The following is a 72089-nucleotide window of genomic DNA, read 5'->3' as shown; positions in this document are numbered from 1 at the left end:
GCCAATTAGTACAGTTTATTAGTTAAAGTCTCCCATGTTACAGGGATTGACTACACTGACCTTCGCGCATTACTACTTGGATATCTCCCTGTACAGGGCTTCAATACTGATGCCGTTTGTTTCTATAGAAACTAGACTCAAATAGGAATCTATACATATATGGAATGACTCCTAATTATCTCTGGTTAATTTATAATGAATTTCCAAAATTGGAACAGGGAATCCAGAAACCGTTCTGGCCCTGTTTCATGAAAACCTAAATATCTCTTAACATACAACTCATATGACTGTTTCGTTTCTTCCATATGAAAGTAGATTCATCAAGGTTCATTTACATAGTTTATTCACTATTTAATTCCATTCCTAAAATTTTTAGTGATTTTTCACATCCATGTCGCTGCTGCTGTCAGCATCTTCCTTTAAGGTAGACTTTACCTATTTCATAGTTTCCATGATTCAATTAGCCCTTTTTGCATACATAGCACAAAGTATAATCATGATTAACCATTCCAATGGCTAATCGTTTCCAAACATTTCCATACCTCTTAGTGATCAACATACAAAACGATTATAGTACTATGCTAAAAACATATATAAGCCATTTTCGCATGGCTATCCAAAGTTTTACATACCAAAGTTCAAACAAAACATAATAGCCTATACATGCCGAAATGTTCTCTTAGACCAACTAAGAAGAAGATACCAAAAAGTTGCAAGCTGGTGTGATGACTTCGATGACGGTTCCGAATACGCAAAAAGTCGAGTCCAAGAAACTGAACTATGCCATAGTTTCTTAGACCTTACGACTCAATCTCATTCCAAGTCCTACATTGGCATTTCATACGCTATTCAATAGGATAATTGAGGCATTTCCATACATCATTTTATTTTCGTTACAATCATACAACTAAACGAACTTTCACCTATTCCACGATGAACCTTATGTACGTGACTTCAATTATAATCATCACATAGGTTCAAAACTTACCACGCTCAACTCCATATATAAACATAGCACCTACTAGCCATGAACTCAAGGTACTTACCTTTTCCGCTGTCCGAAATCGACTCGGTAAGGTCGCACCCTTAATATAAATAATTGATAGAAAATATATATATATATATATATATAGTGGGTTCGCACACATAGTGCTTAATAATCAACCACGCACACTTAGTGCCATGTACTTTAAACTCGCACACTTAGTGCCATGCATTTCAAGCCCGCACACTTAGTGCCATTCTCTCAACCGTGAACACTTATTGCCCGCACACTTAGTGCCGAAACCAGCCACTATATACGCTTCACTTCCTTTTTACATTCGACAATTTCATCTCTACATACATATACATTTGTATACATTTCATCACATTAAACACAATTGCATAGGTATTACGATCATTTAAATCAATACCAACTATATGCTTAATGACTTACCTTGTGTTGGGTAAAATAATTCCAAGTCGGCTACTCGATGACCTTGATTTCCCTTGTTGGGCGCCTCTCCTTTAGGATCTTGAGCTTAAACAAATAAATTAACTCATTCAACTGCTTTGCTACATATATTGGTATTCACATTTTAATGATTTTATGACATACTGAACGGCATGGTAAAATTTTTATCTTGCTACCTTATGCTCTTAGCTATTCGGCTAATAACCATATGCTATCGCCTACTATCAATAATCCAATCACACATGCATATATATATATGGCGAATGTACAAAGCTTAGACTCATCATCACCTATGCTCTTAATTTGATGGCCGAATATGCATACATATATATATATATATATATAATATCAACTATACTATCATCTTTAATTCACCTAAACACAAAATTTCATCTCATGAACACTTGACTGAATTTTTCCTAATCTAGCATGGCTTCACATATATTTGTAACATCCTATAAATCCACATATATCACATTTCTACATAAATTTTCTTTTACTTTTCCTCTACTTCCATTCACAACATCAAAAGCACCATACACATGTATCATTACAAAGCTTCACACTTAGCATGCAAATGACATCAACACAAATCCACCTTAGCGAAACTTAACTCATCTTCATGCCTCATCACCACAACATCAAACATCAAACATCAACCAAGAAGACAACACCCATGGCGAATATCATCCCCATCTCATAGCAAAGATTTAAACCATGGGCTAGGTAGAACTCAAACTAACAACTAAAACATGCATGAATCTCATGGACAACATCAAACATACCTTAGTCTAGCAAACTCCCATGGCTGATTTTCCTCAAGCTCTTCCCCCTTCTTCTTAGAACATTCGCCAAGCCAAAAAATGTGAAAGGATGGACACTTTTTTTCTTTTCTTTGTTTTCATCATATTCCTTTTCATTATTTTATTCTTTCTAACATAATCACTAACTAAACATGTTTGCAACATGTTTCCACTCATAGCATGGCCGGCCACTGTGCTTAAATTTTGGGTAAATTGACATGCAAACCCATCATTTTCACAACATGCATTTATAGGCCACCTTACATTTGCCTAGCACATTTCTAAATTTTCTCACATAAGTCCTATTTGATAAAATTCACTTACAATTAACAAAATCCAAACATGAAGTTTTCACACATGCATATGTACCTATAATGAGCATCAACTATGACGGTTAATTATTTTTATGACTCGGTTTAGTGGTCCCGAAACCACTTTCTGACTAGGGTCAATTTAGGGCTGTCACAAGATATGGTCTTACACGTAATCTTAGTAACCCTAATGTCATGACATTTGTAACTTATTTATTCCTAAGGTTCAATCGGGACTTTCACTGTATCGAATCTCTATCGGTCACTTCATAGTGTCGTATTCAATAGCATTCACATTGCATTTCAATAATATGACATCTACCGCAATTATATCAATTAAGAATTTATACATATATAATTTAATGCTTACTAAACATACGAACTTATCTCGGAATAAAAATGGCGAATAGGACCTAACCATCAAAAACGCATTTTTTCCCCCATTCTAATTTCCTGAAATTAAAAATTTTTCCTTTTAAAAAAATTTTTGATAATAATTATTTTTTCAAATAATTTTTTTTAAAATTTAACATCAAAAAACCAAAACCCATAAAAAACAAAATTAATTTTTAAAAATTTTTTTAAAAAAAAAATTTTAAACTTTCCAACACAAAAATCCTTCCAATTTTTTTACAAAAAAAAAAACCCTAAAAAGTATAAAACAATAAATTTCATTTAAAAAAAATAAACTTTAAAAATTTTAAAAACATCCCAAGCAATTTTAACAAAATCCACCCCGGGTTTAAACCAAAATTACTAAAAATTTCGTTTGTTTCCCATATTAATACAAAATTTAACAATTCCAAAAATTTAAAAAAGGGGAAATCTCCCAAAAATTAAAATTCCCAATTTCATACAAATAAAAACAATTATTTTCCCAATTATAAAAAAAGGGGTTTTCCCAAAAGGGTTGCACAAAAGTCAAATTAAAATTTGTAATTTCCCAACTTTAAGGGAAAATTTTAAATTTTTTCCATTTAAAATTTTTTTTTTAAAAATTTGGGACCAAATAAATGGGAAAAATAAAAAAGGGCTATTTTAAATGTTTTAAATACTTTGTTAAACAAAAGGGAAATTTTTCAATTTTAAAAGATTTTTTTGACCCAAAAATTTTTTTCAAAACCAGGGCCCACCAAATTTTTCAAATTTTTTGTAAAAAAATTTAAATTGGAAAAAAAAATTAAAGATGCTCCCCCAAATTTTCCGAAAAGGAAACCAAAAATTTTTTAAAATTTTTGTTTTTTTTTTGGGAAAAAAAAAGAAAAAATTTTTGGGTTAAATTTTTGGGTTTGGAAAAGGGTTTTAAAAAGATTTAAAAGTTTCCCAAAATTTAAAATTTTGTTTTTATTTCTTTTTTTTGGGTTTTTTGTTATTACAGGCCCCCAAAATCTTTTCCGGGAAATTTTTGGAAAATTTTTTGGGGAAGCATTTTAAAATTCCCTTTATAAAAGCTGAAATAGCTACCAAAGGTATTTTTTGAAAATTTGGAATAAATAAAAACCCTTTCCCATTCCATTCTAAAGGGTTCATTTTTAATAAAAATTAAAATTTGTATTTTTATGGAAAAATTAAATCAACTAAAATTTTTAAATATAGGAAAAAATTCTTAAAATTTATGTAAATATTTTAAAAAAAAAAAAAAATTTCCCTTTTAAATTTTTAAAAACTTTTTTTAAAATTTAATTAAAATTTAAAAACCCAAATTAAAAATTTTTTAAAAAAATTCAAAATTAACTTAAAATTTTTTTTTTTTTGATATTAATATTTTTAACTTTTTACAAAAAAAAAATGAAATTAACTTTTTAATCTTTTATAAACTAATATTGAATTTTTCAATAATTCAACCATTTATCAAAAAATCATTAACAAAACATATAACCATTTTACAACTAAAATTGCCAAATTTTTATCATTAAGCCAATAGTATATTTATAAACAAAAATAAAACCATAAATAAAATTGTTAAATTTAAACATGCAATTAGGATAAGGTCGATTTAATACATTAATCTCTAGATTTACCTCAATAAGACCTCAACCAAAGTAACCAAAAGCTAAAATGACTTATGGAATTGGTTATGACCTAAGGATAATTTTTGAATACTTTACCGGGTTTAAATTAAATATTTTCTTATTTACCATTTTATGGTTTTTTTAATAATGATGAAATATTAATGACAAAAATTTAAATTGAGAATTTTAAATAATAATTTAAAAAAGGTGGGTTGCATCAAAAATCCTTCCTAAGGAGGATGCCGGCAACAAGTACAAGGAAATTCCCCTTTTAATGAGAGTTAAATTAAAACCTAACAGGGTGAAAAAATTGTGTAATACATCCCCATTCCCCCAAGGAAAAAAAATTTGTTCATGCCCTTTTTTTTTTGCGAAAAGGAGATTGATTGTTTTGGGCTAAATTCAATTTAAGTTAAGGTAGAAGGATTTGGTAATTGCCAGTGTAATTTTTTGTTTTAGCCAATTTGGTTCAAACTTTTTCAATGAAATTAAATTTATTATGTAAATGTTTCTTTGTAATTATAATGCTTGCAATAAAGTAAGTTAAATCATGAAAATTTGATTTCCTTTGGAACATATGTGAATGATTAACATATGAATTGAATGAAGGAGGTATTCGAATATAAATTAAATGTATTTGCATGTTTAAAATTGAATTTGGGTTTTATAAATTTTCCAGATAATATAATAGATGCAATATTTTTAAGTAAGGGAAATCCAAATTCCGCTTTCCCATTTAAAATTTGTTGGTGCCAATTAAAATTTGGACATTTGAAATTAACTAAAATGTATGAATTTATATAATCAATTTAATGCGATTGCAAATTGGTAAATTCAAATAGCTTTGGGCCATTAATGTTATTTGAATGTTTGTGTGATGTTAAAATGGGTGAATTTGTGTATTCATAAATGGCTATGACCTTTAAACTCCTTTAATTTGTAAGGCACAATGAGTTTTAATAAATTAATTTTTAAGCTCAAGAGCTGACCTTACAAGGAAGGAAAGGTGAATGAATGAAAAACCGTCGACAACCAAATCCGAAGGAATTTAAAATAAATATTGAGTATTAATTAAATGTATTTGATATTTTTTCCAGTAGTGACGGGAATAGCTATAAAGGAACTTTACTTTATGGTAATTGAAACATGTATGAAAGATAATGTTTTTTCATTGGAATTGCGTTTAATATTACAGCAAATTATTGGAAATAATCGGAAGAGGGAAGGCAATTTGTATTCGGTTTCCGGTCTGAAATTGCTTTAAGACCCCTTTGGACCAAATTAATTTATTGGGTTTATAAGTCTTATTAGTCAAAGGCAAAGAATCAAGTATTCATTAAAAGCGAATACAACATTGAAAACATACCAATATTAATTAAAATAAATATATTGAATTGTTAAGTTTAAATTAAAATGAAATAGAAAATTTTTATTAATTTCTAATTAGTATTATTTTAACTAAAAAAAATATTCCTTGGACTACAATGTAAAAAATTTACCATACAATTGTTGGATCATTTTTGTTAATTTCCAATTATTCCGGGAATAATGGTTACAATTAAACATTTGGTTAATTTTTTAACTTTAATATATACTCCCTTTGGATTGTTAAAATGAATACATAAATTGGTTTTAAATTTAATTTTGGATTACAATTTGCTTTGTTAAATGTGTAATGTGGTAATGTGCAATGGATGGAAACATATTCGCTAGCTATTAATGCAAATATTTCATGGCAAGACAAATGGGAAAAGGGCCACCTAAAAAGCGGCCCTGCAAGTAAAAAATACAAAATTAGAATGGTTAAAGTGAATAACTATGTAAAAAATGGTTTATTTCTATAAGAAAGAAATTTTTCTAATTTACATTTGATTTAAAGTATTGGAACAAAGGGAGAATGGTTTCTGGCCTGTAACAAAAATTTATATTAAAACCAAAAGAATGGAGCATCCAATTAGAAGTCCATTTTGTAGTATTAAAAAGCACAATGAAGAAAAATCGTAAAGCAAGTAACCAGCAAATTCCCTTACTTTGGTGATTAATAAAACTGACTTTTCCCTAAAAATCGGAAGTATTGGAATCTTTAAATGGGATTTCAGAAAAGTTTGATTTGAATCGAGAATGTTTTGAAGAGCAGGTTTTGCCTACTTGGAAATGTAAAATGGGAAACATGAACTTCTTACTTTGAAATTGGTTGGGTTGTGTTAAATTTTATTGGTATTCGGCCAGGTATTCGATTTATGTTTCAGGTATTGATTATGGTGAATTAATGATTATTGTTTGAATCCAATGGTTGAAATTGATATTTTGTTAGAGGTTGGACGAACCAACGCAAAAAACAAATGGATGGCCTTTAAGGGAAGGGAACAAGAAGCGGTTTTCCGGAAAACCTTTCAAATCAGCCGAGCAGAACCTTTTATAGTTGTGATGAGCGAATTTGGAATTTTAAGAGGCCTGACCAACCTGTTAAACCCATCCAGCATGAATTGATTCATACTCTGGCCAAATGGACAGGGGCATAGGTTAAACGTTCCAAATCAGGCCAGGTGAATGAATTGAATTGAATTTGAAGTTATCAGGTTGATACGGTTCCATGGAACGTGTATTTTGGAATCTGAGAAAGTGTAGGATGCTTTGGAAGATTGAACAATGTTGGGCTTAGAGGCAAGAATTAAGATGATTGCCAGAGATTCTTGATTCTGTAGGAAGATTAGCGCATTTAAAACGAAGGATTGGGCTCAGAATCATTTCACCTTTAATAAATGTGATTTGAATGTTTAAGGTTTGGGGGTTGGGTTTCTAACGTAGGAAAGTCAACTTTGGGTTTAAATTGGGCTTACATTGGTGGAAGGAATTGGAATTCGGATTTTTTCAATCCCAATTGTATGGCGGCCGCACTTTAAAGGAGCAAAACCCTTGGCGAGTTCGGTTAAACCGGTGAATGGTTAGGAGGCATGAATTGGAAATTCTTGGGGAGTTGGTTCTGAATTGCTAAATGGAGGGGCCATGTTTGGGTTCCGACCTGAATAATTGGATGATTAAAGTCTATCTTTAAACAAATGGCCACTTGAATAAAGGTGCAAGGTTCAAATTGGGATCTTACATGAAACTTCAGATTCCAATTGAAGGGAAACTGGGTATTACTTTCATTTTCAAACAATTGGAAATTCTTTAGGCGTTTTCGGCATTAAGAATTTGGATGGCAAAAACTTGGTTTTGGTCACCATGTTCGATTCGGTTAAATTATATGCAAGCATGTTAGGGCTTTGATTTTTCGGTTATCTTGATAAGGTTGGATTATATTGTGTTTGTTGGCCGAATTCGACAGGGGGAAATTGCGTTTAGCAAGGATGAAAGGGAATGAATTTCTGGGCTGGAACCTTTAAGGGTGGTAAGGAAATCAAAATTGCAAATTTGAGCCATGCCAACCTAATGCCCGGTTCAAAAAGGGAATCGGGAAAAAGGGTGGTTTTGTGATAGTTTCCGTAATTTGTAATTGGTGAGAAGGTCCATGGGTTACCATCTTCGTGCCACTAATGGCCGGGACGATTAAGGGAAAAAGAATTGGTTGGTTAAAATTTTTCATTAAGGACGTTTCTGAAAAAAGGGATCGGTTTAATCTTAACCAAATTGACTAAGCGGAAGAAAATTGTAACTTATGGTAGTTGAGTTGTTGATCCTTAAGAGGTTGTTTAAGTGATTTAGATTGGAAAAAGGGATCGAGATCGAACCCGGATTTTAAATAGAGAAAGTCGAACTGGGTTAGGGCTTTTGGGCTTTAATTCCCTTGCCAAAGATTATTGAAAGGCTAAGCATCCCTTGTGGATCGATTGTGGTTTTGGCCGTATTAGGAACCTTAGAAATGGGAGGAAAATTTCGAAAAAAGGACTTTTGGGAAGGTCTTGGTATGTTCCGTGAAAGGTTCAGCGTTGTAATTACCATCTTAATTGGGCCCGAAATTTGAGTTTATTTTTAAAAATTATTTGTTTTAAAGTAACCACAAAGAATGCTCTAAATTGATGCCCTTCGATTGGGAAATTGATTTGCAACAATTATTGATTGAGGCATTTGGCACATCCAAATATTTCCATTGTTATTGGGACCAATTTCTTGAAATTGCAGATTATTGATTGTGAAATGCATTGGAATTACGGACAAATTCCATATTTGATTGGCCCGAATTAAATTGGCAAATTGGTTGGTCATAAAACCGGATGAGTGTATTCAAAGGGACCGAATTTGGCTTGGGAGCCTTAAGATTTTGACACAATTGAAAGGAGGTTAGTGCGATGGGAATTTTTGCATTTTGGCCAAACCATGTTTTCGCCAAAAGGGATAATGCGCGATTGGAAAGCAAAACAAACGTTTCCACAAATTCCAAAGTTTCGAAATTGGGAAGATTGTGTCCGAAGGCCGGTAAGAAATGCATTGATTTGAAAGAGTGACATGTCACTTGTATCCTATTCTATTCCTAAGATTCAAACGGGCTTTTTCCCTCGATCTCACATTTTCCGTCTTCCATGGAATATCTGAACCGATACTCGGTAGCAATTCATATTTATCAAGTAGTAAACATAATTTGCATATTACTCAACATTAACCACAAAGCATAATATTTCACGATTAAAATCAGCATATCATATAATTAACATTAATAACTTAAAAATAACATTTATGCTACATTATTTACACATGAACTTACCTTGGTACCAAAATATAAAGATTTTGCAATTTAGTCCACAATCTTTTCTTTTCCTCGATCACGACTTGAATCTCGTTTTTCTTGATCTATAATACCAAATTAATCTTATTTAATACATACATTTATCAAAACAGCATTTAATACGGAACTTTAAAAAATTACACTTTTGCCCCTAAACTTTTGCATAATTACACTTTTGCCCCTAGGCTCGGGAATTAAACTTTATTCCTTATTCTTATGTTTCATAACATGCTGATCACTTTTCCCTTCTATGGCAACATCAAATTCTCTCTCTAACATATACTTGTGACTTTTAGGTATTTTTGCCGATTAAGCCCTTTTACTCGTTTTCACTAAAAACCGAGTAGCACAAGTTGTCTAACATAATTTAAAACCCCATATTCTATCATAAAACATCAAAGTACACAAATTTCACCTATGGGTATTTTTCCAAATATAAACCCTAGGTTGAATTATTGCTAGCATAACCTTAATCGAGCTTCCGGGATTCCAAAAACGTAAAAAACATTAAAAACGGGGCTTGGAATCACTTACTATGGAGCTTGGAAGCTTGAAACAAACCCTAGCTATGGAGAACCCTTGAAATTTCGGCCTAATGAAGAAGGTGGACAAAAATTGGCTTTTAATTTTGTTTTTAATTCATTTTAATAACTAAATGACCAAAATACCCTTACTACTAAACTTTCCAAAAATTCCTTGCATGTCCTAATTTTGTCCATGAACTTAAAATTGGTCAAATTGCTATTTAAGACCTCCTCATTAATATTCCAAAACAATTTCATACTAAAAACTTCTAGAATGCAAGTTTTGCAACTTATTCGATTTAGTCCCTACTTTCAATTTAAGCACTTTAGGCATAGAATTTCATCACGAAATTTTCACACAATCATGCAATCATATCATAAACATCAAAATCATTGTAAAATAATTATTTCTATCTCGGATTTGTGGTCACGAAACCACTATTCCGATTAAGCCCTAATTCAGGATAGTACAACTCTCCACATACATGTACTTGAATTTCAATAGTCACTATAATCTCTACTACCACATAGCTGATTATACTTCTAATTTAAACTCATAATACATACAGATAAACAGACTTCATTACACTTTAGTCGCATACTATAACCAAACACAAATGGATTACACAAAATGTACTACTTATAATCATTTGATAACGATCATTTCATTTTCGGTATTCAATTAATATTAAGTTAAACATTTATACATCACATAAAACACATATAATTTTCATAATAGTAATTGACAAAAGTTACATTCATTTGGTTAATTTTCATCTTATTAACTAATATGCACATACTTATCATCATTTTTCCTTCCAACTTTATTTCATCACAAACAAATATACAACCGCACATGGAAACATGTATAAATGTTTTATAATTTGCGTTTTCTAAACACATCATTAAGCCATTTCCAAACATATAACATTTATCACATAGACCATTCATGTATAATATATATAACATCATAACCAAAAGTGAGCTCAAACCATAACCAAAGTATGACCGAAATTATCATGGAGATTAAGCCATTTTCGCATGGCTTAAGTTATACATATTCAAGGTTGAACAAAATACATATTAGCTTATACATGCCATAAGTTCGAAAATAGACTTTTAAAAGTATTGAAGGTTGACGATAGTGTGGATGACTTCGATGACGATCCCCGAGCTCGTAACTTACAAACAAAATCTATAAAATAGAGTAACAAAAACACACAGAGTAAGCTAACTTAGCTTAGTAAGCCTTAAGCAAATTAAACAACTCAAATGAATAATCAAAACATTTCAAATAAGTCGAATTGTACCATTAATGTTATACTTTAACACAAATAAGTTACCTTGGCTGAATGCTAATATTTCTCAATTAGCATAATATCATTCAACTTTTCATTTCCAAAATAACACTATCTCAATTATGCTTACAATCAAACATATATACCCATGAATTAAACAGAACTTTATAAACCAACATCATTCATTTGGCCGATTATAGAAAATCAAATATAATATCACATATATACACACCTATTTGGCCGAATAATCAAGATCCAATATATCATCTCATAATTACTTACTTGTATGGCCAAATACACATGGTTCATTAATACACATGGTTCATTATATCATCACATATGACCGAATATACAAGTACAATATATCATCATATATGTAACACCGAGAATATACAAGTTCAATAAAACATCTAGTCATATACTGTCGCCTTAAAATCATATATTCAAGTTTAATATAACATCACATGTGGTCGGGCAAATTGGTACAATATAAAGTCAAGTTCAATGCGGTATAACATCACATATGTACATACCTATGTGACTAATTATTTCGTAAATATACAGAAAGGTCATTTAGATCTATGACCATTTCGTTTCTTCCTGAAAATAGACTTGCTCAATTTCACTATTTAATACCATTCCTAAAATTTTGGTGATTTTTCACATCAGCTGGCAGCATCTGTTTTTGAGGTAGGTCTTACCTATTTTGTGAACCAACAAGTCTTGCCTTACATAGGTCCAATGTCTTATAGACATAGACTATACATTGAAAATAAGAAATCTAGAAAACCGAGAGCCAAAGCAGCGGAGTAAGCATTTTATGCTTAGTAAGTCTCAAGGAATATAATCAACTCTAATTACAGCAATACATTCACATAGTTAAATGCATCATTTCATTAATGCACATTCACATAATCATAAACCATCCCAACTCTTATGTTCATACACAAATAACGGCATTAAGGCCGATAATCCATCATAGGAGCGGCACACGCCCTTACTCCTAGCGCAAAGCACACACCGCACTTAATCACAAGTGCACATACCTTCGAGTTTAACGGATGTCGCTACTCGATCAATCGGTACAAGCCTCACGGACTTAACCCGGATATCACGCAAATGCCTTCGGTCTTAGCCGGATAGAATGCTAAACCCAACTAACATAATCGCCGGGACTTAGCCCGGTATCATTCAATACTCATACACACATAAATCAATAATCGATACATCCATATTTCATTCCACAAAATTCAAGTAAGGATATTTCCATGTTGAGGCCAATTATGCACTTAATACCACACAAAACAGCATGCATTTTACTAGTTAATGCTTTGCATATTGTAGCTCAAAACTTACAATATAGCATTGAACCATGCTCATGAATGCATCATGGCTGAATATGACAATCATGCTCCTTTTCAACTTCAATCATGATAAAACAAAAGAAAGCTCAAAATCTTACTCAAGAGTAGACAATCCATCATTGCATGCATCATCATCAAGCTTCACACTTAGCATGCAATGGCTTTATCACCATAACAACTTTGGCCAAATACCATTTCCATGGCTTAACAAAGATTTGAGCCATGGCTAACATGCACATCAAGTTAGCAACCAAAACATGCATGAAACTCCTAACACAACCTCATACATACCTTAATCTTGATGCAAACTTAGCCAAATCTCCTTCTAGATCTCTTCCAAACCAAGCATGAAGCAAAATCCTTCTTCTTCCTTAGTTTTGGCTCAAAGAAAGGATGAACAAAATTTTTTCTTTCCTTCTCTGTTTATTATTTCACCCTAATGCACCAACAAAACATGTTTCATGACATGTTTAGCCCATCCTCCCTTGTCATGGCCGGCCACCACCTATAAAGGGGAATTTGACATGCAAGTCCATTATTTTGCATGCATGCTTTAATTAGTCATCACACATTTCCTATCATACTTTCAAAGTTCATTACTAAGTCCTTTCTTGTGGAATTCACCCTTATAACACTAAATCAATCATCATAAGATGTCATACATGAGCACACACACATTATAGGCATCAAAATAAATTTTAATTATTTTTATGCCTCGGTTTTCGTCCCGAGCATGTGGCCAAATATACAAGTTCAATGCATCATCACATATGTACATACCTATGTGACCGAATATACAAGGTCATTTAGATCAACTTACTTGCTCAATTTCCACATCAATGTGAAGTCTTATAGACATAGACTTGAAAATAAGTCACCGGTATAAAACCTGCTAGGCATAAGCCTGAATCACACACCGGTACAAGGCCTGCTAAACCCAAGGTCTGATATTTATTCACCGGCAATGAGCCTGCTACGCACAAAGCCAAATCAAATTCACCAACACAAGGCTTGCTAGGTTCAAAGCCCGAATATCGCTATTATAAAGTCATTCCAGAAACAATTCATACAAACTTTCAGAGGTTTTAACTCAGTCGAATAAAACTCAACCACATTAATGCAATGTTAAACCACATTCGGCTACCCTACTATACAACTATAAAATTTGAATCATCATAGTAAACCATTTTATATTCAAAATAAATGATGTTTAATTGCTTAAAGACTTACCTAGGATATCGACGAACGTTATAAATCGGTAATTTGACTATTTTTGCTTTTCACTTATCCAAGTCTGATTTCTTTTGTTCTTGATCTATATAATTCCAAATTGACCTCATTTAAACACAATTTCATTCAATTTAATCCAAAAACACATAAATGGGAAAATTACCATTTTACCCTTAATATTTTATACTTTTACAAATTAGTCCTAATTGCACAAAAACACAAAATCTCACCACATCATAGTTAGGCCGAATCTTCCTTATGCTAATACTAATCCATATATTTCATCTATTTTGCATTTTAGCCTTTCAAATTATTATTTTTCAATTTATTCCTAATAATTCAACATCATCAAAAACTCCAATACAAAACATATTAATCCAAAACATATCTTTAATAATTTATCATCAAACATCACAAAACACAAATATTCATCAATGGAATAACTCAAAATATTCACCAAAAATTAAAAATTTAAGCATGGGTCGGGTAGTACTTGAAGCAACGATCTCAAAAACGTAAAAATTATCAAAAATCGAAACCAAACTGACCTTGAATCAAGTTTGAAATTAGGCAAAAATCACAAAACTCTTGTTTCATTTTCTTTTATCAAGTTTCGGTGATGAGATATATAATGAATATAATTTTAATTTATGTTTTAATATAATATATGTTAACATATAACATATTTTACTTATTTATCCTTTAATAATAAAATAGAAAACAATTATAAATATGGGCACAACCGTCCATCACAAAGGCTTATGGTTTATTTTCAACATAAACACTCCAATTTAAAAAGCCACTAAAAATTCAGCCCTTATGCTTTAAACTATCAAGTTTTCAATTTTTGCGATTAAGCCCTTTTATTAAATTAAGCACACAAACAATCAAATTTTCATACGAAACTTTCACACATACAAATTCACATATAATAAACACAAAAACTAATATTTAAATATTTTTCTGACTCAGATTTGTGGTCCCGAAACCACCGTTCTGATTAGGGTCTAAATCGAGTTGTTACAACTCTTCCCCCTTAGGGATTTTCGTCCCCAAAAATCTTACCGATAAATAGGATCGGATAACGTTCTTTCATTGCATCTTCTGGCTCCCACATTGCTTCCTCAACTCTGTGCTTATGCCACAGTACTTTAACCAACGGTCCATTTTCATACTCGATTGAAAGCTATTATTGTACGCAAATTCAATCAGAGGTACATATCCTCAAGTATCTAAATGAAACATCTTAACATATCCTCAAGTATCTAAATGATTCGTTTGGACTGACTGTCTGTCTGGGGATGAAAAGTAGTGCTAAAATGCAATTTAGTACCTAATGCATTTTGCAGTTTCTTCCAAAACTGCGATGTAAACCTCAGATCTCTATCTGAAACAATAGATATAGGCACACCATGTAACCTCCGATATGAGAAACATACAATTCAGCCAGTTTATCAAGCGAGTAATCTGTACGAATAGAAACAAAGTGAGCAGATTTAGTCAATCTATATACAATAACCCAGATTGCATCTTTCTTGCTCGGTGTCAACGGTAAACCTGATACAAAATCCATCGTGACTCTGTCCCATTTCCATTCAGGTATCATGATTGGCTGAAGCAATCCATAAGGTACTTGATCCTCGACTTTTACATGCTGACAGACTAAACATTTCGATACAAAGTTAGAAATGTCTCGTTTCATACCTTGCCACCAATAGTACTGTTTTAGATCATTATACCTCTTCGTACTACCCGGATGAACAGATAGTCGACTACTATGAGCTTCATTCAAGATCATCTGAATCAACTTTATATTTTTCAGAACACATATTCGGTGTTTGAATCTCAAATAGTTATCAACATCAACTCGAAACTCTGAATCCGCATTTGAATCACATCGAGCACGTTTCACTATCAAATCATTGTCAATTTTCTAAGCTTTACAAATATGCTGAATAAATAATGATCTTGCTTTTAACTCATCTATTATCACACCATCATCTGACATAGCCATATGCACATTCATTACACGCAAAGAAAATAGTGATTTTCGGCTTAAAGCATCAGCAACAACATTAGCCTTTCCCGGGTGATAGTCAATCACTAACTCGTAATCTTTTAACAACTCTAATCATCGATGTTGTCTCAAATTCAGATCTATCTGAGTCATCAAGTACTTCAAACTTTAATAATCGAAATAAACATTACATTTTTCACCAAACAAGTAGTGGCGCCAAATTTTTAATGTAAACACAATAGCTGCCAATTCTAGATCGTGCGTCAAATAGTTCTTTTCATGCGGCTTTAACTGTCTCGAAGCATAGGCTATAACTTTGCCTTTTTGCATCAAAACACAGCCCAAACCATTTAAAGATGCATCACTATATATAACAAATTCTTTACCCAATTTTGGCTGAACTAACACTAGAGCTTAGGTCATTAAGGCTTTCAACTGATAAAAGCTTTTCTAGCACTTTTCTAATCACTCAAACTTAACATCTTTCTATAGCAGCTTTGTCATCGGGGTTTCAATCATAGAGAAACCTTTCACAAACCATCTATAGTAACCAGCAAGTCCCAGAAAACTTATGACTTTAGAAACATTTCTCGGAGGTTTCCAGTCAAGTATTGCTGAAATTTTGCTTGGATCAACCGGAATACCTGATACTGAAACAACATGTCCTAGAAATCTAACTTCGTGTAACCAGAACTCACATTTACTAAATTTTGCATACAACTATTTTTCTCATGAAGTCTATAACACAAGTCTCAAATGCTCGACATGTTCGGTTTCATTACGGGAGTAGATCAGTATATCATCAATGAACACAACCACAAACCGATCTAAATACTACTGAAGATCCAATTCATCAAATCCATAAAAATAGAAAGTGCATTAGTAAGTCTGGATGGCATAACTAGAAACTCATAACGTTCGTACCTCGTTCAAAAAGTAATTTTTGGCACATCGGAGTCTCTGACTCACAACTAATAATAACCTCATCTCAAATCTATCTTCGAAAACACTGAAGCCCCTTTTAACAGATCAAAGAAGTTGTTAATCCATGGCAACGAGTATTTATTTTTTATAGTCACCTTATTTTAGCTGGCGATAATCAATACACATTCTTATAGTTCCGTTTTTCTTTTTAACAAATAGTACTGGCGCACCCCAGGGAGAGAAACTCGGTCATGCAAAACCTCTATCTGTTAACTCTTGCAACTGTGCTTTCAACTCTTTTAATTCTGTAGGTGCCATTTGATACAGAGCTATTGAAATCAGAGTCGTCCCTGGTACTAAATCAATACTAAACTCTACCTCTCGGATAGGTGGCAAACCCGGTAATTCATCAGGAAACACATCCGGATACTCGCACACAACTGGTACAAATTCAATTTTCTTTTCAGTCACTTTATTATCAAGCACATAAACAAAGTAAGCTTTATAACCTTTTCTCGTAACATCAAAGATATTACTGCTGGTAAACCATTCAGATCATTAGATTCAATCTGAACAATCTCGCTGTTCTGACATCTCAAATCAATGGTCTTTCTTTTGCAATTAACAATAGCATCGTACAAAGTCAACCAATCCATACCCAAAATTATATCAAACTCGTCGAAAGGTAACAACATCAAATCGGCTGGAAAATATGAATCTTAAATCATCAACGAGCAATTTTTACACACTTTGTCAACTAGAACACACCGGCTCAGGGGGTTTGACACTCAAATCACAAACTTAGTAGACTCAGCAGGAAAAGTCTTACTGGATACTAATGTTTCACACACATATGAATGAGTCTAACCAGGGTCAATCAATGCAATAACACTAGTATCATAAAGAGTGAAAGTACCGACAATAACATCTGGGGAAGAAACATCCTCACGAGCATGTATAGCATATGCTCTAGCAGGTGCACGAGCCTCAAATCGAACCGCTGTATCTTTCGTCCCTCTCTAACTTCCACCTACATTAATCAAATGTTTGGGTGGTCTGCCTCATATTGACATGTTACTTAGTCTCGCATTCTGAACAATGTTTTGCTCGGCTAACATCTAACATTCTTGAATAAAATGATCCATCGATCCACATTTAAAACAAGACTGATCATGCAATCTACAATTTCCAGAATGCCATTTACCATAATGCTTACACTCAAGTCTATTCTGCCGATCATTGCCAACACTAGCAATCGAAGTGGCCCGTGAACTCACAAGAGGTCAGTCTCGATCTCGTCTAGAAATGTCTGAAGTAGCTTTAGATCGACCTGAATCATCTCTGAACTTTTTCAATGTTGAGTGAAAAGTCTTACTCGATGATCTTTTATAGGAATCTCTGGCTTTCAAAATTAGCTTTTCTTTTCTCTTTCTCAAGCTCTTCAGCTTTGTAGGCTCACTCAACAAGTACCTCGAACTCTTTAATTTCAAGTATACCAACCAACAATTTAATGTCTTCATTCAAACCGTCTTCGAATCATTTACACATGATAGCTTCAGTTGAAACACATTCACGAGCATATCGACTAAGTCTCACAAATTTCCGCTCGTACTCAGTTACGGTCATACGACCCTATTTCAATTCAAGAAATTCTTTGCACTTCTGATCAATAAATCTCTAGCTGATGTATTTCTTACAGAACTCAGTCTGAAAGAATTCCCATCTCACTATCTCTTTTGGGACCATCGATACTAGTGTATTCCAGTAGTGATATGTGGAGTCTCATAATAAAGATATGGCACACTTTAAACATTCATCCGGAGTACAAGATAGCTCGTCAAACACACAGATAGTATTATCAAGCCATAACTCAGCTCATTCAGCATCATCATCATCATTAGTTTTAAACTCTTTGGCCCCGTGTTTTTTGATTTTATCTACAGGAGGCCTGTTAAATCTCATCGGATCAATCATCGGAGGTACCATAAGTATTGGAGATGGATTATTCGGGGGTGGAGGTTGTTGTATAGTCGGATTAGTCTGGATATACTGAGTAAACCATTTGTTCCTCATTTGATAGAAGGTTGCTTAGCCTTACCCTAATGGCTACTCCAAATAGGTCGAGATTTAACTGGCGCTGTCCCATGCGCAACAGCAGGCGCTACGCTCTCGACATCATCAGCTACAGCTCTATCGGGATCCATTTACTATATGAAAGCACATTTTCAAAAGTCAGAAGTCATCACACTATCGCAGTATAAAATATGGCATGAATAGCTAGACTCACACACGCTACATTAGTCCTAGAACAGACTAAACCGTAACTCTGATACTAATAAAATGTAACAACCTTAACCCATATCCATCGCTGAATTAGGGTTACGAGGTATTACCAGTCAAGAACACAAATTAAATGATCACATACATGTACTTGAATTTCAATAGTCAATTTAATCTCTACTACCACATAGCTAATTATACTTTTAATTTAAACTCATAATACATACAGATAAACAAACTTCATTACACTTTAGTCGCATACTATAACCAAACACAAATGGATTACACAAAATTTACTACTCATAATCATTTGATAATGATCATTTTATTTTGGTATTCAATTAATATTAAGTTAAACATTTATACATCACATAAAACACATAATTTTCATAATAGTAATTGACAAAAGTTAAATTCATTTGGTTAATTTTCATTTTATTAACTAATATGCACATACTTATCATCATTTTTCCTTCCAACTTTATTTCATCACAAACAAATACACAACCGCACATGGAAACATGTATAAACATTTTATAATTTGCATTTTCTAAACACATCATTAAGCCATTTTCAAACATATAACATTTATCACATAGACCATTCATGTATAACATATATAACATCATAACCAAAAGTGAGCTCAAACCATAACCAAAGTATGACCGAAATTATCATGGAGATTAAGCCATTTTCGCATGGCTTAAGTTATACATATTCAAGGTCGAACAAAATACATATTAGCCTATACATGCCATAAGATGATAGTGTGGATGACTTCGATGACGATTCCCAACCTCGTAACTTAGAACCAAAATCTATAAAACAGAGTAACAAAAACACACATAGTAAGCTAACTGTGACAGCCCAAAATAGACCCTAGCCGGAATGTGGTTTCGGGACCACTAAACCGAGTCATAAAAATAATTAATTGTTATATTCTATGCTTACTATGTGTGTGCATGCATATGTGGAAATTTCATTCTCTAATTTTACCCATTTGTATGAGAAAGTATTAAATAGGGATCAAAGTGAAACATGGTGAAATATGATAGGCTAATTTTAAATGGCTTGTTAGTACATGTTAACAAAAAGGTGGAGTTGCATGTCAAATAATCCCCTTCCTAAGGAGGAGTGGCCGGCCATGACAAGGTTATGGGCAAGGAACATGTTCCCAACATGTTTTACTAATGGATGATGTTAGAAATAATAAACAACTAAGCATGGGTGAGAAAAAAAAAAAAATGTGTGTGAGAGAGTAGCATCCCCCTCATTGCCGTGCAACCAAGAAGAGAAAACAAAAAATTTGTTCATGCTTGCTCTCTCCCTTTTGGCCGAAAATACTAAGAGGAAGAAGGATTTTGCTTCATTTCCTTTGTTTAGAAGAGATCTAGAAGGAGATTTGGCTAAGTTTGCATCAAGATTAAGGTATGTATGAGGTTGTGTTGGGAGTTTCATGCATGGTTTGGTTGCTAATTTGATGTGCATGTTAGCCATGGCTCAAATCCTTGTTATGCCATGGAAATGGTATTTGGCCAAAGTTGTTATGGTGATAAAGCCATTGCATGCTAAGTGTGAAGCTTGATGATGATGCATGCAATGATGGATTGTCTACTCTTGAGTAAGATTTTGAGTTTTCTTTTGTGTTTAACCATGATTGAAGTTGAATGGAGCATGATTGTCATATTCGCCATGATGCATTCATGAGCATGGTTCATGCTTCTTGCATGTTAGTTAAAATTTGTATTTTGGATGGCTATGGACACCTTGAAATTCGCCATGCTCATATTGTATATATATGTTTGCACATGATGTTTTGGCTATGAAGTAAGTGATGAATATATTGGTTTAAAGAAGAAGATGTGGAAGAATGCTTGTGAAATTGCAAGCACAATTCGCCTAGCACACATATAAGTGCTTGATGCTATATTATAAGTTTTGGGCCACAATGTGCAAAGCATTAACTAGTAAAATGCATGCTGTTTTTGTGAGGTATTAAGTGCAAAATTGACCTCAACATGTACATGAATATTCGGCCTTGGGTAGCCTATTGAAGGCCTTAGCTTTTCCTTGATGCTCAAATAAATTGTATTGAATTGCTTGATGTAGTATAAAATGTGCATGACCATTGTGTATTCAAGCTAAAGAGTGCCATATGACCATTTAAACTCCTTGTCATATTCGGCCATAAGCAAGCACAATGAGGTTTTAATAAATTGAATTTTTTTGAATTAGCTCAAGAGCTAAGAGGGCCATGTGGACAAGGGGAAGGAAAAGGTGATCGAATAGCCGAAAAAGCCGTTCGACAACATCCGAGGTAAGTCCTCAAGAAGTGACCCTACTTGAATTATGTGAAATAAAGTATGGATGTGTATTGATTATTGATTATGTATGTATGAGCATTTGAATTCTACCCGGGCTAAGTCCCGAAGGCGAATATGCTTGTGATTATATTTGCGTTTTGAGCCTTAGTAATGAAAATGAAATATGTATGTCCAATGATTATTGATGTATGTGTACATGAGAAATTGAATGATATCCGGCTAAGCCTCAAGACAATTATGCTGGAAATTATATCCGGTTAAGACCCAAAGGCAATTGTGCTAGTGGCTATATCCGGCTAAGACCAAGGCATTCGTATGCAGTTATTCTATCCGGCTAAGACCAAGGCATTTGTGCACTTGATTATATCCGGTTATATTCAAGAATCTTGGGCTGGAGGTGAGTGTTGGTTGCTGTAATGAATTCAATTAGTACACTCGAAAAGCCCAAAGGATAAGGTACGTTATATGTGCATTGGAAAGTCGACATGTTTGAGCAACATTCGCTCAATCGACTAATAAATTTCAGTTATTGAATTGATTGATACTTTGTGAAAGTATATAATGATGAAGTGTGAAGTAAGAATGTGTATTAATGAAATGATGCATTTGGCTATGTGAATGTATTGCTGTAATTAGAGCTGATTATATTCCTTGAGACTTACTAAGCATAAAAAAATGCTTACCCCGTTACTTTGGCTCTCTGTTTTATAGATTTCGCTCGATAGCAATCGGATTCGGGATCAATAAAGTCGAAGTCATCCACACTATCCACGCCTCTATTTTGGTATAAATTTTGGTTGAACTTTGAAATGGCATGTATAGGACTACCCTTGTTGGTTGAATATGTTGTGATGTATATATGTACGGCCATGCGAAAATGGCTCGTAAAAGTGAAGTATCGACTTAGACTAATTGTGGTTTGTATGTATATATTTGGTGTCATGATGTGGCTATGGCTTGGAAATGGGAATGTTGGTCATATGATCAGCCATTGGCATGGTTAAAATGATCATATATGAACCTATGTATGGCAAGACTAGTTGGTTCATGGAGACTACCAAATAGGTAAGACCTACCTTAAAACAGATGCTGCCAGCTGCAGTGACGTGAATGTGAAAAATCACCAAAATTCGTAGGAATGGAATTAAATAGTGAATAAGCTATGTAAATGAACCTTGATGAGTTTATTTTCATATGGAAGAAACGAAATGGTCATAGGAGTTACATGTTAAGAGATATTAAAGCTATTGTGAGACAGGGCCAGAATGGTTTCTGGGTTCCCTGTCACAACTTTAAAAATTTACTATAAATTATCCAAAAAGAATTAGGAGACATACCTTATATGTACAGATTCCATTTTGAGTCTAGTTTCATTAGAAACAAATGGCACCAGAATTAAATCCTGTACAGAGAGATATTCAAGTTATACCACGCGAAGGTCAGAGCAGTCGATCCCTGTAACATGGGTGACTTTAACTAATAAACTGTACCAATTGGCCCGACCAAAAATTCTAGAAATAAATCCATGGATGGATATATGAGTCTAAATTCAGGGAAAATTTACGAAACCAGTTTCCGAGTTTTGAAACTCGAGATATGATTTTTAAGGCGACAGTGACGCAGTTTTCCAGCCTGACTGGAAATGTCAAATGGATGGGCAAAACAAGTGAACTTGGCTTGTTAACCTCGTGTCCGACACGGCGATGGTCTCGGGTTCGGGTGTTACAATTTTATTGGTATCGAGCCACGGTTTAGTCGATTCTAGGACTACCGTGATGTGTTTGGGGTCTAGCTATACATGCCATTAAATGATGAATCGATAGTGTGGTGATTTCGACAATTTGACTTTGTGTTTGTTTATAGCAATGGATCCCGATCCCAACCGAAGCGATAGCTGATGATGTGGAGAGTGTGGCGCTGCTCCCGCGCGCAAGGGACAGCGCACCGGCGGACTCTCAACCTATGGCCAGCAATCCTAATGACGAGGCTAGGCAAGCCTTTTATAGTGTGATTAACGAATGGTTTAATCAATACATTCGAACCAACACTACTGTTCCACAACCTCCATTCCCGACAAATGCAACCCCGCAAGACCTACAATACCTCCGGTGGATGACCAAATAAGGTCAAGTAAGCCCCATCGATAGGATTCGAAAACATGGGGCCACTGAATTTAAGGCTACGGATGATGATGATGCCCAATGAGCTGAATTTTGGTTAGATAACACTATCCGGGTGCTTGATGAGCTATCCTGTACACCGATGAGTGCTTAAAGTGTACCATCTCCTTACGCGAGTCCGCCTACTATTGGTGGAGTACTCGACTTGTGGTGCCTAGAGAGCAAGTGACTTGGGAATTCTTTCAAACCGAGTTCAAAAAAGTATATCATCGAGATTCATCGACCAAAAGCGAGGGAATTCCTTGATCTTAAGCAAGGTTCGATGTCGCCATCGATCTACGAACGAAAATTTGTGAGGCTTAGCCAGATGCGTGCGAGAATGCATTTCGTCCAAGCTATTATGTAAACGCTTCGAGGATGGGTTGAATGATGATATAAGGATGTTTGTTGGCATCCTCGAGATACGAGAGTTCGTAGTACTTGTTGAGCGAGCTTGTAAAGTCAAGAGCTTAGAAAGGAGAAACAAAAAGCTGATGTGGGAACCGGAGAATTCGAAGAGATCCTCGGAAAGTCTCTTCAACAAGCATCGAAGAGATTTCGAGATGATGCGAGCCGGTCTAGAGGCGTTTGGGCTTTTCTAGACGAGGACGCGATCGACCCCTGTGACCACACGAGTCACTTCGATCGCGATGGTGGAAATGATCGCCGAGAGAGGGCGAGTGTCCACATTGTGGCAAATGGCATTCGGGAGCTGTTGGTTTCGTGATCGCTCCTACTATAAGTGTGGATCGGCCGACCACTTTATGAAAGATTGCCCGAGGATGCTTGAGCAGAATGTGAGTCGAGTGGAAACCCGGTGCTACCATCGCCGAGGTAGGCCACCTAGAAATATGGGCAATGTCATGGCGATCGAGAGGATCTAGAGATGCTACCATCGATCCGAGGCTCGTGCTCTGCTAGGACTTATGCCATACGCGCACGCCGAGGATGCTGCCTCTCCGGATGTTATTACCGGTACTTTCACTCTTTTCAATACAAATGTGATTGCTTTGATTGACCCCGGTTCTACTCATTCATATATATGTGAAACCTTAGCATCCAAGAAGACTTTGCCCATTGAGTCTCATCGAGTTTGTAATTCGGTGTCAAACCCTTGGGTCATTACGTGCTTGTCAACAAAGTGTGCAAGAAAAGTCCCTAGTGTTCCGAGGTTCTTGTTTTCCGCGGACTTGATGCTTTTGCCGCTCGATGAGTTCGACGTTATTCTTGGTTTGGATTGGTTGACCATGCACGATTCGGTTGTAAATTGCAAGAGCAAGACTATCGATTTGAGGTGCGCGAATAATGAAATAATTCGGGTTGAGTCTACGGACTTAAAAGGGTTGCCACCGTAATATCGCCGATGTTGGCCCGAAATATGTAAGAAAAGGGTACAAGCGTACCTTGCGACGTCTTTCGATGACAAGGAATCGAAAAGAAACCCGAATCTGTGCCGTGGTTTGTGAATACCGGATGTTTTCCCAAGAATTGCCGGGTTTACCACTGCTCGGAAATAGAATTTGGCATCGAATTGGTACCGGTACCACTCAATTTCGATAGCTCCGTATCGTATGGCACCAACGGAATTAAAGGAGTTGAAAGCTCGGTTGCAAGAATTGGTGGATAGAGGTTTTGCTCGCCCGAGTTTTTCGCCTTGGGTGCGCCAAGATTGTTCGTGAAGAAGAAGGATGGAACCATGCGGGTTGTGCATCGACTATCGTCGACTTAATAAAGCGACGATAAAGAACAAATATCCGTTGCCACGTATTGATGACTTGTTCGATCAACTCAAGGGAGCCTCGGTGTTCTCGAAAATAGATTTGAGATCGGGCTATTATCAATTGCGAATCCGAGATTGAGACGTACCCAAGGCGCCTTGAGAATGAGATATGGTCACTATGAGTTCCTAGTGATGCCGTTTGGGCTCACTAATGCCCTCGGTGTTTATGGATTTAATGAATCGGATCTTTAGACCATATTTGGATCGATTCGTAGTCGTGTTCATTGATGACATCTTGGTCTATTCAAGAAATGAGACCGAACATGCTGAACACTGCGGTTAGAGCTGCAAATTTTACGGGATAAGCAATTATATGCTAAGTTCAAGCAAGTGTGAGTTCGGTTAAGAGAGGTTAGCTTCTTGGGTCATGTGGTATCAGACGGTATTCGAGTCGACCGAATAAAATTTCAGCCATACTTAATTGGAAGCCTCAGAAATATTAATGAGGTTCGAGCTTTTTGGGGCTTCTTAGGTTATTACCGACAATTTGTAAAGGTTTCTCAACGATAGCCACGCCGATGACGGCTACTCCAAAAGGATGTTAAGTTCGAATGGACGGAGAAATGTCGAAAAGTTTCGATCAACTAAAAACTTATTTGATGAAGCCCCAATTCTAGTGCAACCCGAGTCCGCAAGGAGTTTGTCATTTATAGCGACGCCTCTCTACTTGGGTTAGGTTGCGTATTAATGCAAGAAGGTCGAGTTGTGGCCTATGCGCCGAGGCAATTAAAGCCACATGAGAAAAATTATCCGACTCATGATCTCGAATTGGCCGCCATCGATTCGCCTTTAAAGATTTGGCGACATTACTTATTTGGTGAAAGGTGCCATGTATACTCGGATCACAAAAGTCTCAAATATTTGATGACCCAAAGAGACTTAAATCTGCGACAAAGACGTTGGCTCGAGTGTTAAAGGATTATGAGCTGATCATTGACTATCACCGGGAAAGGCGAATGTGGTTGCGGATGCCTTGAGTCGCAAATCGTTATTCACTTTACGAGCGATGAATGTGCACTTATCCGCCCGATCCGACAAAGTGTGTTAGTGGCTGAATTGAAAGCCAAACCATTATTGACACACCAAATTCGAGAAGCTCGTAAAGTCGACGACGAGTTGGTTGCAAAACGGGCTGCGTGTGTTCGAACAAGGACTCGAGTTTCAAATCGACGATGACGATTGTTTGAGGTTCAAAAGTCGTCTGTGTGTCCCAAAGAATTGAACTCATTTCGATAATTCAATGAAGCCCATTGTAGCCGAATGGCAATCCACCCGGGAGTACGAAGATGTACAATGATTTGAAACGTCGGTTTTGGTGGCATGGTATGAAGCGAGACATCTCCGACTTTGTTTCGAGATGTTTAATATGTCAACAAGTGAAAGCGGAACATCAGTGCCTTGAGATTACTTCACCAATCACGATACCCGAGTGGAAATGGGATCGAGTCACAATGGACTTTGTATCCGGACCGCCATTGTCGATGAAGTAAGAAGGATGCGGTTTGGGTCGTGGTAGATCGATTGACTAAGTCGTCCCACTTTGTCCCCGTACGTACGGATTTTTCAATGGACAAATTAGCGGAATTGTACGTTTCTCAGATTGTGAGATTACACGGGGTGCCTATTTTCATCGTGTCGGATAGAGATCCGAGATTTACCTCGCGATTTTGGAAAAAGTTGCAAGAAGCTTTGGGTACCAAGTTGCATTTCAAAGACCGCCTTTCACCCTAAAACCGATGGTCAATCCGAGCGGATAATTCGGATACTTGAGGATATGTTAAGATGTTGCGTCCTCGAGTTTAGTGGTTCATGGGAACGGTATTTGCCGTTGATTGAATTCGCTTACAACAACAAACTTTCAATCAAGTATTAAGATGGCACCCTACGAGGCCTTATGTACGGTCGTAAATGCCGTACACCATTGTTTTGACCGAGCTCGGTGAAAGCAAGATTTTCGGTGGATTTGATTAGGGATGCTGAATAGAAAGTGAAAGGAATCCGTGAAATTTCAAGATAGCCTCCGATCGTCGAGAAGTCGACGCGGATCTGAAGCGTAAGGATATCGAGTATCGTGGGTGATAAAGTGTTTCTCAAGGTATCGCCTTGGAAAAAGATACTCGAGTTCGGTAGTAAGGGCAAGTTGAGCCCGAGGTTCATTGGGCCATATGAGATATCGAGCGAGTCGGTCCAAATGGCATATCGCTTGATTTTGCCCCCGAACTCAAAAGGTTCACGATGTCTTTCACGCTTCGATGCTTCGACGCTATAGATCCGATCCATCGCACGTGATTAGTCCATCGAAATTGAAATTCAAGCTAATATGAGTTATGAGGAAGAACCGATTCGTATCCTATCACGAGAAGTGAAAGAGTTGCGAAACAAGCGGGTTCCGCTAGTGAAAGTGTTATGGCTCAAGCACGGGATAGAAGAAGCTACTTGGGAGACCGAGAATTCTATGAAAGAGCGATATCCAAACCTATTTACCGGTAAGATTTTCGGGGACGAAAATTTCTTAAGTGGGGGAGAGTTGTGACAGCCCAAAATAGACCCTAGCCGGAATGTGGTTTCGGGACCACTAAACCGAGTCATAAAAATAATTAATTGTTATATTCTATGTAATATCCTGATTTTGGGCCTAGTCGGAATAGTGGTTTCGTGACCACAAAATCCAAGATATAAATAATTATTTTATGATTATTTTAAGGTCTATGATATGATTGCATGATTGTGTGAAAATTTCGTGAAGAAATTTTATGCATAAAGTGCTTAATTTGAAATTTGGGACTAAATTGAATAAATTGCAAAACTTGTGTTCTAGAAGTATTTTGCATAAAATTGAATTAGATTATTAATTAGAGGTCCTTAAAGAGTAATTTTACCAATTTCTAAGTCTATGGACAAAATTGGACATGGATGGAATTTTGGAAAGTTTAGTAAGGGCATTTTGGTCATTTAGGGTAAAATGAATTAAAATACAAAATTAAAAGCCAATTTTGCTCATCTTCAACCCCATGGCCGAATATAGCAAGGAGAAACCATGGCTAGGGTTTTCAAGCTTCCAAGCTCGATTGTAAGTTCGTTCTAGCCTCGTTTTTAATGATTTTTACGTTTTTGGAGTCCCGTAGCTCGATTTAGCTTATGCTAGCAATAATTTAACCTAGGGTTTATATTTGGAAAAATACCCATAGGTGAAATTTGTGTATTTTGGTGTTCTATGATAGAATGTGAGGTTTTAAATTATGTTAGACAACTTGTGCTACTCGGTTTTAAGTGAAAACGAGCAAAGGGCTTAATCGGTAAAAATACCTAATAGTCATAAGTACATGTTAGAGTGAGAATTTGATGTTGCCATAGAAGGAAAAATGATCAGCATGTCATAAAACATAAGAAAATAGGCTGAATTTTAATTTACGAGCTTTGGGGCAAAAGTGTAAATATGCAAAAGTTTAGGGCAAAATTGTAATTTTTCCAAAATATGATTTTGGGTCAATTTGAATAATTTGAGTCCTAATTAGACTATATTTTAAATGATAGAGCAAGGAAAACTGAAATTCGGGCTAAAATAGGGAAAATACCAAGTTATGGACGAAATGGTAAAAATAGCCATTTTCGCATACGAGGTAAGTTCATGTGTAAATAATGTAGCATAATTGTTATTTTTAAGTTATTGATATTAATTATGTGTTATGCTGAATTTTATTATGAAATGTATGCTTTGTGGTTAATTTCAAATAATATGTAAATTATGTGAACTACTTGTTAAATATAATTGTTACCGAGTATCGGTATCGGCATTCCGTAGAAGATGGTTGAGACACATGATTGGGAAAAAGGTCCCGTTGAACCTTAGGAATGGATTAGGATACAAGTGACATGTCACTGGGATATTTGGGCATCCGAACTCGTTGAGTTGAGTCCGAGTTCACTTATGGATGCGGCGTCCGAACTCGTTGAGTTGAGTCCGAGTTCGTGAGATGTAACTAGGCATCCGAACTCGTTGAGTTGAGTCCGAGTTCACTTATGGATCGAACGCCCGAGCTCGTTGAGTTGAGTCCGAGTTCACTTATGGGCGGGTTACATGGTAGCTTGGCTACATATGTGGCACTTATGTGCAAACTTTCCATGTATCCGAATTATATTCCGATGTGTTCAACGGGTAAAGTTCTACTCAAATGGAGGAATACTCAAGATGAAAGGGACGTATTGGTAAGTGTTGTGAAATGGATAATTTGAACAGGTATGTACTTAACCCTCGGGTTGAAAACTCGATATAACAACAATATGGTAAGATGATAAATGAAAAGGTGATATGAATGTCTTGGTGATGATTATGCAAATGATGTTTTATGTTTGCTTATATGGTTATGTTACTTGCTATTTGCATGTGAGCTTACTAAGTGTACTAATTGGCCCAACCAAAAATTCTAGAAAAAATTAGTAGATATATATATTCTATGCTTACAGATATGAGTTTTAAAGCGATGTGTGTGCATGCATATGTGGAAATTTCATTCTCTAATTTTACCCATTTGTATGAGAAAGTATTAAATAGGGATCAAAGTGAAACATGGTGAAATATGATAGGCTAATTTTAAATGGCTTGTTAGTACATGTTAACAAAAGGTGGAGTTGCATGTCAAATAATCCCCTTCCTAAGGAGGAGTGGCCGGCCATGACAAGGTTATGGGCAAGGGAACATGTTCCCAACATGTTTTACTAATGGATGATGTTAGAAATAATAAACAACTAAGCATGGGTGAGAAAAGAAAAAAAAAATGTGTGTGAGAGAGTAGCATCCCCCATTGCCGTGCAACCAAGAAGAGAAAACAAAAAAATTTGTTCATGCTTGCTCTCTCCCTTTTTGGCCGAAAATACTAAGAGGAAGAAGGATTTTGCTTCATTTCCTTTGTTTAGAAGAGATCTAGAAGGAGATTTGGCTAAGTTTGCATCAAGATTAAGGTATGTATGAGGTTGTGTTGGGAGTTTCATGCATGGTTTGGTTGCTAATTTGATGTGCATGTTAGCCATGGCTCAAATCCTTGTTATGCCATGGAAATGGTATTTGGCCAAAGTTGTTATGGTGATAAAGCCATTGCATGCTAAGTGTGAAGCTTGATGATGATGCATGCAATGATGGATTGTCTACTTTTGAGTAAGATTTTGAGTTTTCTTTTGTGTTTAACCATGATTGAAGTTGAATGGAGCATGATTGTCATATTCGCCATGATGCATTCATGAGCATGGTTCATGCTTCTTGCATGTTAGTTAAAATTTGTATTTTTGGATGGCTATGGACACCTTGAAATTCGCCATGCTCATATTGTATATATATGTTTGCACATGATGTTTTGGCTATGAAGTAAGTGATGAATATATTGGTTTAAAGAAGAAGATGTGGAAGAATGCTTGTGAAATTGCAAGCACAATTCGGCCTAGCACACATATAAGTGCTTGATGTTATATTATAAGTTTTGGGCCACAATGTGCAAAGCATTAACTAGTAAAATGCATGCTGTTTTTGTGAGGTATTAAGTGCAAAATTGACCTCAACAAGTACATGAATATTTGGCCTTGGGTAGCCTATTGAAGGCCTTAGCTTTTCCTTGATGCTCAAATAAATTGTATTGAATTGCTTGATGTAGTATAAAATGTGCATGACCATTGTGTATTCAAGCTAAAGAGTGGCCATATGACCATTTAAACTCCTTGTCATATTCGGCCATAAGCAAGCACAATGAGGTTTTAATAAATTGAATTTGTTTGAATTAGCTCAAGAGGTAAGAGGGCCACAATTGGACAAGGGGAAGGAAAAGGTGATCGAATAGCCGAAAAAGCCATTCGACAACATCCGAGGTAAGTCCTCAAGAAGTGACCCTACTTGAATTATGTGAAATAAAGTATGGATGTGTATTGATTATTGATTATGTATGTATGAGCATTTGAATTCTACCGGGCTAAGTCCCAAGGCGAATATGCTTGTGATTATATTTGCGTTTTGAGCCTTAGTAATGAAAATGAAATATGTATGTCCAATGATTATTGATGTATGTGTACATGAGAAATTGAATGATATCCGGGCTAAGCCCCGAAGACAATTATGCTGGAAATTATATCCGGGTTAAGACCCAAAGGCAATTGTGCTAGTGGCTATATCCGGGCTAAGACCCGAAGGCATTCGTGCGAGTTATTCTATCCGGGCTAAGACCCGAAGGCATTTGTGCACGTGATTATATCCGGTTATATTCCAAAGAATCTTGGGCTGGAGGTGAGTGTTGGTTGCTGTAATGAATTCAATTAGTACACTCGAAAAGCCCAAAGGATAAGGTACGTTATATGTGCATTGAAAGTCGACATGTTTGAGCAACATTCGCTCAATCGACTAATAAATTTCAGTTATTGAATTGATTGATACTTTGTGAAAGTATATAATGATGAAGTGTGAAGTAAGAATGTGTATTAATGAAATGATGCATTTGGCTATGTGAATGTATTGCTGTAATTAGAGCTGATTATATTCCTTGAGACTTACTAAGCATAAAAAAATGCTTACCCCGTTACTTTGGCTCTCTGTTTTATAGATTTCGCTCGATAGCAATTGGATTCGGGATCAATAAAGTCGAAGTCATCCACACTATCCACGCCTCTATTTTGGTATAAATTTTGGTTGAACTTTGAAATGGCATGTATAGGACTACCCTTGTTGGTTGAATATGTTGTGATGTATATATGTACGGCCATGCGAAAATGGCTCGTAAAAGTGAAGTATCGACTTAGACTAATTGTGGTTTGTATGTATATATTTGGTGTCATGATGTGGCTATGGCTTGGAAATGGGAATGTTGGTCATATGATCAGCCATTGGCATGGTTAAAATGATCATATATGAACCTATGTTGGCAAGACTAGTTGGTTCATGGAGACTACCAAATAGGTAAGACCTACCTTAAAAACAGATGCTGCCAGCTGCAGTGACGTGAATGTGAAAAATCACCAAAATTCGTAGGAATGGAATTAAATAGTGAATAAGCTATGTAAATGAACCTTGATGAGTCTATTTTCATATGGAAGAAACGAAATGGTCATAGGAGTTACATGTTAAGAGATATTAAAGCTATTGTGAGACAGGGCCAGAATGATTTCTGGGTTCCCTGTCGCAAATTTAAAAATTTACTATAAATTATCCAAAAAGAATTAGGAGACATACCTTATATGTACAGATTCCATTTTGAGTCTAGTTTCATTAGAAACAAACAGCACCAGCATTAAATCCCTGTACAGGGAGATATTCAAGTTATACCACGCGAAGGTCAGAGCAGTCGATCCCTGTAACATGGGTGACTTTAACTAATAAACTGTACCAATTGGCCCGACCAAAAATTCTAGAAATAAATCCATGGATGGATATATGAGTCTAAATTCAGGGAAAATTTACGAAACCAGTTTCCGAGTTTTGAAACTCGAGATATGATTTTTAAGGCGACAGTGACGCAGTTTTCCAGCCTGACTGGAAATGTCAAATGGATGGGCAAAACAAGTGAACTTGGCTTGTTAACCCCTCGTGTCCGACACCGGCGATGGTCTCGGGTTCGGGGTGTTACACTAACTTAGCTTAGTAAGCCTTAAGCAAATTAAACAACTCAATTGAATAATCAAAACATTTCAAATAAGTCGAATTGTACCATTAATGTTATACTTTAACACAAATAAGTTACCTTGGCCGAATGCTAATATTTCTCATTTAGCATAATATCATTCAACTTTTCATTTCCAAAATAACACTATCTCAATTATGCTTTCATTTCGAATATAACACTATCTCAATTATGCTTACATTCAAACATATATACTCATGAATTAAACACAACTTTATAAACCAACATCATTCATTTGGCCGATTATAGAAAATCAAATATCATATCACATATATACACACCTATTTAGCCAAAAAATCAAGATCCAATATATCATCTCATAATTACTTACTTGTATGGCCAAATACACATAGTTCATTATATCATCACATATGGCCGAATATACAAGTACAATATATCATCATATATGACCGAATATACAAGTTCTATAAAACATCACATGCAGTCGAATATTCAAGTTCAATATAACATCACATGTGGCCAAATATACAAGTTCAATATATCATCACATATGTACATATCTATGTGGCTGAATATACAAGGTCATTTAGACCAACTTACTTGCTCAATTTCCACATCAATTTGAAGTCATATAGACATAGACTTGAAAATAAGTCACTGGTATAAAACCTGCTAGGCATAAGCCTGAATCACACACCAGTACAAGGCTTGCTAGACCCAAGGTCTGATATTTATTCACCGGCAATAAGCCTGCTAGGCATTAAGCCCGATCAAATTCACCAGCACAAGGCTTGCTAGGTTCAAAGCCCGAATATCGCTATTATAAAGTCATTCCAGAAACAGTTCATACAAACTTTCAGAGGTTTTAACTCAATCGAATAAAACTCAACCACATTAATTCAATGTTCAACCACATTCGACTACCCTACTATACAACTATAAAATTCGAATCATCATAGTAAACCATTTTATATTTGAAATAAATGATGTTTAATTCTTAAAGACTTAACTCGAATATCGACGAACGTTATAAATCGGCTATTCTACTATTTTTGCTTTTCCCTGATCCAAGTCCGATTTCTTTTGTTCTTGATCTATATAATTCCAAATTAACCTCATTTAAACACAATTTCATTCAATTTAATCCAACAACAAATAAATGGGAAAATTACCATTTTACCCCTAATATTTCATACTTTTACAAATTATTCCTAATTAAACAAAACACAAAATCTCACCATATCATAGTTAGGTCGAATCTTCCTTATGCTCATACTAATCCATGTATTTCATTTATTTTTCCTTTTAGACTTTCAATTTATTATTTTTTCAATTTAGTCCTAATAATTGAAAATTATCAAAAACTCCAACACAAAACATATTAATCCCAAAATATATCTTTCATAATTTAGCATAAAACATCACCAAACACAAATATTCATCAATGGCATAACTTAGAATATTCACCAAAAATAAAAAATTCAAGCATGGGTCGGGTAGTACTCGAAGCAACAATCTCAAAAACGTAAAAATTATCAAAAACTAAAACCAAACTGACCTTGAATCAAGCTTGAAATTACCCGAAAATCACAAAACTCTTCTTTTTTTTTTTTTTTTTTCAAGTTTTAGTGATGAGATATATAATGAATATAATTTTAGTTTATGTTTTAATAGAATATATGTTAACATATAACATATTTTACTTATTTATACTTTAATAATAAAATAGAAAAAAATTATAAACATGTGCACAACCGTCCATCACAAAGGCTTATGGTTTATTTTCACCATAAACACTCCAATTTAAAAAGCCGCTAACAATTTAGCCCTTATGCTTTAAACTATCAAGTTTTCAATTTATGCGATTAAGTCCTTTTATTAAATTAAGCAAACAAACAATCAAATTTTCATACGAAACTTTCACACATGCAAATTCACATATGATAAACCCGAAAAATAATATTTAAATATTTTTTTGACTCAGATTCGTGGTCCCAAAACCACCATTTTGATTAAGGTCTAAATCGGGCTGTTACACGGGATCAAATACGGCCACAAGCACGGGCGTGTCCCAGGGTCACATGGGCGTGTCCCTTGGACCTCACGTGCGTGTGAGCTCTGTACCTTGGAAAATTTTTATAATTTCACGAAAAATTCTTAGAGCTTCTAATTAAGTCCAGACTCAATTCTAATGCTCGTATTGGGCTTCAAGGGTCCAATTAAGGGATGTTTTCAATGGTCTCGGTTAATAAATAGTAATTTACATAAATTATTTATAAAATGTTCTAATACTTTCAATAATGTTCCAAAACCCTGTTCTGACGACGGATATAGGTTAGGGGTGTTACAAATATACCCGTTGAACCATTTGGAATACTATCAGATACCCGAGAAACTCGTACCCTTAATGCCACTTATATATAGCCGAAGCTATCTCAATCTCATATCACATATAATGCTCTCTCTCGAGTTATTAACTGGCCTGCTCACACAAGCTAACGGTCATGACGAAGCTACACAGTGCTACTCACACTAGCTGATGAGTATCCGCAACAAATGCCAGATAACTCAGCCACTGGTAGGACGTACGAACCAGCACCCAAACCACATAATCCCTAATGACATGTCATTTGTATCCTAACCTATTCCTAAGGTTCAATCGAGATTTCTTGTTGTCGAATCGTCGTCGAACATATCCATAATGTCGTATACACAATATATTCAACATTAAAGCATTTAAAACATAATTATTGTAATGCTATTAAACATACGAACTTACCTCGATAGCTGAAACGACAAAACTGATCGACTAGTCCAAAACTTTGTTTTTCCCCCGATCTAAATCTGAATTTTGCTTTTTTTGATCTATATAATATCAAACTTGACTCATTTAATTATCATTCTATTCAATTTAGTCCAAAATATACATTAAGGTAACTTTACACTTTTGCCCCTAATATTTCATCATTTTTATAATTTAGTCCTTATCTTATAAAAATACAAATTCATGCAATTCAACCTACACCCATGCTAGCCGAATTTCAATTAAGTCCCTAGCAACCCATATTTTACATTTATTTTACAATTTAACCACAAAATTTCAACATTTCTCAATTAAATCCATAAATGACAGTTTTGTCAAAAATCACTTTACAAATGTTGTTTATCTAACAACAAGCATACATTTTCTATCATCAAACATCAAAATACACCTATATTCATCGATGGAAAAACCCTAAACCTTTAACAGTTTTGCAAAATAGTTCTTGGGCTAGCTAGATTAAGTTGCAACGATCTCAAAAACATAGAAATCATTAAAAACGGGACAAAAACCACTTTCCAATTAAGCACCAAAGTGACTGAACCTTAGCAAGCTCTCATGGAGATTTCTTTCTTTTTATTTTTGTTGGGAGAGATTAGAGAAAGATGATAGCTTTGTTGTTCTATTATTTTACTTATTTATTTTACTAAATTACCTATTTAACCTTGTTAATAAGCCATTAAAATCACCTAATTAATGGCCATATTTGTCCACTCATATTAAAAATGGGTTAATTTCTACATAAGGACCTCCTCTTTAAGGTTCCATAACTATTAGACACCTGTATCTAATAGAACATAAGTTTTACACTTTACGCAATTTAGTCCTTTTTATCAAATTAAGCATTTAAACGATAAAATTTCTTAACGAAATTTTCACACAATTATTCTATCATGCTATAGGCCTCAAAATAATAATAAAATAATTATTTCGACTTGAGATTTGTGGTCCCAAAACCACTATTTTGATTTGACTAAAAATTGGCTGTTACAACTCCTCCCTTAGAAATTTTCGTCCCCGAAAATATTACGAGAAAAGAGGTTAGGGTACTATTTTCTCATAGCTTCCTCGGGTTCCCAAGTAGCTTCTTCGACCTCGTCATGTTGCCACAAAACTTTCACCAAAGCTATGCTCTTATTTCTCAATTCTTTAACTTCTCAAGCTAAAATTCTGATTTGTTCTTCGTTATACGCCATATCAGGCCGAATTTCAATCTTTGCCGGAGAAATCACGTGTGACGGATCTAATTTATATTGACGCAACATCGAAACTTGAAACACATTGTGGATCTTTTCTAACTGTGATGGAAAAGCTAGTCGATATGCCACTGGTCCTATTCTTTCGATAATCTCATATGGCCCGATAAATCTCGGACTCAATTTTCCTTTGCGATCAAATCAAAGAATCTTTTTCCACGGAGATATTTTCAAAAACACTTTGTCGCCAACTTGAAATTCAATGTCTTTACGTTTCAAATCTGCCTATGATTTTTGTCGATCTGAAGCTGCTTTCAAACTGTCACGAATTACTTTTACTTTCTCTTCGGTCTCTCTGATCAAATCAACTCCGTGAATCTTTTTCTCACTAAGCTCGGTCCAGTACAACGGAGTTTGACATTTACAACCATACAAATCTTCATACAGTGCCATCTTTATACTCGACTAAAAACTATTGTTATACGTGAATTCAACCAAAGGTAAATATTTCTCCAGTTGCCCTCAAGCTCCAAAACACAGCAACGAAGCATATCTTAAAGAATTTGAATTATTCTCTCAGACTGACCGTTGGTTTGTGGATGAAAAGCAGTACTAAAATGCAACTACGTACTTAAAGCATCTTGCAATTTCTTTCAAAATCACGATGTAAACCTCGAGTCTCTATCTAAAATAATAGAAACTGACACCCCGTGCAATCCATCGATCTCAAAGATGTACAACTCAGCTAATCTATCAAGCGAATAGTCTATACGTACTGGAATGACATGTGCTATCTTCGTCAGTTGATCAATGACAACCCAAACAACATCTTTCTTTTTCAGAGACAGGGGTAATCCTGATAAGAAATCATCTTAACTCTATCTCATTTCCACTCTAATATCATCACAGGCTGCAGTAATCCTAAAGGCACTTGATGTTTTGACTTGTTGACAATCCAAGCATCTCGACACAAACTCTGAAATGTTTCGTTTCATGCCCGACTACTAGTATAACTGTTTCAAATAGTTATACATTTTTGTACTCCCGGTGAACAGATAAACAACTATTGTGTGCTTCATGTAGAATTTTCTGAATAAGTTCAGGCTTCTTTGGTACACAAATTCTACCTCGAAACATTATAAATCATCAGATCTGATTTGATAGTCTGAATCAGTAGTCGACTCATATTACATTCTTTTAGCCTGAAATTCTTTATCACACTTCTGAGCTTCACAATTTTGCTGAAGAAATAATGGTTTAGCTTTTAATACTGCCAAAATTGAACCATCATCAGACAAGGTTAATTGCGTATTCATCACTCGCAAAGCATATAAAGATTTTCTACTTAGAGCATCCGCGGCTACATTCACTTTTACCAGATGATAATCAATCACTAACTCATAGTCTTTTAACAGCTTGAGCCATCTTCGTTGACGCAAATTCAAATCTTTCTGAGTCATTATTTACTTCAACCTTTTATGATCGGTAAAGATATGCCTGTATTGATACTTATCAATTTCTCACCATTTCATATCTTCGATATACTCGTTGAACCATTCAGAATACTATTGGATACTCGGGAAACTCGCACCCTAAGTGCCACATATATATAGCCGAAGCTATCTCAATCTGATATCATATATAATGCTCTCTCTCGAGCTATTAACGAGTCTACTCATATAAGCTGACTGTCATGACGAAGCTACACAATGTTGCTCACACAAGCTGATGAGTGTCCGCAACACATGCCGGATAACTCAGCCATTGGTAGGATGTACGGACCAGCACCCAAATCACATAATCCCTAATGACATGTCATTCGTATCCTAACCTATTCCTAAGGTTCAACCAAGATTTCTCGTTGTCGAATCATCGTTAAACATATCTACAATGTTGTATACACAATATATTCAACATTAAAGCATTTAAAACACAATTATAATACTGCTATTAAACATACAAACTTACCTCGATCACTAAAACGACGGAACTGATCGACTAGTCTAAAGCTTCATTTTTCCCTCGATCTAAATCCGAATTTCACTTTTCTTGATCTATATAATATCAAATTTAACTCATTTAATTATCATTCTATTCAATGTAGTCCAAAATATGCATTAAGGCAACTTTACACTTTTGCCCTAAATATTTCAACATTTTTACAATTTAGTCCTTAACTCATAAAAATACAAATTCATGCAATTCAACCTATACCCATACTAGTTGAATTTCAATTCAGTCCCTAACAACCCATATTTTATATTTCTTTCACATTTTGACCACAAAATTTCAACATTTATTAATTAAATACCTAAATGACAATTTTGTCAAAATCACTTTACAAATGTTGTTTATCTAAAAACAAGCATATATTTACTATCATCAAACATCAAAATACACTAAACCTTTAACAATTTTGCAAAATAGTCCCTGTGCTAGCTAGATTAAGCTGCAACAACCTCAAAAACATAGAAATCATTAAAAACGGGACAAAAACCACTTACCAATTAAGCACCAAAGTGACCAAACCCTAGCAAGCTCTCATGGAGATTTCTTTCTTTTTATTTTTGGTGGGAGAGACTAGAGAAAGATGATAGCTTTGTTGTTTTATTATTTTACTTATTTATTTTACTAAATTACCTTTTTAACCTTGTTAATAAACCATTAAAATCACCTAATTAATGGCCATATTTGTCCACTCATATTAACATTGGGTTAATTACTACATAAGGACCTCCATTTTAAGGTTTCATAACTATTAGACACCTTTATCTAACAGAACACAAGTTTTACACTTTACGTGATTTAGTCCTTTTTATCAAATTAAGCATTTAAACGATAAAATTTCTTAACGAATTTTTCACATAATTATACTATCATGCTATAAACCACAAAATAATATTAATTTCAACTTCGGATTCGTGGTCCCGAAACCACTATTCTAATTTGACTAAAAATGGGCTGTTACAAATCTATTGTAAGAACAACGGTTTAGCATTTAACTCAACTAAAATTGAACCATCAATGGACAATGACAACAAAGTATTCAAAGCTCGCAAAGTAAACAGAGATTTTCTACTCAGAGCATCAACTACTACATTTGCTTTTCCTGGACGATAATCAATAATCAAATCAGTCTTTCAACAATTTGAGCCCTTTGCTCTATCTCAGGTTCGAATCTTTCTGCATCATTAAATACTTCAAATTTTATGATCAGTATAAACATGACATTTTTCTCCATACAAATGATGTCACCAAATTTTCAATACAAATACAATCGCTACCAACTCTAAGTCATGTGTCGGGTAATTCTTTTCATGTAGCTTTAACTGTCTGGAAGTATAACATACCACTTTACCTTTTGCATCAAAACACAACCTATACCATTCAAAGACGCATCGTTGAAAATTACAAATTCTTTACTCGATTCAGGCTAACCTAGAACTGGTGCCTTAGTCAACAGTGCTTTCAACTGATTGAAACTTTGCTGACCTTTTTCTGACCATTCAAACTTTACATCTTTATGTAAAAGTCGCATCATCGGAGTAGCTATCATTGAGAATCCTTTAGCAAATCTTCTGTAATAACCAGCTACTCCCAAAAACTTCTAAATTTTGATACCTCATTTGGTGGTTTCCCGTTAACAACTACTAAAATTTTACTCAGACTAACCCTGATGCCTTCAGTTGATGCTAAATGTCCCAGAAAACCAACTTTTTGGAGCCTAAACTCACATTTCCTAAATTTGGCAAACAGTTGTTTACCATACAGGGTTTGCAGAACAACTTTCAAACATTCATCATGCTCAGTCTCGTCTTGGGAATAAATCAAAATATTATCAATAAAACCCATGACAAATCTATATAAATACGGTCTGAAGCTTCTATTCATCAAATCCATAAATACTATAGGTGCGTTAGTTAAACCAAACAGCGTCACAAGAAATTCATAATGTTTGTACTTGGTCTTGAATGTAGTTTTCGGCACATCCGAATCTTTTACCTGCAACTAATAATAACCAGAACGTAGATCAATATTGAAGAATACTCGTTGCACCTTTCAACTGATCAAATAAATCATCAATTCGCGGCAATGGATATTTATTTTTAATCGTAACTTTATTGAGCTGTCGATAATCTATACACATTCTTAATGATCCATCCTTTTTCTTAACGAACAGAACTGGTGCACCCTAAGGCGAGAAGCTAGGGGGTGCAAAACCTTTATATGTTAACTTTTGCAATTGAGCTTTCAAGTCTTTCAACTCTGTAGGAGCCATTTTGTACGGAGCTATTGATATCGGTGATGTTCCTAGTACTAACTCAATAGCAAATTCGACCTCTCTGATTGGTGGTAACCCAAGTAACTCTTCTGGAAACACATCTAGATATTCACAAACAACAGGAACTAATTCAAGTTTCAACTCAGACACTTTAGAATCCAGAACATATGCAAGGTACGCATCACAAACTTTTTTCACGTATTTCTGCGCTGACATAGCTGAAGTTACAACAGGCAACTTATTCGAGTCACCTGATTCAAATGAAATGTCTCGCCATTTTAACATTTTAGTATAATAAGCTTTCGTCTACAATTCACTACAGTATCATGAAGAGTTAGCCAATCCATAGCCAGAATCACATCAAACTCATCAAATGGTAATAGCATCAAATTGGCCAAAGAGCTATAACTATGAGTCATCAAGGGACAGTTCTTGCAAACTTTATCAACTAACATATGCTGACCTAAGGGGTTCGATACTTTAACCACAAATCCAATGGACTCAATAGATAAACTTTTATTTGACACTAGATCTGTGCATACATACGAATGAGTTGATCCAGGGTCAAACAAAGTAGTAACTTTAGTGTCAAAGATAGAGAAAGTACCAGTAATAACATCTAGAGTAAAAGCTTCCTCACGCGCACGAATTGTACAAGCTCTAGCTGGTGCTCGTGCCTCGGACCTCATAGATGAGTCCTTAGTCGCGCTTCGACTTCCACATTTTTGGGGTTCCTTGGCTGTCTCCCTCTCGCAACTATATTACTCGGTTAAATAGTCTGAATCTTGTTTTTCGTAACTCAGGACAATCTTGAATAAAATGCTCCTGTGAACCATATCTGAAATAGGCTCGTCTTTCATCCGACATTCACCAAAATGTCATCATCCACATCGCTTACAATCAGGCTTGTTGGCTTTAACACTACCAACGCTCGCTACTGATGTAGCTTGAGCTTTAGAACTTGAATGTTGCTTACCACAATCTCTATTAGCATATCCCATAGAAGTCATCGAACGATTATGGTAATCCTTCAACCTCTTTGACAATAAATGATACAACTTCCCAGTTGATCTCTTTCTTGAATCTCTAGCTTTAGAATCAGTTTTCTTTTCTCTTTACTAACCTCCTCAGTTTTGTGTGCTCTTTCAACCAAAACAACAAATTGTTTCAGGTCGAGAATCCTAACTAAAAGCTTTATGTCTTCATTCAACCTATCTTTAAACCGTTTACACATAGCAACTTCGGTTGGAATGTATTCTCGGGCATACTTACTTAATCTAACAAATTCTCTTTCATACTCAATTACTGTTATATGACCCTGTTTAAGCTCCAAAAATTCTTTGCACTTCTGATCGAGAAACCTTTGACTTATATATTTCTTCTTGAACTTGGTTTGAAATAATTCCCATGTAATCCACTCTCTCAATACTACAAAAATCAACGTGTTCCACCACTGGTATGTTGAATCCTTTAGTAGAAATACTGCACATTTAACACATTCAGCCGGTGAACAAGATAACTCATCAAACACTCGAATCGTATTTTCTAACCAAAACTCAGCTCTCTTAAGATCATCATCTACTGTAGCCCTAAATTCTTCGTCCCCATATTTGCAGATTTTATCAACAGGGACTTACTCATGCGTAAAGGTTCCAAACCTTGAGGAACTACGAAAACCGGTTAGGGAATAGGTAGAGGTGGAGGTTGCTAAGCAGTCGGATTTGTCCAGACAAACTTTGTGAACCACTCATTCATCATTTGGAAGAAGGCTTCTTTAGCCTCTCCTTCTCAGCCTTCAGATACAGTCCTCGAACCAGATGACATTGCTTGTGACGGAGGCTTGTACGTTACTTTCTATATCATCAGAGTTGGCTCGGCTGGAATCTATTACTATACGAAAATATAATTCAAAACGTGTTAGGAGTTATCACACTATCATAGGTTATATAATGACATGTATATCTAGACTCACATACACTATGTTTAGTCCGAGAATCAACTAAACCATAGTTCTGATACCAATAAATGTAACACCCCTAGCCTATATCCATTACCAGATTAGGGCTATGGAGTATTTCCAAAGCGTAACATCATATAATGAACATTTTATCATCACAAACAAGTCACAACATAAATCATAACAATATCGTCTAAAATCGTACATATGATCCCTTTTATGAGCCCTCGGGCCCTAAAAGGATATTAAAAATGAATCAGGACTAAATTAAAAACATATCAAATTTTTTAAAAAAAGGCAAAATTTTTAAAACTATAGGGGTCACACAGCAGTGTGGGCAGTTTGTGTGGGTATTCGAAATAGGGACACACAAGTTATCAAGTTATGGAATATTTTATTTGCTTTTATGTTATATTGGATATGGTGGCAATGATTATCCATGATGTAATTTACATAATGTTTAACAATGCTATGAAACATTATTAAAATTAATAAATTAGGTTAGAACAGCTTAGAGTTTGGATGAAAGTATATTAATGGAATGGTTAAATTGAAAAGACAATTGGTCTATTGGAAACAGAAATAGTAATTATAATAAATTTTTTACAGCGGGAGTTTAAAACCTAAAATTAAGGAATTAAAAATATGTAGAAGTTGTTATGAAAAGTGGTATTTTAATAATACTAACGGGAAAATTAGAAATTATGAATTAAATTGGTCAGAATTACTGAAAAGGTTTTAATAAAGTACTAAATTGAAAAATAGATTTTTAAATTAATGATTGTTATTGAGCTATTTATTGGAATTACAATATTCTTTGAACTCCGTTTGGAGTATCGGTTGTAATCAGTTGTCAGATGTTGAAACTAAAGGGTTAAAAGATAACTACAATTCATCGAAATTTGGTAATTTAATTATGTCTAGTTTAGAATTTAAATTATTTGAATTTTAATCATGAATATTTAAGGGAGTGGCATGATAGTTGGCAAATTTTAAATGTTCTTAATGTGTAAAACAATTAATGGAATTTGTTGAATAATCCTTTAGGAAAGCAATGAGGTTTAAATTTCCATACTAATGGAGATGGAAATTTCATCTTGTGAGTTAAAAATTTGGTTAAAAGTAGTAAATGGGAAAGTAAAAAATTTGGTTTTTGGTCATTTAAGCTTAATGAAAAGGTTTTTCATTTAAAAATTAGAAGAATTAGTAGTGTAAGTTATGGTGAAGGGGCATTGGAGATTTTCTTTTGTTTGAATTTAACAATGATTAAAAGAAAATGGTAAGATCCCATTTTATGCCAGATGATTTGATGTTAGTCTCCTTTTTAAATTAAGAGGGAAAAGTTCATTTTTGAATAGTGGAGATTTTTATTTTGTTTGATTTAGTTGATGTGATTTATAGGGAATTATGGAGTTCTTCTTAAATTGTAAAATTGGCCAGATCTATGGAAAATTTGGATGCTTAATTTAATAATGTGCATTTTATGGATGTTATTTTGGTTTATAATTTGTGTTATTTGAAGCTTGTGGCAGAAATTGTTATTTGCTTGATGAATTAATTTTCAAAATGTATTAACTTAAAATGAATCTTTTAATGTTTCATGAAATGGTCAAATTAATTTTGTTGGGCAGAGGGTTTTTCTATGAATAAAGTGATGAATATGTTAAAAATGTGAACATTATAGTCCCAATGTTAAATTTGGATAATTGTAGGAACAAATGATTTTGATAATTTGAATTTGGGCTAAGGGCATTACAGTAATAGTCATGGTTAAAAATAGGAAATTGCCTTAATATGTATTAATGGAATTGAGTTGGCCAGTTAGTGGTTATTCTAACCGTTTGCTATAATGAAAATTGAATTATTAGCTAAGGTGGTAAAAGGAAAGATGTAAGTTTGGTTGAATAAATCCTATACCGGCTAAGCAAAAATGATTAATGATTAAACGAAAAATTTGTTGCAGTTGATCCTTGGAAAGGGAAGATATGAGGATTAAGGAAAGGGCATTTGGTAATTTTGTTTAAGACTGAAGGTAATTTTGGTTAATTCATTAAATTATGTAAGGTTGGTTTTGATTTAAGAGTTCGGTAATTGATTGGCATTTAACATGAATAAATTTAGTCATGATTATTGGAACTTGTGTTAATGGTAGTTAAGATGTAAGACAATGTGAATTATAAATGAAGCATTGAATGGTGATGTATTGCTTAATGGGTAAGTTTGAGTTTCATTTTGCTTCGGTAAAAAATTTGCCTATTGATTGTTTTAATGATGAATCTTGGGATAATGTTTAGCTGTAAAATTTTGGTTATTATAATAAAGCCAAATTTGGTGGTTAATAGGTGATTTAAATGAATGATGAGCTTCTAATTGTAAGTTGAAATTTAGGGTTATTGGTTAAATGAATTTGTAAAGTGATGATAATTAAATAATTGTTTAAAAAAGATTGGATGGAATAATGGTAATTACTACAATTTCTTAACTACGACAATAAATTCCCTTGAGAATTAAATTAAGCCACGAATTGAACTTAAGGTCTTTAATATAATGACCAGGCAAATTTGTTAAAGTATTAAGTTTAAATGGCAAATGGACTTTCCCTTTTGAATAATTTGATTTAGGCAAAATTTTCCGTGAAAGTAAATATGAAAAGAATTGTGTTATTTATTAACAAAGATGGCAGCTTGGATAAGCTTAAGTAGCATTCAGTAAAATCGATATTCCCTTAAATTTACAAACTAAGTTTTCTGAACTAATAACTATTGAATTTAAACATTCCAAAACAATTTAAAACCAAATTGAATTAAAAATATGAATCCAGATAAAAAAATTTTATGGCAAACGATGGTAATCCTCACAGGGTACCCTTTAATATTAAAACCTAAAATTTTGATTCCTATTAATTAAAATTTAATAATCAATAACATTATTAACATTACCATAAGTACCGGGAAATTATTATTTCATTTAACAAATTCCAAACTTCCTTAATAAATATTCAATTATGTACCAATATACATAATTGTTAACATTATTCAATTTACAATTTGAACCAAACAATTTGTATGAAACCATATTAATAACCAATTAGGAAAATTATTATCCAATACCAGGTCCGAAATTGAAATCGAGTTAATTCAATCCGGTAAAGTACAATTTCATTTGCCGTAAAATTCATATAACTAATTAACTCACCATAACCATTTCTTGGGTTTACAACTATGGTTAAGTAACCATTATTGAAAATTTACAAACAATTATCAATTAAATAGACATTGTAAGCATTTTGGAACTTACTTAATTCCAAATTTTCAATTATAATTATTACCGAAAAGAAATTACATAATACCACTTTATTTCAATAAAATTATTATAAATATCATTTACAAACTTTAGGTTAATCTAGATAAACAATTATATTCCTTGAATTTCAATTAACAATATAAAAAAAATTCATCACCCATTTGTATTTTATTAAGATTAAATCATTCAAATAAAACTATTCCAATTCATCCAATAATTATCCATATATATAAATGGCCTCATTTAACAATATAATTTTCCAACTTAAAATGGCAATTACATTTTTTTAATTTTCTTTTGTTGAATATAAAATTTATAAAATAATATATATTAAAAATTTATTAACTAAATGAATATTACTTAGACTAATTAATTTTTATTACTAATAATTTAAATTCAAATTAGCCAACTTACTTTCAATTTATCTTTAGAATTAGCATAAAATTGAAAAAATCATTTATAAACAAATAAATATGTCCAAAAATAAATTAATGGGATAGCCAATTCGTAAATACCAAAAACAAGGCTAACCATGAAACACACACCTTTGTCCAATTCGTAGTTATAAAATGAACTATTATAAATTTTATATCAAATTTTAATAATAAATAACAATTAATTCAATGAAATTATAATACAATGTTAAAAAGAATTTATAAATTTTAATTTAAACTTAAAGGAAATTTCCCTGTTAATCCAATATAGAAAGGTTTATAAATAACACATATCTATCAATCCAGAAACTGACATTATATTAAATTCCTCTAATTCCATAAAACCAACTTTATTAATTAATCCAAACAAAATGAAGGAGGTTATACAGTTTTACCCTGAGGTACAACCAAATTTCCAATAAAACATGGTACAATCAATTAATCCTAGCCAATTCTGAATTAATTTATTTTTTAAATTTCAATTTCAATAATTTTCAATTATTCTAATCAATGGATTAAAAATAACAAACCATTTAACCATTTATTAACATAAAAACTTAAAACAACAAATTCATCATGCAAATTTTTCCCAAAAAAAATTTTGGTTTTGGCAGTTACAAACTTGATAATTACACTTTCCACTGCCGGATCATTGGAATTCACCCTTTTTTCTTTAATTTGAAAATTAAAAATAAAATTATGCATTTACAAATAAGTTAATTTAATTATGTTTAATTTAACAATAATATTATCAATTAAAAAAATTTAACATTCAATTAAATCTTATTTCATTTTCAAATAAACCAAATTTTAAAAGCAAATTTTTTCCCAAAAACCTATTCAATTTTTAATTATCCTTTAAATTCAAATAATTTTAATTAATTTCCAATTGATAACCAAAATCATTAAAACCATTTATTTAAATATTTTATATTTCCTTTTTTTAAAACATTATAAAAATGGCAATTAAATTCAAATTACTTCCTGTTCCATTATCATTTAACCACTATTTCAATATAAAGTAATTTACAAATTTTAAATTTACAAATTCTTAAAATAATTTCAATCAAATCCTATTCATTAGGTTAAACAATAAATAAATTTTCAAATATTTCTGGTTAATAATAATAAAATATATTAGGGAAAAATTTAATGCCAAATGGTTAAACCTTTCCCGGGAAATTTTTAAATTTGGGAAATATATTTTAGTTCATTAGACTTTTAACTTAAATATACAACTTAAACTATCATAATTAATCTATTCCAAGCTTAAATGGTTATTTAATAAGCCTCGAACATCTGCACTAGATGAAATTCAGAATTACTAATTGCACTTTAAAACTTACAAATTCTAACAAATATCCCAATATCATGTAACCAATTTTAATTCAATCGAAATTTGTCAATCCCAATAAATTTCCAGAATTACTTCAAAAATTTGTCCCAAAAATTAAGTTAAACATTTATATTATTTAATATGTCTTATCGTAAATTTCCAAAATTCCGCAAATTTTATTTTTCCCATTAATCAATTTTTTTTTCTTTTCAAACGGTTGTTCCTTTTCATCTCATTAATTTAAATATATCATTAAAAAACAATTTTGCTAAAAAACATTATAAGGGAAATCTATTTTTCAAATTAATTTAATTAAAAAATTATCAAAACAAAATCTTCAATTTTTACAATTAACCCATTTACAATTTCTTAGTTAATCAAATCCAGATTTGTCAAAATCATCCTTTAATTTCTTACATCTTTCTTCTTCAATTCCCTAATTATTCATAAAAACTCCCTAAAAGTTTGTAAAAAATTCATCTTCATAATAACTAAACCAAAAAACCATTTTTCTTTAAGCCAAATATATTCAACCTCAAATTTTTTTCGAAAGAATTCAAAGTATACTTTGGAACCTTTAAAATATTTAATTATTTCTAAAACTAATTTAAATCAGAACAATTAAATATCACTAAAATTATATTTCTTTTTAAATTTTCAATTCTTAGAATTTTAATAAATAATTTTACTTTTAATAGAAATTAATTAACATTAAATTTTTATTACAATAAAATTTACGAATTTCTTAACAAATTTTAAGAAACAATTTAATCATCTTTAGCTTAAATTTAAAAATTAAATTTTGTAGTTTCCATGGACCAACTATAGTCTAGTCATACATAGGTCCACCTATGATCATGTTTAGCCATTCAATGGCTGATCATGTGACCAACACTCCCATTCAATCCATAATATCATCATGAAACCATATAAAATTACAAACCACAAATGGTCTAATTCCGTACTCCACTTTTACGAACCATTTTCGCATGGCCGTACACATATACATCACAAAAGCACTTGAAAACAACCGAGGTAGTCCTATACATGCCATATCCAAAGTTCAACTAAAAGAGTACCAAAGGGGTTTGATAGTGTGGATGACTTCACTTCAATGATCCGAATCCGATCGCTAGCGAGCAAAATCTATAAAACAGAGAGCCAAAGCAGCGGGGTAAGCATGTTTATGCTTAGTAAATCTCAAGCAATGAAATCGGCTTTAACTAAAGCATTACATTCACATAGCCAAATGAATCATTTCATTAATACACATTCACATAATCATACTTACTTCACACTTCATCAACATATACATTCACAAGATATCAACCAATTCAAGAGCTGAAAATTCGTTAGTCGATTGACGAATATTATTCAAACGTATCGACTTTTCCATTGCACATCTAAACATACCTTATCCTTTGGGCTTTTCGGCGTACTAATTAAATTTATTACAGCAACCAACGCTCACCTTCAACCCAAGCTTCTTGAATACAACCGGATATAACCACACGCACGAATGCCTTGGTCTTAGCCGGATATAACGACTCGCACAAATGCCTTGGTATTAGCCCGGATATAACAACTTGCACGAATGCCTTGGTCTTAGCCGGATAAAGTCACTAGCACAATTGCCTTGGTCTTAACCGGATATCATTCAATTGCTCATGCACACATACATCAATAATCATTACACATTCATGTTTCATTTTCGTTACTAAGGCTCAAACACAAATATAATCACTAGCATAATTGCCTTGGGACTTAGCGGGTACCATTCAAATACTCATACACACGTATATCAATAATCATTACACATCCATAATTTCATTTCACATAATTCAAGTAGGGTCATTACTTGAAGACTTACCTCGGATGTTGTCAAACGGCTTCAACGGCTATTCGATCACTTTTTCCTTCCCCTTATCCAATTGTGGCCCTCTAAGCTCTTGAGCTAATTCAAACAAATTTAATTTATTAAAGTCTCGCTTGCTAGCCTTGGCCGAATACACATATCATTGACTCAACATCACATAACTAATCACTTTAGTCAATTTTCTTTAATTACGCACACATTCGGCCTTAGCTCACAACAAGGTAGCCACCTAAGTCAAGAATAAGCACCATTAAGCTTGCCTCTAACTGAATGCATGCACAATAATTTCCCCTCATGTGGCCGAATATACATGTCCATGTTGAGGCCAATTATACACTTAATACCACACAAAAACAGCATACATTTTACTACTAACGCATTACATATCGTAGCTCAATGCACATCTCTCATTTACTTCATAATCGAGACATCATCACAAGCAAATATACACCTTGAAATAGCATATATGTCATACCAATACATCGTGTGCAAACATATATACATATATATATGCTAGAGTCGAATCTCAAGTTGATTGTAACTAAACATGAACAAAATTTCAATACACAAATCTTACTTTCCATGCAATGAGCATAAATCACACTTATGGATGTACCATGGCCGAATACATCACAACACCATAATTTTGGTCATGATTAAACAAAGAACTTAGTATCTCATTATCAAGCTTGATATTTAGCATGCAATGGCATTAGCACCACATTTACTTTGGCCGAATTTCATTTCCATGACATAGCAAAGATTTGAACCATGGCTAACATGAACATCAAGTTAGCAACTAAAACATGCATGAATCTCATGACACAACCTCATACATACCTTAATCTTGATGCAAGTATAGCCAAATCTCCTTTTAGATCTCTTCTAAACCAAAAATGGAGCAAAATCCTCCCTTTTTCCTTAGTACTTTCGGCCAAAGAAGTGAAAAATGGATGAACAAAATTTTTTTCTTTCTTTCTCTACAACTCACGGCAATGGGGGGTTCACTCACACACACACACATTTTTTTTTCTTTCTTTATTACCCATACTTATTTGTTTATTGTTTCTCCCTAATGCACCAACAAAACATGTTTCATGACATGTTTAGCCCATGATTCCTTGTCATGGCCGACCACTACAACTTGAGGGGGGGGAATTTGACATGCAAGTCCTCCCCTTTGACTACATGCACTATTAGGTCCTTATAGATTAGCCTTTCACTTTTCAAAAGTGTCACACAAGTCCTACTAACTGAATTCACATGCAATCGGCTAAATCGGAACTTGAAATTTTCACACATTCATAATTACATATTCTAGACAATAAATATTACATTCAAACATTTCGGTGACTCGGTTTAGCGGTCCCGAAACCACTTCCTGACTAGGGTCAATTTTGGGCTGTCACATGTATTTGGCATGTTTTGAATCAATTGAATTGGTATTTGGAGTATATGTTGTAAGTTTTGGTTAAGAACTTGAAATAGGTACCAAATGGCTCAAATTTTATAAAAAAACAGAGTTCTTTTCGCGACAACCATTCTTCCTCACCGCAATGCCGGCCGACAATAAATGACGATCCTGATGTCAAGTGCCCTAACATTGTGCCATGAAAAACTATTAGGCTATGTCATGATGTGGAAATGATGAAAACACGAAGTCTCCATGAAATTTTGAAACTTTGCAATTTGATCCTATTTTGTGCTCAAGTCTACAACATAGCTTTCATAAGCTTGATTAAGACTCAATTTAGTTTTTCTAACTATAAATGAATGTGTTTGACATGGAATTGCATGTGTTCATAAATATTTGACTGTAGTTGTTCTAGCAACAAATGTGGCATCTTGTACCTCGAACTTGGCGATCGAGTTGGGTGAGGGATGTTATAATAAGATTGGCATTGGTGACTTGGGTAAGGTTCACACTAATGCTAGTATAGATAAGGTTGAAGGTAATATTTGTAAGAATCGTAGTGATAGTTTCCAAAATTTTGATGTGTTTAGTTTTGGTTGGTGTTGTAGGATTGATCTTGGGTTTAACCGGTGGGGATGCTGGTCTTTGGGATTGCCATCAGATGAATGTTAATGTAACACCCCTAACGCCTATTCATCCCTGGAACAGGGCCATAGAGCATTACTGGAGTTTACAGATCAATTACAGAAAATTTATATCATTTACTATTCATATTCGAAGTCAATCATATCACTCCTTAATTGGGTCCTCAAGGTCCAAGATGCACATTAGAATCAAATAAGGACTAACCCAAAAACTCAAAAAAATTTCGCAAAATTTTAAAATTTTTCTTAAGTGCAAGAGACACACACCCATGTGGTCAGTCTGTGTGGCTCACATGGCCAGGTGACACACCCGTGTCTTAGGCCGTGTGGGAATTCAATGTAAGGCAGATGCCGTGTCCCAGTCCGTGTTCAAATTAGGGTAGCTACTGACTTGGGTCACACAGCCAGCCACACGCCCGTGTGGTAACAACCCGATTTTGGGCCTAGTCGGAATACTAGTTTTGGGGCCACAAATCCGACATAGTGAGACTTATTTTTATGGAATGATTTCGTGAAAATGATTTCGTGACAATTTCATTCGAAAATTTTGACGTTTGAGCACTCAATTTGGCAAAATGGACTAAATTGTAAAATGTGCAAAAGTTGAGTTCTACATGCTAGAGGTGTCAAATTGTTATGAAATTTTAAATTGAAGGTCCTTAGATGGTAATTAGACCATTTTACTTTAATTTGGACAAAAATAGACATGTGGTAAGAGAATTTTAGTGTTTTAAGAAAAGGGCATTTTGGTCATTTAATAATTAAATGAATTAAAAAGCAAAAATCAAGCCAAAATTTAGTCCATCTTCTTCATGCTTGTGCCAAAATTTAGAAAGGAAGCCATAGCTAGAGTTTGGCCCCTTTCAAGCTCGATTGTAAGTCCGTTCTTGCCCTATTTTTAATGCTCTCTACATTTTCAAAGTCGTTATCACTCGATCTATCTATTTCTACCATTAATTTGAGAAATGATTAAGGTCTAGGGTTTGACCCATGTTAGATATGTGTGTATTTGATGTCTAATGGTAGGAAATGTGTGTTTGGTGTATGATAAACAACCTTTACTAGGTAATTTTTGATGAAAATTACCTAGTAACTATTTGTAAAAAGGTTATAAAATGTGTGTAAAAGTGTGATTAAATGAAAAATATGGGTTTTTATAAGCATAAAAGAGGTTCGGCTAGGCTTGGGAATCGAAGAAATTGAATCTATTTCATTTTATGAGCCTAGGGACCAAATTATAAAAATGTCAAAGTTTAGGGGAAAAAATGTAAGCCATAATGTAATTTTTGGGCTGAATTGAATAATTTGAATTATAAACGAGTTAAATTTTCTATTATAGATCAAGAGAAGAAAGGTTCGAACCTAGATCGGGGGAAAAACAAGGTGTTTGACGATTAGGTCCTATTTCTACTATTTTTGTACCGAGGTAAGTTCTTATGTAAATAATGCATTGTTTTAAATTATGTTTTACATGCTTTATTATTGTATGAATTGTGATTGAATCATGGACATATTCGATAAAGTTACTACAAGTGAAATCCCGGTTGAACCTTAGGAATGGATAGGATACAAATGTCATGACATTAGGGTTACTGAGACTATGCGTAAGACCATATCTGGGATATGGCATCAATATGGGACTTCGAGTAAGACCATAACTGGGATATGGCATCGATGTGAGATTTCGTGTAAGACCATAGTTGGGCTATTGGCATCGATATGAGATTACATGTAAGACCATATCTAGGATATGGCGTTGGTATGGTACCGTGTGTATGGAACTCCCTAGTATCCTTTAGTATTCTAAGTGGTTTAACGGGTAATATAACGAGAATGTCAAAGCTGAATTGTGTGTAAATCCAATTCGAGATAATTCAGGTATGTACGTAAAACTCATACAAAATGAGCTCGTTATATGATGAACCCTTGGAAGGTTATGATTGAATAAGTTATAATTATAAGATCTTAGTAATATTTATGCCAATTATCATCATGTTTATTTTATATTTAATGTGTGTTTATGATGCCTATTATTTGCATGGGAACTTATTAAGCTATACAGCTTACTCCCCTTTTCTTTTCCCTTGTCTTATAATGTCGCCAAGCTAGCTCGGATTTGAGGATCGTCGGAGGCTCCATTACACTATCAACTTATTATTTTGGGTACCAAAGAATTTAACATTTTGAGTTGTGGCATGTATAGGGACTTGGTTAATTTTGTTGTGTGTCATAATTGATTTGGCCAAATGTATTGGCTTTTGTTGGTTGATAATTCATTTTGTAAATGGCCATTGAATTTGGCTAATATTGGTTTAAGTATATATATGCATATGATGATGTTTTCATGGACGTGGAAGTTTGCATGAATGAATTTGATAAGTATGTGATGTTGTATGTGAGAAAAAGTAACATGTGAATGATGTGTGGATGTCTTGAATTGGCTAAATTGGTTGAATGTAATTTCTTGGATTGGTGCTATATTTTGTTGTGTAGGTGTGTGCTTGAAAAGGGTGACAAAATGGCTTGGTAAATAACCTTGTTTTTGTCCACATGGGTAGACGTTTGGGCATGTGTCTAGGTCATGTGTGACACACGGCTTGCCACATGGGCGTGTGTTCTGACTGTGTGTCCCCTGCACCTTAATTGATACAAAACAGAATGCTTAGAATTGAGCACACAGGCAGAGACACGGACGTTTGTCTCAGTTGTGTGGATGACACGGCCTCAAGCATGGGTGTGCGCCCTGGGCGTGTGAAGTTTGCACCTATTTTATGAAAAATCAAAATTATTAAATCGACCACATGGCCTAGCACACGGGTGTGTGACTTGGCCATGTGCCTTTAATTTGTTCTTGAGTGCCTTTAATTTGGCCATGTACCACACGGTCTGCCCACACAGGCCTGTCCCAAGCCACACGGGCGTGTGGCTCTTAAAACATGAAAATTTTTCTAAGTGTTGTGAAATTTTCTAATGTTCTCGTTTTAGTCCCAAACCACTTCCAATGTATGTTTCAGGCCTTGTAGGTTCGTTTTAGGTACGACATGAATGTAAATAAAAAGTTTTAAATTTGAATGGAAATTTATGTCTCGGTTTTGTATGGTTGCTTGTGTATAAGTTTGGTAATGACTCGTACCCTGTTCCGGTGTCGAATATGGGAAAGGGGTGTTACACGTGTGCTAGGCCATGTGGACAATTTAATTTTCAAAAATAGGTGTAGGATTCACACGACTGAGATACACGCCTTCGTCTCTACCCATGTGACCAATTCTGAGCATTCTATTTCTCAATTTTTAAGATGCAAGGGACAATGACCAGACCACACACCCGTGCATATAGCCGTGTGCCACACACGGTTGAGACACATGCCCGTATGTCTACCCGTGTGGACAAAATAAGGCCATTTCCAAGCCTTATTTCTCACCTAAATTTTGCCTTGTACCTACAATAATACTTGCATACAAATACCAACCAATTCAAGATATTAAAACCAAGCCAACATTATCAGTAATTTGATATGTCATCACATGTATTCAAACTTACCTTTTTAAAAGACATATATGTTTACCATAATTCAATCTAACCATACCAAGCACTTATATATTAACCATATTATAACCTCAAGTATATATTCACTAAATATACCATTACTAGCCATTCTAATGGCTAGATTACAAACAACCATTTACATGCCAACATTGGCCAAGTTAGCCTATACATGTCATAATACCAAAATAAGTTTTCTATTTATAACAAAACAAACTAAAGTATAGTGTGATGATTCTCCGACCAATTCCAACCTTTACCAGCTTCCGAGCACTATAAAATAGAGAAAAAAAAACAAAGTAAGCATTTAATGCTTAGTAAGTTTGTATAATAGGAATTTAACTTACCATACATTTACATTTAAGGTAAACATATAAAGATACATCCAAGCGATTTGGCTAATAGCCTAAAACACACAACTTCATCAAACATATTAGTCATTATTCCACATAAATTTCAAGTATCAAAGATGAGCTCATCATATAAAAATTTCCATAACCATGTTCTTTTCATATCATATTTCCATATAACATTTGGTTTTCCAGAAATAGTCATATTAAGTTCATTTTAACTATGTCAGAACTCTTCCTGTTGAATTTATTTGGAATATTGATGAATACACATGTAGTACACTCGAAGTGTATAAATTTGTAATCCGTCAACTCATAATCATGGGTACCCAATTAAAGCATATAATCAAGAAGCACTCTCTCGAGCCATATAACGGGATGCTCATGTGAGCCATGTAATAGGAAACTTATCCAGGCTACATTAGGAAACTCATAAGAGTTTAGAATAGGAATCTCATTAAGCTTAACAAGTAACTCTGAAGAGTTATTATCAGGGAGCTCCTGATAGCCATATAACAGGAAGTTCAAGCAAGCCATATCAGGAAGCTCAAAAGGAGCCTATACCAGGAAGCTCAGAAAGAGCTGCATTTGTGTCCGCAATTATATGCAAGATTACAACCGATCATATAATAGACACTCACAAAGAGATGCGATAGTCCGCAACATATGCAGGATCACGACCGATTAGATTGCTCGCAGGAACTATATAACGGGAAACTCGAGAGGGTTTATAACAGGATGCTCTTTCGAGTTAATGTGTGTCTACAACGTATGCAAGACCACAACCAATCGGGAAGTCCTGTAACCATCGAATTTCATCTATGCAAACGGGACTCAACATTTATCGAGCATAATCGTACATGCGATCAATTTCACATTACAAGAAAACAGGTTTTTAGTGACGTTTTTAACGGCGTTTGAGTATAAAAGGCCACCAAATATCGAGCATTAGCGGCGCTTTTTGAGAAGCACCATAATATATCGAGTATTAGCGGCATTTGTAGACAAACGCCACTATATATCGAGTATTAGTGGCATTTTTTAAAATGCACCGCTAAAAAACTAAGCCGAAAGACGACGTTTACATTGAGCTTCAGTGGCATTTGCGGCGCTTTATTAAAAATGCCGCAATAGATCGTGAACTAGTGGCGTTTCTAGTAAAGCGCCGCTAAAGATCGACCTATAGCGGCATTTTTTAAAAACATCGCTAAAAAATTAAACAGAATGATGTCATTTTGTTTTGAGCTTCAGTGGCATTAGCAGCGCTTTTTTAAAAACATCGCAATAGATCGATCATTAGCGGCGTTTTTAGGAAAACCCCGCCATAGGTCGACCATTAGTGGCGCTTTTCTGAAAACTCCGCTAAAAGATTAGGCAGAACATTGTCGTTTCGCTTCGAGCTTCAGTAGCATTAACGATGCTTTGTGGAAAACGCTGCAATAGATTGAGTTTTAGCGGCGCTTTATTAAAAACGCGCTAGAGATCTAAACTATTTTAAGGTTTATGGATTATGAGTTTAGGGATATAGGTTTAGGGTTTAGGGCATATGATTGTAATTAAGGGTTTAGGGTTTAGATTAATTAGTATTTTTTGATTTATATATTAAATAATCTCTTATATATAATTATAATGAGATAATATTCATTTTAATATTAAAATTATAACAAATTATTTATTGAAAAATAAATAAAAAGTAATGATTGATATGGATAGGACCAAATTATAACAAATTAAATAAGGTCTTATTGTTATTTTGAATTGATTTTATTTTGATCATATAGGAAACCGAGTTTATAAAAATATAAATTAACTACACTATTCACTTAGCTATGGGAAAATTAATTTCATTTTAGTTGCTTAATTATGAAAAATTACACTTTGATAAATAAACTATTTAGAAGTTTTCATTTTATTAAGTTACGAAGCTGTTAAAATCAATGTTATGACTTTCTCTAAACCCTAACCCCTAACCCCTTAAATCAATAACCCTTTAAATCCCAAACCCTAAATCTCTAGTCATAAACCCTAAACTATAACCTTTAAACCCTAAATATTAAACCTTGAATCCTAAACCATAATACCCTAAATTATAGACACTAAACCCTTAAACCCTTAAATACATATTCCTAAATTATAAAATTGTAAACCTAAATCACTAGACCCTAAATTATAAAACTTAAAACTATTAACCCTAAATCTTAAACCCTAAACCCTAAATCCAAAACCATAAAACCTTAAACTATAGACAATAAACCCTTAAACACTTAAATACTAAATCCTAAACACTGTAAGAATAAATTTCATATGGATATATATTGATATATAAATATTAATGTAAAAGAACCACACAAACATATAAAAAATGGAAAATGACATTTCAATCTCTATTCTCTAAATATTCAAATTATATATTACCATGTAATGTTTTAATAAAAATTTAATTATATTAAATATTTAGATTAATTAATAATATCATAAAAATATATAGACTAAATGATATTAAAAATTATAGTATATGCAAATAAATTTAAAATTTAAATATATTAGAGACCAAATTAAAATTTAACCATGTATTAATAGTACATAATAATAATAATAATAATAATAATAATAATAATAATAATAATAAAAGAGAAAAAAAAGGAAGGAAAAATTATTGGGCTTTATATTGCATACTTAGTGGCGTTTTAAAAAAAAACGCCGCAAACAGGTATTAATAATTTAAACTATGTCGTTTTGAAGCTTTGTTATTAGTGGCGCTTCTCAAAAAACTCCACAAAACATCTATTAAGAGAATGTAAAAAGGTGTTGTTTACATCCTTGTTGTTAGTGGCGCTTCTATAAATGTCGCAACAGTTGTGTATTACCGGTATTTTTACTAGAAAACGCTACAAACATCTATTAATGATTGCAAAATGGTGTCGTTATAACCTTGTTATTAGTGGCGCCTTTTAGAAAAATGCCACAAAACATCTAACGAGATTTCAAAACATCGTCGTTTTATAGCCTTTTATTAGTGGCACTTTTATAAATGCCACAAAAGATGTGAAATACCGGCGTTTTCACCAGAAACGCCACAAAAATCTATTAACAGATTGCAAAAACTGCATCTTTTGTAGCCTTCTAATCAGTGGCACTTTATAAAAACGCCACAAATATTTATTAATAGATTGAAAACGGCGTCGTTTTTTTGGAGCCCCAATTTCCCTTTACTTTTCCCTAGTTCAGTTTACCCCGATTACTTTTCCCTTTACTTCGTCTGTTTCAGAAATCCCCTAAAATTTCCCTTTACTTCCAAACCTTGATTTTAGAAATCCCCTATAATTTCCCCCAAAGAGATATCCTCAAATCGTTTTACCCAAAGTCCCTTTGATTTGTTCTGATATCAGTAGTTTTCCCATAACCCCAAATTAAAATTTTTTATTTTGCACCCGAACTGCATCTGTGTCTTCCCCAACTTAAACCTGATTTCATTCCCCCATTTACCTAATTTCTTTTCTCTCATTTACCCTAACTATGTCTGCGTTTGCGTCTGCCTCTTCTCTTTGTCACTACCGCTGGAATTTCAAGTCCTATAGGTATTGTTACTACTTATATGGACACTTTATTTAGTTTTAGTCTCTTTGAAAATGGATAATGCCTGTCATCTTTGTGTTTATATTGACTTTGTTAGGTTGTACTTTATTACTTTATAAGCTTCTAATTTATTGAGAAAAGGGTTTTCCAGTTTGTTCATGTTATGAGATCTTGTGTTCATGTTGTTCATATACAACAGTCCCGGTGATGTAAGAGTAATGAATTTTTACTGAAGTGAAATTGTATTAAAATTTATACATATAACAGTATAACTAAAAAGATGCAGCAATATAAAAATATGATCAAAAGCAAAGTAACTTGTATAATTAAATCAGGGCAGGGAAAGATTGATATAGAAGCACACAAACAAAAAAGGCTGCATTACTAAAGCGATATGGAGGACTGGGATTCATATGATTACCTATTTCTTAAGCAGTGTGAAATTAGAAAAGAACATGCGATGCATCTGCCATTCAATTATCACTAAACAGCTTGGTCCACTGTATCTGTAACACCCCAAATTTGGGCCTAGAAGTATTGAGCCTTGAGTGGTGGTCCGTAAGGAGGTTGTATATAGGTATTTAATTGTGCAATGAAATGAAACAATTAAATGTTTGTTTTAGTGGTTAATAGCTTTTAGAAGTGTTGGAGAAATCTTGGGTTCAAACTTGGGCTTTAGCAAAAATTTTGGTATTAAGTGAAAAAAACCTGGATGCTTGGATGAGGGCCTTTTAAATTATTATGTTAAATAAATGACAATAGGAGCAGTGTGGTCTAGTGTAAGTGGCGTAATTAAGGTTGTATGGGAGCCTAGGTTCAAGCCTTGGCTTTTGCAATTTATTCTGTTTTTTTTAAGGGAACTTGGACTTTGGCCTTTAGACCTTATAATTAATTGGAGATAAAATATGACACAAAAAGGGCCTGTGGTGAAGTGGCAAGGTGGCGTCATAGAGTTGGCAAGGAGGTCCAGGGTTTGAAACTCATGGAAATCAAAGAGCATTTATTTTGCAAACAGGGGGCGGCAAGAGTTGGTGTTGAATTTAAACTCTGATTTTGGAAGAATCCCACATCGGGAAGCTAACATAAGAGTGGATGCGAAGCTGGCTTTAAATAGAGAGAACCATGAGGAGAGTAAAGGTACCTTTCTTGGCTGATCCCTTTCACTTTAAGGCGTGCTCGTTTGGGTTGGGCATCGGCTAAGAGTGCTCAGAGCGCGGATTAATTCCAATCTCCTATCAGGCGTGTATTTCTCACTACTCTAGCTGTAGGATGGCTACTTCGGGCCGCGATGGGCCGAAAGGGGTCATGTGGGCCTAATGGGCCTATGGGCCCAATTGGATAAGTTGTTTGATTGTGTAGTAAATATTGGACTAGGCTAGGTGATCTCATATTTGTGGCTAGATTTAGGCTAAAAAGGCCACACGAGCGTGTGGGCCCATTTGGGCTGAGAATGGGCTTTAGGGCCATTCGTATTGTTATCCCTATTTAGAATACTTTAGTTTACCAATTACAGAAATGCCCTCGACTTGTAAAATTACCAAAGTACCATCGATTTATAGAACTACTATTTTACCCTTGATTTACAGAATTACTGTTTTACCCTCGATTTATAAAATTACCATTTTACCCTCGATTTACAGAATTATCGTTTTACCCTCAATTTATAGAATTACCATTTTACTCTTGATTTATAGAATTATCGTTTTACCCTCGATTTAAAAAATTATCGTTTTACCCTCAATTTACAGAATTACCATTTTACCCTCGATTTATAAAATTACTACAATACCCTTGGTTTACAAAATTACCAAAATACCCTCGATTAGTAAAATTACCAAAATACCCCTGGCTTGTAAGATTACCAAAATACCCCTGTTTTGTGAAATTATCGAAATACTCTCAATTTGTAAAATATCGAAATACCCCTGTAGGGTAGAATTACCGAAATACCCCTGTAGGGTAGAATTACTGAAATAACCCAGTAGCGTAGAATTACCAAAATACTCCTATAGGGTAAAATTATCGAAATACCCACGTAGAGGTAGAATTACAGAAATACCTTTGTAGGGTAAAATACCGAAATACCCACGTAGGGTAGAATTACCGAGATACCCTTGTGGGGTAAAATTACCATTTGCCCCTAGGGTGTTAAATGACTATTTTGCCCTTGTGGGCAAGTGGTGACTTGGATTTGTGTGGTTGTGGATTTGATTGTGAATATATGTTGGTGATATGAATGACTTGACTGTGATTGTTTGATTCAAATATGGGCATGACATTACGCATACATGACATGTTGCATGGGTTGGGTTTTATAAATGGAGGAAGTGCTAAAAGGGCTATGCCCGGTTTACCAAAAGGGCTTTGCCCGGCCATCGAAAAAGGCTTTGCTTGATTCATCAAAAGGGCTTTGCCCTAGTTATTAAAAGAGGCTAGGCCTCGGTTATATGATAAATGACTATGTTACCGGTGGAGAGTTTGGTTGGGTGGGTTGAGTTATTCCCACATGGAGAGCTTGGTTGAATGCAGTGGAGAGTAGCAGATGGTGGGTTGAGCAGTCTCCCCAAATGGGCTTGCATACATTCATTGATATTACATGTGATATTGAAATGGGCCTATTGGCCATACCGCTTACAATAAAGGCTTCGGCCAGTGATATGATTTATGAAAAGCCTTCGACCCAGTGATATGATTTATGAAAAGGCTTCGGCGAGACTGAATTAGGGCTTAGGCCCATATTACTACTGTTTAAGGGCTAAGGCCCGACTGTCTTATTCTTTGAATAAGGCTTTGGCCCAGATTGTCTTGACAACTTTGTGTTATTCCTTTGTTTGTTTTTTGTTGGGATTACACTCGAGTTTTCGTAAACTCACCTCGTTTCTAACTGTGCAGGTAATCCCTAAGCTTAGATGGTTTGGAGCTGCGAGGGACTTGGAGATGGCCACACTACTATTTCTGTTTCTCTTAATTGCAATAAGTAACCGGTTTATTTTTTTTATAAGTTTTATCTTAATTAATATTATTATTTGGTTTTGGGTTGTAATAAGGCCATTTTAATTATTTTTCTGGGATTATTTTATTTTATACCCTATATTTTAGTGATAGTAATTCAAATGGGCTAGACTTAGGACGCGTTTTCAAAATGATACTTATTTTCAAAATAACACAACGTCACAAATATTCGATTTATCAAAGATATCTAATCAAAGAAATTTCAACATGTTATAACCTAGTATGGCAATGGTTATGGGCATGTCTAGGATTGGATCCAATCAAAGAGCTTGGTACTTAAGCAGCCTTTATGGCTCACCTCCTCTGTTACGGATTCCTACCTAGTGCCCAGCTTCCATTCACTTGGTTAAGCTTAACAAAAGTTAGTTTTAAAGCGCTAAAACGAAACATGGATTTTAAACTTCAAAGTGGCACGTCGGATTCGGCCGTAACGTCTGGGCCGAGTTTAGGGTGTTACATTTAGTGGTATCAGAGCCAGGTTACAAAACATGGCTGTGGTATGGGTAGCAGAAAATTATTGTTATTTTTATTTATTTATTTTTTTCTTTTTTCAAAATTGGGGTTTGAAAAGGGTTTTTCTAAAATTTTGTTCTGAAATTTATCAACAAAACTTGACTTGTTTCTGAAAAGATGTTACTGGAAGTGTGGTACACCGAGTCTCCGACACCAAATCTGTAAGTTCTCTAACTCTGTTTACTGTTATAGATTGAAATGCTATATTGAGAAACCACTATAGATAGTAGCACTATACTGGAACTCTCTAGTTAGAGTAAACTGTAACGCTTGAATTTAGATTTAGTATTTATTTGGTGTGTGTTCTAGAAATGTAGAAATTGGTTGCATGTGAAATCTATCCGCTCCGATGGACAAATGTTTTGGGTGTATGTTAGTATTATTAGTATCAGAGTGCGCAGCGGAAGTGTGGTGGTGTAGTCTGAGAGTGGAAAATTTCGAGGCTGAAATTTCTTTAAGGGGGTAGAATTATAACACCCCGAATTTGGGCCTAGAAGTATTGGGCCTTGAGTGGGGGTCCGTAAGGAGGTTGTATATAGGTATTTAATTGTGTAATAAAATGAAACAATTAAATGTTTGCTTTAGTGGTTAATGGCTTTTAGAAGTATTGGAGAAATCTTGGGTTCAAACTTGGGCTTTAGCAAAAATTTTGGTATTAAGTGAAAAAAACCTGGATGCTTGGATGAGGGTCTTTTAAATTATTCTGTTAAATAAATGACACAAGGAGCAATATGGTCAAGTGGAAGTGGCGTAATTAAGGTTGTATGGGAGCCTGGGTTCAAGCCTTGGCTCTTGCAATTTATTCTGTTTTTTTTTTAGGAGAACCTGGACTTTGGCCTTTAGACCTTATAATTAATTAGGGATAAAATATGACACAAAAAGAGCTTGTGGTGAAGTGGCAAGGTGGCGTCATAGAGTTGGCAAGGAGGTCCAGAGTTCGAAACTCATGGCAATCAAAGAGCATTTATTTTGCTAACAGGGGGTGGCAAGAGTTGGTGTTGAATTTAAACTCTGATGTTGGAAGGATCCCACATCAGGAAGCTAACATAAGAGTGGATGCAAAGCTGGCTTTAAATAGATAGAACCATGAGGAGAGTAAAGGTACCTTTCTTGGCTGATCCCTTTCGCTTTAAGGCGTGCTCGGAGCGCGGATTAACTCTAGTCTCCTATCAGGTGTGTATTTCTCACTACTCTAGCTGTAGGATGGCTACTTCGGGCCGTGATGGGATGAAAGGGGTCATGTGGACCCAATGGGCCTATGGGCCCAATTGGATAATGTAACACCCCGTACCCGAGACCGTTTTCGGAGTCGAACACGAGGTATTTACGGACTTATTTCATTGTAAAACACAGTTCATTTAAAATTTCCAGACAAGCTGGCTAACTGCGTCACTGTCACCTTAAAAATCATATCTTGAGTTCCAAAACTCGAAAACCAGTTCCGTAAATTTTTCATGAAACTAGAATTATATGTCCATCTACAATTTTTTTTCTAGAATTTTTGGTTGGGCCAATTAGTACAGTTTATTAGTTAAAGTCTCCCCTGTTACAGGGTTCGACTACTCTGACCTTCATGCAATACGACTTAGATATCTTCCTGTACAGGGCTTCAATACTTATGCCGTTTGTTTCTAACGAAACTAGACTCAAAAAGTAATCTATAAATATATGGAATGACTTCTAATTATCTTTGGTTAATTTATAGTGAATTTCCAAAGTCAGATCAGGGGATCCAGAAATTGCTCTAGCCCTGTTCTACAAAAACTTAAATATCTCTTAAAATACAACTCATATGATCGTTTTGTTTCTTCTATATGAAAGTAGATTCATCAAGGTTCGATTACATAATTTATTCACTATTTAATTCCATTCCTACTATTTTTTGTGATTTTTCAAATCCACACCACTGCTACTGTCAGCATCTATTTTTAAGATAAACTTTACCTATTTCATGGTTTTCCATGAATCAACTAGAACTTGTCATACAAAGCACCAAAATGATCATGATTAACCATTCCAATGGCTAATCGTTACCAAACATTTCCATACCTCTCAATGAACAACATACAAAACGATTATAATGCTATGCTCAAAGTATATATATAAGCCATTTTCGCATGGCTATCCAAATTTATACAAAACCAAAGGGTACATGACCAACAACAAAAAGGGTAGTCCTATACATGCCATTTTCGAGTTCAACCAAAAGTGTACCAAAAGGCTTTGATAGTGTGGACGACTTGACTTCGACAATCCCGAGTCCGATGGTGACGAACCAAAATCTATAAACAGAGAATCAAAGAAACGGAGTAAGCATTTAATGCTTAGTAAGTTTTGTGCAATGAAATTAGGCACAATTGAAGTATAGCACTCATATGACTAAACGGATAATTTCATATGCACATATTCTCACAATCATACCTACTTCACATTTCCAACCCTTATATTCATACATAAGAAATCAACTTGACTAAAAGCGGAAGCTTGTTAATCGATTGAGCGAATACTATTTAGAAGGAATCAATTATTTCAATGCATATACGAAACATACCTCATCGTTGGGATTTTACGAGCGTATTAATTGAAATTATTACAGCAAGATCGCTCATTCCCAAACCAAGTACCTTCGGATTTAACGGATATAGCTACTCGCTCGAATGCCTTCGGGACTTAGCCGGATATAGTAGTTCGCACAAATGCCTTCGGACTTAGCTGGATATAGTAACTTCGCACAAATGCCTTGGGACTTAGCCGAATTAGTCACTAGCACAAATGCCTTGGGACTTAGCCGGTTATCATCCGAATATTCATGCACATATCATAAATCATGACAGATCTTTATTTCATTTTCATAACTAGAATTCAAACACAAGTCAATTATTAAGCATTCCCATTTTGGCTCAATAGCCACATACAAACAGCATGATTTGGTTTGCTTTGTGACATGATCTCTATGCACATACGGCTACCCATCATACGTATAGACTAATTAACTCAACATATAATTCAAGTAGAATCATTATATCACCGTATATTAGTTATGATTATACGTCATGACTTAATCAAATCGTAAACTAAGTTTCATTACTCGAAAACTTACCTCGGATGTTGTCAAACGATTTCGACGGCTATTCGATCACTTTTTCCTTCCCTTTATCGGATTTAGTTCCCCTTTGCTCTTGAGCTTAATTTAACAAATAAATTGATTTAATCATTTGAGCATCAAAAAGAGAAACTCAAGGTACTTAACCCATATATACATTAGACATTAGAGTCACATATATATGAAATCATGAATCAACTCAACATATTAGCCCACACTCTCTTTTAGCCTATTATCTAAGCCAAGATAAAAGCATCAATATGCTTGCCTCTAACCGAATACATGCAACACCAATCTACCTCATGTGGCCGAATATGCATGTCTATGTTGAGGCCGATTATATGCTTAATACTTCCTACAAATATGGTTACTTGTATTGACTACATACCATTTCGTTTCAAGTTCAAAACTCGGCTAATACACATATATACACTAATAATCAAATACTAATATTTGCACTTCACCTTACTATCAATTCTCATCTACTTCCTACCATGGCCGAATGCATCAAGACACCATACCATTTCAATTTTGGTCATGGGTTAAACAAAGAACTTAATGTCTAACTCAAAAATGCTAAAAAGAAAATCCAAGAGTCATCAATCACCATCACATGTATCATTACAAAGCTTCACACTTAGCATGCAAATGACATCAACACAAGTCCACCTTAGCCAAAACTTAGCTCATCTTCATGTCTCATCACCACAACATCAACGACCAACCAAGAAGGCAACACCCATGGCCGAATATCATCTCCATCTCATACCAAAGATTTAGACCATGGGATAGGTAGAACTCAAGCTAACAACTAAAAATATGCATGAATCTCATGGAACCACATCAACATACCTTAGCCTAGTGAACTACCATAGCCGATTTTCTCCAAGCTCTTTTCCCTCTCTTTCTTTCTTCTATTCGGCCAAGTTCACAACATGAGAACTTTTTTTTCTTTTTTTTTTCTTCATCATTTTCCTTTTCATTATTTTATTACCATGCTCCTTATTTTATCATTTCTAACATAAACCATTAACACAACATGTTTATGACATGTTTTACCCATCACACTTTGTCCACCCTTATTGTCATGGTCGGCCATTACTAATTAAATGGGGGAAATTGACATGCAAGTTCACCCCTTTGATTACATGCACTAATAGATCCTTATAGATTAACCTATCACATTTCAAAAGTGTCACACATAAGTCCTATTAACTAAATTCACATGCAATTAACTAAATCAAAGCTTAAAACTTTCACACATTCATATTCACATATTTTAGACAATAATTATCATATTCAAATAATTTGGTGACTCGGTTTAGCGGTCCCGAAACCGCTTTCCGACTAGGGTCACTTTAGGGCTGTCACAGATAAGTTGTTTGATTCTATAGTAAATATTGGACTAGGCTAGGTGATCTCCTATTTGTGGCTAGATTTGGGCTAAAAGGGCCACACAAGCGTGTGGGCCCATTTGGGCTGAGAATGGGCTTTAGGGCCATTCGTATTGTTATCCCTGTTTAGAATACTTTAGTTTACCAATTACAGAAATGCCCTCGACTTGTAAAATTACCAAAGTACCATCGATTTATAGAATTACTGTTTTACCCTTGATTTACAAAATTACTGTTTTACCCTCGATTTATAGAATTACCGTTTTACCCTCGATTTACAGAATTACCGTTTTACCATCGATTTATAGAATTACCATTTTACCCTGGATTTATAGAATTACCGTTTTACCCTCGATTTACAAAATTACCGTTTTAATCTCAATTTACAAAATTACTACAATATCCTTAGTTTACAAAATTACTACAATATCCTTAGTTTACAAAATTACCAAAATACCCTCGATCAGTAAAATTACCAAAATACCCCTGGCTTGTAAGATTACCAAAATACCCCTGATTTGTGAAATTATCGAAATACTCTCGATTTGTAAAATATCGAAATACCCCTGTAGGGTAGAATTACCGAAATACCCCTGTAGGGTAGAATTACTGAAATAACCTTGTAGGGTAGAATTACCGAAATACTCCTATAGGGTAAAATTATCGAAATACCCCTGTAGGGTAGAATTACCGAAATACCTTTGTAGGGTAAAAATACCGAAATACCCCTGTAGGGTAGAATTACCGAGATACCCTTGTGGGGTAAAAATTACCATTTTGCCCCTAGGGTGTTAAATGACTGTTTTGCCCTTGTGGGCAAGTGACTGACTTGGACTGTGTGGTTGACGGATTTGATTATGAATATATGTTGGTGATATAAATGACTTGACTGTGATTGTTTGATTCAAATATGGGCATGACATTCTACATACATGACATGTTGCATGGGTTGGGTTTTATAAATGGAGGAAGTGCTAAAAGGGCTATGCCCCAGTTTACCAAAAAGGGCTTTGCCCGGGCCACAAAAAAGGCTTTGCATAGATTTATCAAAAGGGCTTTGCCCGATTATTAAAGAGGCTAGGCCTCGGTTATATGATAAAGCGACTATCTTGCCGGTGGAGAGTTTGGTTGGGTGGGTTGAGTTATTCCCCACATGGAGAGCTTGGTTGGTACGGGTGGAGAGTAGCGGATAGTGGGTTGAGTAGTCTCCCCAAATGGGCTTGCTTACATTCATTGATATTACATGTGATATTGAAATAGGCCTATGGGCCATACCGCTTACAGTAAAGGCTTTGGCCAGTGATATGATTTATGAAAAGGCTTCGGCCCAGTGATATGATTTATGAAAAGGCTTGCCCAAGATATGTCGAGATCGAATTAGGGCTTAGGCCCATATTGCTCTTGTTTAAGGGCTAAGGCCCGCATGTATTATTCTTGAATAGGGCTTTGGCCCAGATTGTACTGACACTGTGTTATTCACTGTTTGTTTTTTTGTTGGGGATTACACACTGAGTTTTCATAAACTCACCCTGTTTCTATCTGTGCAAGTAATCCCTAAGCTTAGATGGTTTGGAGCTGCGAGGGACTTGGAGATGGCCACACTACTATTTTTGTTTCTCTTAATTACAATAAGTAACCGGTTTATTTTTTTATAAGTTTTATCTTAATTAATATTATTATTTGGTTTTGGGTTGTAATAAGGCCATTTTAATTATTTTTCTGGGATTATTTTATTTTATACCCTATATTTTAGTGATAGTAATTCAAATGGGCTAGACTTAGGACGCATTTTCAAAACGATACTTGTTTTCAAAATAACTCAACATCACAAATATAAGATTTATCAAAGATATCTAATCAAAGAAATTTCAACTCGTTATAACCTAGTGTGGCAATGGTTATGGGCATGTCTAGGATTGGATCCAATCGAAGAGCTTGGTACTTAAGTAGCCTTTATGGCTCACCTCCTCTGTTACGGATTCCTACCTGGTGCCCAGCTTCCATTCACTTGGTTAAGCTTAACAAAAGTTGGTTTTAAAGCGCTAAAACGAAACGTGGATTTTTAACTTCAATGTGGCACGTCGGATTCGGCCGTAACGTCTGGGCCGTGTTTGGGGTGTTACAGTATCAATAGCAAGGAACACATAGAGTAATGTCATTTCATTTTTCTTTACTTATTTACAAATTGATAGAATTCAACTTAGAGGTTAATGATATAGGTTTAATGCATTGCTTCCTTGGATGGGATTCTTCCACTTTGTTTAATGCATTTTTTTACTATTCAATTTGCAATTTTCAATATCAGATGTACATTTCAGATGCTTTAAAGTTCACAGGCACTACGAAATAAGTCATTTTCTGAGAGCACTTTTCTCCCTAATTTTCTTTTTAAAGTGAATAATATCAAGAACTTCGAGATTCACAATTAGTTTGTTTAATGCATTTTTCCATTACACTTGTGATGGTGATACTGGATAATCTATTTGGTTAATGCAGATTTGATTACACATAAATTTCCCGTGTAATGAAATTGATGTTACAAATTAGCAGGTTTATAGTTGTGAGGTTATGGATTAACTTTTGATATCCATTAGCCTTGTACTTTATCAGAATGTGTTATATTTCCTCAACAATGTCTAATTTGAGTTTATAGAAGCAATAAACTCATGTTGTAAACGGTGGATGTAGTAAACCCATGTTAGTCTAATTTCAAAAGGTTTTGAATTTCCATTTTAGTCTATAAATTTTCAAGTTTATTACTGTACATTTTTTTAATGTAAAAATCAAATTACTATTCTTGTTTATCATTGGATTATTTTTTAGTTTCATGCTTGTTCATTATTTGCAGGTGTAATTTAATTTGCCGGAATTGACTCTACCATCCAATTTACAATTTCTAAGAGGTATTTATATTTAATTTGCTAAATCTTTATTTGATGTCTCTCCATTGAAATCGCCATGTATTCCATGAGCTAAGTGAATTTTTGCTCAATTTGCAACATTTTAATAATATTATACCTCTCTACATGTATGCTTGCTACATGAATTTTTTCTACCTTATTTTTGTAATTTGTGATTAAATATTTTTATATTTCTATCACGATTTTTAATAAATTAAATTATTAGTATAATATTTCCCATCTCCGATACAAATATTTAATAAAATATTTAATATATTTTTATAATTAAAATTAAAATATTATTGAAATATTCTCGTCTGTTTTATCACAAATATTATCGTCCATTTTATCATTTAAGTTAAAAGTTTTTATTCAAAATAAATCATAGCTTTTAAGCTAAATACGAATGTTCACACAATGCTTTAACATGTACTTAAGAAAAGATGACTTGTAAAACATAAATTAAATTAAGTGCGGACAATTTTACATCTATATTTTAACGCACATGTGATTTGTCAAATAAAAGCAAAAGACATGTCTATATTAAAACAAGGTTCAATCTTATTTTAATTAATATAATTTGGATTAATTTATTTAAATATTATTTAATTAATATAATATTAATATAATTTGGATTAATTTATCTAAAATATTATTAAATTAATATAATTTTATAAATATAATTTAATTAAAATAATTTTTTCCATGTGATTTTCCACATCGTTAAAATTTTTTATTATTTTTTCCGAGGTATAAAAATGGAATGTGAAGTAATAAATTTATTGTCAAGTTTAATATATAAGAACATATTAAATCTAAGAAAATGGAATGCTGAAAATAATTAAAATATTATATCATTTTAATATATAAGAATTTATCTTGTATAAATTATTAATGTGCAAAATTTATAAGATTCTAAAATATATATACTTGAATACATCACTAGTACTTAAAATATATACTTGAACTTACATAACTCACATAACTTACATAACTTATATAACTTACATAACTTACATAACTCACATAACTCACATAACCGATGAACTTATATAACTTTTATAACTTGCATAATACATAAATAGATATCATATCATAACTTATATAACTTAATTATACTTATAAATAAACAACTTACTCGTGTAATTTATTGTCAAGTTTAGACTTCAAGAACTACGAAATGGATAGGAGTTGGATAAAATTGTCAAGGGTAAGTAACGCCTATCGAAATGGAGTACAAACTTTTCTAAATTTTGCATTTCAAAATGCAAGCCAAGAGAATATGATTTTTTTCCCGTGTAAGAAGTGTGGCAACATCAATTGGCATTTTCGTGAAGTTGTCTACGAACATCTAATTGTTGATGGCTTTATTTAGGGGGTATAAAAAATGGATTTTCCATGGAGAGTGTACATCTAGTGGAACTTCTTCAACGATTAATCTGACTTATCCTGATACTGATTACCACCAGTATGTTAGACAAGATGACATGGAAGATGTTTTGGGATGCATTTAATATGCACAGTCATGGTGAGCAATCGTTTACACCTAACTTTATTGCATCCGATGATTGTAATATTGGTGGAAATGTTTTTTGCGAAACGGGAACAAGTGCACCT

This window comes from Gossypium arboreum, chromosome 10, assembly GCF_025698485.1.
Source record: "Gossypium arboreum isolate Shixiya-1 chromosome 10, ASM2569848v2, whole genome shotgun sequence".
NCBI classification, from domain to species: domain Eukaryota; kingdom Viridiplantae; phylum Streptophyta; class Magnoliopsida; order Malvales; family Malvaceae; genus Gossypium; species Gossypium arboreum.
Note: the sequence above shows the minus strand (reverse complement) of the source record.